At 34.4% G+C, this 72,089-nt stretch overlaps 1 protein-coding gene across 1 annotated transcript; it reads left to right on the forward strand.

Annotated features, from left to right (window-relative positions):
- Window positions 1-26,251: 26,251 nt before the first annotated feature.
- Window positions 26,252-52,345, forward strand: LOC149543046 (phytochrome-like). The gene is made up of 4 exons (XM_089797975.1): window positions 26,252-28,669; window positions 29,030-29,834; window positions 39,537-39,827; window positions 51,624-52,345. The coding sequence occupies exons 1-4, from the start codon at window positions 26,554-26,556 to the stop codon at window positions 51,844-51,846; spliced, it is 3,435 nt and encodes a 1,144-aa protein (XP_089654101.1). The 5' UTR covers window positions 26,252-26,553; the 3' UTR covers window positions 51,847-52,345.
- The last annotated feature ends 19,744 nt before the right edge of the window (window positions 52,346-72,089 follow it).

Here is a 72,089-nt window from a genome sequence, read left to right on the forward strand (position 1 = left end):
AGGGCAAGCACTCATGGAAAATTCAAGTCCTTCAACAGAATGGGTTCTTGGCTCAAGTGCCTCATATCATATGGGTTCTTCAAAAGGAGATTTTTCTTCATTGAAGCAATCTAAGGTACTGTACATCTTTGTAGGAGATGATACAAAAATAGAAGTTGAAGGGAAAGGAAATTTAGAGATGGAAAATGGAGAGTTCAAAGATGTTCTCTATGTTCCCAACCTAAGTTCTAATCTCTTCTCAATTTATCAAATCACTCACCTTGGAGATGGCCATAAAGTTGAGTTCCTTCCTAACTCAGTAAAGGTGTGCAATTTAAAATATGATTCATTGGTTGCAGTGGGGAAAGTTAATCATAACACAAGGTTGTATTCTTTCTCTCACTTTGTGCCCAAGTCTCCTTCACAAGCCTTGTTGACTCAATCCAATTATGACATGAGCAATATGGTCATCTTGCCTTTCACTATCTTTAGCAACTTTGCTCAAACAAAATGGTCAAAGGTCTACCTACAATCAACTTTTCCACAAGTGAATGTTCAATAGGTTTAGTGGGTATGCATCTAGAGGAGAAGTTAACTAAAGGGAAGTCTTCAAGAGCACCAGTTGTTCTTTACTTGGTTCACACGGTACTAGCAGGTCTTTTTGCAATGACATCTATCGGCCAAGGTCACTACATACTTATTTTCATTGATGACTTTTCATGGTATACTTGGGTTTGCTTTCTTCATCACAAGAATGAAGTGTTGGATAAGCTTCTAGCCTTCAAGGCTAATGTTGAAAAAAAATTGAGGAAAGCCATCAAAGTTCTAAGGATGGACAATGAAAGCAGATATGTGAACAAAATACTTAAAGACTTTTGTAAACTTGAGGGTATTGATCTTCAGAATCTAGTAGCTTTCAGTCCACATAAGACAGATGTTGTAGCATTGAGGATACAAACTCTTAAGTCTATGGCAAGTTTCATGATACAAGCCAAGTCTCTAGATCCATCACTTGAAGTCAAAGCAATCAGTAGTGCCAATCATACCTTAATAGGTCTCCTCATAATGCCTTAGATGGTAAGACTCCTTTTGAGGTATGGTGCGGTAGAAAACTAGTTGTGACACACTTCAGAGTCTTTGGTTGTCCAGCATGGGCAAACATATCTTCTAGGGGATGCAAGGTACCATCACCTTGACCTTGTACTTTCATCAGATATGAAGATAGTGTGAAGGCATATAGACTTATGGATCCAGAGACACATGAGATATTTGTGGAGAAAGATGTACACTTTGAGGAAAGTTCATCCAGCTTGTCCTCTAATCCTCTCCACACTTAATACATTGTGGAAACTGAAAGTGACACCAATGATAGTGCTTCAACAGATTCAGATACGTGGGGTTCTATCAACAGTTGTAGCAAGAGGTCATGACATTAGCACATTCCACATGCATATATTGTCACAGTGATAGGTCCAGCATAGTAGGGTACACCTAGTCTTCCAGATCCAGCATTAGAGGATGACTACATAGCAGATATTTCAAGTTTGTTTGTGGAGTCACACATAGAAGATTTGGGAGACATTATTAATCCCTGCCTTATAAATAAGGTAGGGAACTAATGTTCTTGGATTCCACTTCTATTAATATTGGGCATCAATTTTTTTCAAATGCTAAGGTTTTGGCTGCAATTATTTAATAACTATTTTCCTTATTAATTTTCCATTTTTTTGATTGGTTGATGGGAATTTGTTCGGGGTTTAGGCATTTATAAATGAAAAAAAAAATGATGGAAGGTAGTTGTAGGTGCCTATCAATTTAATGCATTTGGTAGGCAGACAACTAGAAGAGTTAAATGCACACAACAAGAATGTAATGCATAGTGGAATTTAGTTTTTATGTCCTTACCTGTGTATATGAAATCTAGCTGAATCATTTCTTCTATTATAAATTGCCTTTTCTTCTGTTGTAAATTGCCTTTTTCTTCTGTTGTCTTGCTTTTTGAGATCTGTGACTCAAAAGCCATTGAGAGTTCCACTGACAAAGGCCTTAGTGTAATGGAGCTTCCTTATAGATTTTTTGGCTGGTGTTGTGAAATGATACAGAGTTATAGCAGTCGAAGCCTGTGATAAGGGTCCCTAAGACCCTATGGAATTAAGGGTTTTTGTTTTTAAATTTCATCAGATTCTAATGTTGTGAAATGATACAGTGTTGGCCAACTTTAGGTATATAGATGATTTGTCTCGAGACCCTAGCTTGAACTTTTCAAGCCCAAAACCACTTGCAATAACTGAAGGCATTCCAATCAACTATAGAATGCCAACACCGATTACAAAACAATCTAATAAAGAATTTTCTCAATAGTGATGTAGAAGGGGATTTTCAGCAACAACGACACCTATGAACATTTTTTTGTTAATTTGTGTGACTAGGTGATGATCCAATCCTACAGAGTAAATCATATAACCAAAACAAAAGACAAGATAGCTACTTGATAAAATGACAAAAACTATGATTAGCCAAAACATCCTACCTTTCACTCGTTAGATACAAAATAGTCACATGATCTTTAGGAAAAATTTCACTGTCCCCAAGTTTTCACCAATAATTTTGAATTTTTTCTTGATTTGTATTAGATGCTAGATCTCGCACAAATGCCACACGTTCAGTCCATGTAGGCAGGCAAAAAACTAGGGCCAAAAACTAGACCCAAGAAACTGCCATGGCAAAAAATTGTAGTCCACCTTCTTTTTCAGATAAAAAAGAAGAAATGAAGATTGTGTGAAGAGTTTCACACATTCTGGTTTTATGTAGGAGCTTCTTTGCTCAAATATCATAGATGTTACAAAAAAAAATAGCACTCCGACATCACTATTTTTTCATGGACTTGATCCCATGTCTGATATTTTTCCATGTACCATATTATGTTCATAACACTAACCCATAGTGGCTTATTTCATTGCTACATTAGTCCCTTTCGACACTTGCAGACTACAATTTAGCAGCCTCTTATGTAAATACCTATATAAATACCACCATGAAAGTAGTTTTTTTGTGTAAGAATATTGTCAACATTTCACCATAATGTTGCAAACCATATATAAGCCTTCTAAATTAATAAAAATTGATCCATGGCAGGGATAGTCAAATGTGGACTGTATCTACAACTTTTGTTGTGCATTTCAAACAAATCGAAGGGATTCGATATGATGAGTTTCCATAGAATAGATTCAGAGAATTAAAAATAAAGATTGGAGTGATACAACTTTCTATTAATCAAGGATGATAAATACACTTAAGATCTCCACTTGATCGCTATCAAATGTTCATATTCTATCCACTTCAAGTGAACTATTAACAAGTCAACTATTTGGATATTTTAGTTCTCATAGTTTCAATGGATTAAGTTACTTTGTGTGGCCCAAGTATCGAACCATAGAGAGATGCTAGAGTAATGGAAAACAACAAAAATAGGTTCATTAATAACATTATGTTTACAGCTTAGCACAAACTCCAAACCATCTACATTCATTTTACTCAACCAAAAGACAGGGATTCCTGCTCCTCTAGAACACTTGTTGATGATATACATCTTCTCTTTGATGGAGAAGATCCTTCTTTAGTTGTTGTAAGGGTTCACTCTGACCCTCATGTCCATTCTCTACATGATCGATCTTCACAGGTTGATGTGATTGTGGATACTTATGTATAGCAGTTGTAGGAGGTCTCTTTATCATTTAAGGAGATAGTACATTCTTTGGGACAAGTTCTACATTCATCCTTGACAAGGATAGTTGAGTAGGTTCATTGGTCATCGAGATTCTTTCTACACATAGGGAAAGCATCCCACTTGTACCTTTGTCATTGTTTCTTCCAAAGGGGAGGAACACTATTCAATATTCTTGGATCAGCTTCTACATCAAAGCGGCTATCACTGATCGGCACTCTTCATTTGGAGTGGGGGGGAGGGGAGAAACTACCTTGTCTCTATTCTTCTTCTCTCTTGTGGGGGGGACCTTTTCTTTTTTTGGAATTTTGTTCTTCTCATAATTCTCCTTTATATGTACTTGATGTATGTCATAATGGGGGGGTCTTGATTACTCCATCCATCCATTCATCTTGTTTTTTCATCTCTCTTTTTGGGTGAGGGTTTTTCCCATGAGGTTTTCCTTCTTTCTCTACTTTATGAGAGATTGCATTTCATTATGTACATGGGTACCTAACATGGCCTAGTAGCTAGGACCCATCATGAATTTCATCTAAGCTTTCGTAAGCTTAAGTGCATTCTCCTAAGTTGCACTTAAGGGGGGGTGTTGGTGTAAATTACTATTTACTATTTACACTTTACTTAAGTTTACTTAGGTTAATGCATTATTTTATTATTTTGCATTATTTTATTATTTCTTAGGTGAGACACTTAGGATTTTGCATACTCTTATGAGTTGTCATGTTGATAACACTAGAGTAAGCAACTCTAATTTAGCACATGGTGTCTACAACACTAGAGTTTGCATAACTAACTGAGTTATCATGTAGACAACATAGTTATTTGCACTCCTAATTTAGCACATGGTGTCTACAACATTATTTTTCATACTACACCTTTGTAGGCTTATCCTCTCATCATTGCACTTACTCCTATGCTTAATGGAGGATAACCCATATCTAGTGCACATGTGTCTGGTTGTATGACTTATCATGTTGTTGATTCCTATGCATTCTAGAAGCATTCCAAGGGCCTTTGTATATAGGCACTCCTAGTGTACTTTAATTGATATTGAATGAATATTATAGCATAATTCTAATCATACTCTCTTTGGTCTACTATTGTGCTTATGTTTGAGTTCCTTGGTCTTGGGTGAATTTTTCCCTAAGGAAAATTCTTACAATCGTATTGATACTAGTAAAATAATGCCTAAATATTTTCATTCAAATGCTTTGTCAATATCACCATCAACCTAGTCATGATACTCAATGTTGTTATGCTTTGAAGAATGTTATTTGGGACTCAGGGCCCAAAAGGCCTTGCGGGTTTAATTAGTTTTATTTTGCTCCCCAGTAAGCTCATATTGTCCCCCCCTGAAAAATCATATATAAGGAGGCTTGGAGACTTCAATTTCATAATTCAATTCCAAGATCACATTGAAATATCAAGCTCTTTCTCTCAAGTCAAGATTTATACCTTTTGCATTCAAGGAGTTCGAGTATTCAACATTTTCCAAGCATTCAAGCAAGGATATTTCTATCTAGCATTGAAGGATCCTTTGTGAGCATTTCATCTTCAAGATCTAGTTTATTGTTGTCCATCAAGGGAGGAGATATATATTGAAGTGTTTATCATCTTCTTCATTAATGCACACTTACATCCATGATACCATGATGGGATTATGGTAGATCCATCGCAAAGTGTGGAGATACCCTACATTCCTAATTCAAAATCTATAATACATTATATACAACATCCATATTGACAAGGGTTTTTTGCAAGGTGAATCCTAACATTTTTCTTGTCTTTCAGTCATTTACATTTACACTTCTCATTTATGGTTAATTCCTTAACCTAGGGCTTGACAAAGAAAATCTCTCATCCAACCAAGCCACAAAAACCCTTATTTTCTATGTTTATTTGTAGAGTATTAGTTGGAGCTTACAAATCTGAAACCTACTCCTTGGGAGAATTCTATAGATTTTTTTTAATAAAATCATTAGACTACATCAACTATGTCATAAAACATCCTTCCAAGTTGACCTCGTCCTTCAGTGCCTTCTTACCAAGAGATTTCAGGGTTTTGTTCCTTTCATCATTTTATTATGAGATCTACGACTGGATATTTAGAAAAGGGTTCATATCTACGATTTTCGAAGTTAAAATACATCTTCCTCTATGAATTTCAACGTGAGTTTCATATTTTATTTCCTTTCATATCTTGACCCAAGATCTATATCTTAATTGGGCTAATTGTATACATATAGCATTTAGATTTACATTATATAAGAAATTGGTTCAACTTCACATACTTATATTCCTATTAAGGGCCAAAGAGTACATTTCATTATATTGCATTCCCCTTTATAATTTGAATTTAGTATTGGTTCCCTTCTTCCTTTGGGTCCTAGCTTATCTGATTTGGATTAGAAGTGGATTCATATTTGGAAATTCCCCTCTTTCCCTTTCATACATATTCTGAATGGCTTAGTGGCCCTAGAAAAGGGGAGACCTACAACCCTATTAAAGTGTCTCCTTTTTCCCCCTAAACAAATACAAAGATGTGTATAGTAGTTAATGATTAATTCAATATTTATCAAATATAAACATGAATATTCAATTTGAATTAAGTTTCAAGATAAAATTTGACTTGTTCATTTTGTGTTACATTTGGTATAGGGATTTTTTCATACAACTTACATTAAAAAAATAAAAAATAAATAAATTATATTCATACAAAATTATAATAGTTTTAAAAATGAGGCATACAATTATTTTTGTTTCAAAGTTGTAGAAGTTTGAGATATAATGTGATAAACATTGGCAATCTGTAATTTTTAAATTTTATATCAAATATAAAAAATTATTTGATGATTGTGATTCTAATTAGTTCTCTTCTAATCTTTGAACAAGACTTGCTAGAACCATTTAATTTCATAAATCAAAAACTAAATTTTATCAATTTCTACTCTAATATGTTAAAAATTTAAATTAAACTTTTCTCACTAACAAGTGCCACATAGTGACATGTACTTGGCGCTATAGTTTTATAGTTGATTGTTTGTATAGTATTAAATTTTCAAATAGATTTTTACTATAGATATTATTATAAAATTTATTTATTTGTATAGAACTATTATAAAATTAAAATTAAACTCTAGATATAGATTTAAACATAAGTTTGAAAAACAAGTAGATAGATGTAAATTTTAATATAGTATATGTGTTGTTAAAAAAAAAGTTAAAAATATAACATTTTTATATGCTTATTAATTGATTAAGTTGTAAGAAACTTATTATTGCATTATTGATATAATAGATATTCTATTTATTTTAAATAAATAGAATTTGAAGTACTTAGTAAAATGAATAAATATTCTATTACTTGAATATGGTAATCTCAATAAAATCTAGAATTAGTAATTCAATTAAAATGCATTAAGATTTGAGCGAAAATAGTGCAATATGGAGTAATATTTTTACATTCTAAAAATGAAATCATTAATAGAAACACTCATGTATATATAAGTTAAAATGTTTACATAAATTACATATATGTATATCTACTTTCTTGCAATAATATTTATATTTATTTTTAGGTAAAATTGTTAAGTTAATTAATTAACAAGTTCAATTTATTTATAAATCTATTGTTTAACTAAAATTATGATTAATATTTATTTTTAACAGTTACAAAAATTTTGCTAAAAAATAAATAAATATGGGAGAGCCTCCGGAAAAAGGGCTCCTATAACACAAAAATATTTGAGCCAATCATGTAATTTGTATATTATATAAAACTCATAAAAAATGAACACAACCTTAGAAATATTTCAGTTTAAAAAAATAGTGATGAATGATTGGTGGAAATTAATTCGAATCTCAGAGAGAGTGAATGCTAGTGCATTGCCTATGACAAGTACAATAACAACATCTCATGCATTTAAATTTCTCCTTTTTAGAATTTAAATAATAATTTAACTTTAAATGTTAATAAAATATTAATTTTAAATTTTAATCATTTTATATTATATTATAAACAAATTTATTTTCTACCTTTTTTATAATAATTAAAATATGACCATTTAATAAATCATATTCTAATATAGCTCATTAAATTCTATTTAATGTTATACTTATATCTAATTGACAAGCATTTGCCACTATGCAACACTTTTTATTATTCAAAACAAATAACAAGTTTTTCCTAAAATTGGGACACGTGTCGCAGTCCACTCACTATGGTGAAACCTGTCATTATGTCACTCTCATGACTATTTTATGAAGTTTGAATATTCATGACCATTGACAAAAGATGAGATCAATGACTTGTACATGTCTCGAATCCATAAGAAGGTAGGCAAAAGGGATATAATTCCCCAAATAAACCCAAGATAGATCTCGGATTGTTGATCTCCTCTCATCAAACAGTTGTGGCCTCCATGGAAATTTTTATTATTATTATAATAAAAAAATTATTAGTAATATTATTATTCAAGTTTCAAGTTTTGTTTACTGTTAATGACATGTAATTAAAAAATGAATAATAAATTGTTAATTGTACAGAGTTCCACATTTAGGTTTTATTTTTAATGTTTTTGAGATTCCAAGGTTTTTAAAAATGTCTTTACAAAACAACTTCTACACCTTTGTGACTACATTATGGACCCTAATTTGAAATGTGAGAATCATAAGAGAGTGTTTGATCCTTGTTGTCCCAGCTAGTGTCAATGCCCTAGCACCTACCACTCATATTGAAAATATGAGAATCAATTCCAAGTATTTTAATTCATCAATTTTATTGTTTGTTATGTAGATGGTAGTATGATGGCTTGAACTTTGAATTTTAATTTTTTAAGTTAAAATGGTACCAACTTATATGTTATGAAGGTTAAATATTAGTAAAAGGCATTGTAATGCCCCACCCGGAGATCCTTGGAAACAAGGATTCAAATCAAGCCAAGATTTTTTTTTTTTACAAGTATGAATGCACAAGACAACATCATACATGGATCACAAAGATCGCAACGAAAGACTTCAACACAATCCTGGTAACCAACGAATCTCTGAACGCCACTACCCAACTGACACACCCAAACAAAAGCCAACAACCACCACAACAGGATGAGGGCACAAGAAATGACCACTCATCAACAAAACACCAAGCTGGGGTAAAATGCAAAATCCCAAAATTTGGCTAAGCCTGAAATCCTGAAGCCCTGAAAATTGGCTAAGTCTGGATTTCTGAAGCCCTGAAATTTCCTAGAATCCATAACTTATCTCTGAGAGGTCTGAAACCTATCTCAAATGATTTGTCACATATATTAAAATATATCTTAAGTATTTAAATATACATCAACTTATACTTAAACGATATATTTTAAACCCCAAGAGACTAAAACAGAAACACAAAAACTCGATTTCAAGAGAAACTGATAGAATTCAAAACGCAACAACATAAGATCAAAGAATGCCCAAAAGGGTATCCAAAACCACTCTCAAAAAGATCGGATCACGAAGAAAAGTGCCCGCTGATGGCACACACAGATTTTTCACAAAAATCATGCGACACTTTTTACTAAGAGAGGGCGATACTTCTCCTTAAGGCGTGCGACACTCTTCCAGTGTCGTACGACATTTCTCAAGAAGGCATGCGACACTTGTCAGCATCGTACGACATTTCTCAAGAAGGCGTGCAAAACTCTTCTAGTGTCGTACGACATTTCTCAAGAAGGCGTGCGATACTTTACAATGTCGTACGACATAGTTTGCATGGGTGTACGATACTTTTTAAAGTGTCGCACCGTGCTAAACAAATGTCACCCATAGAAACACGAAAACACTCCCAGAAGCAAAAAGGACCAAAATGGAGCAAAGAACCTACACACCAAGGGGTACCGGATCCACGTGAATCGAGGAATGAACACTCGAGTGCAAGAACAACATAGAAAGAAGAACATCTATCCATCTCAACTACAACAGCAAAGAACACACTGAAATAAACATCGCAAAGAGTTGAACAATCAAACTAAGTACGCGGTTCCTCCCAACCGTCAATAGCATCATAAGACCATCGTGGATCCTAGCAATCCCCCGCGCGTAACATCCCAAGCCACCAACCAGATTGTCAGTACTGTCGTAATAGGGACATCACTACTAAAAACATGCAACAATAATAGCATAAGAAAATCTAACATGCTAGTGATAACGCATAAGATAATCCTACAGTAGATAACATCACCTATCACATGCTAAACAGCAGTAAGAAACAGATATACTACTAAAGCAAATCACATCATCTAATCATATGTTAAACATCATAATAAGGGAATGCGCCAAATAAAATAACATCATCTAAACATGATATACAAGCATCCTAATGAAAGCATAAATCACAAGAAAGCATACTCCAGAATTCGAAGTACCAAGTGAAGACATCCAACAACGATCGCACTAGGATAAAAGATCGTCTTTGTACATTGATCCCTAGCAGTGGTAAAGGTAGCTACACCTCCCAACCACATGGAACCCGTAGGTCCACACCCGTCGTGTTGATGGAGATAATGATCCAACCACAAACACATAAAATAACATCCAAGGCTAACACTCACGCCAGACAGTATGATGGCTCCAACCAAGAACCTAAGAAAATGCAAGGAGTACAGGTCCTGGTCAGACACTCAATAGGCTACTATGTAGGGACTAACATCATGGAGAGTAGCTTGGCATCAAAAAGCCCAAGCTAGGACTTGCGCAGATTCAACATCCCTCAACGGAAAGGCTCTTGCACCCCAAACTTTTTTATTATCTTAAGTTTTATTATCATTCACACATTTTATTTTATTTTCACTTAATTAAAGCTTCCTTCGCCAACCCTCTGGGCATAATGATCACCAGGCTGTGAGGTAGAAGCCCCCTCCATATGCTACCCTACCCTACCCATGCTCATCCTACGACAAGTGCCCATGGGCATGCATACTCCCATCCCAACCCCAATGATCATAACTTTCAGCAAATCCACAGAAGATCGGGCCTCGCAAGTCACCCAACAAATGTACGCGCACGTACTCGTGTGTGGCACACCACCATCACGAAGATCATAACACAAGGACAAGAACGAGAACACAATGCAAAGAAAACACCCAACTGAAAGCAACACGGGAAGGACGGATTCTACACAAATCCCAAAGCCAATAAAACCATACATCATTAAATCACTCAATCGGCCTCAATCTGAGAGTATGGATTCTACACGAATCCCAATGATGCAACAAGACCAAACATCATGAACTCACTCAATCAGCCTCAATCCGAGAGTATGGATTCTACACGAATCCTGGCATTCACGAACAAAAGAAAAGGTCCAAAAGAAACCATAATAGGTAACAAATCACTCAACCGAACACAAGGTCGAGAGTACGGGTGAGACACGCATCCCAATGCAACAAAAAAGTGCAATAATGGTCTGACTGATATCCAAATGGATCATTCAGGTCCACGACCCACATTGTGCCAAGAAAACCCGAGGAAATAGGGCGGCACACAAAACGAGGTAAAAACCCCAAAAATTGGAAAACTTCAAAATTAAAACCCATTTGGCCTTTGGGTTCAAAAACCCCAAAAATCCAAAAATAAATGGAATCGGACACCGTATGCAAAAACGGCCAGCATAACGGCGTAAAATCCCAAATGCTCATCCCAAAAAATAGGAAAATGTTCATACCCGCCCAACCGGGTAGAACTAACATACAAAAACAGAGGGGAACACTAGTTCTCAGCCTCCAAACAAACGGTTACCAAAAACAGAAGTTGAAATGGAGCAAAAACAACAAAACAAGAAAGCCCTACCTCACAGCCAAAAGGGTAAAACGGGAATCTGAACCATAAAATAAATATCTCGCAGAAGTAGCTGAAAATCACAGCAATCCAAGGTTTTCCCGAGCTGGATCCAACGAGCCCAACCTTGCGACGATCCCACACCTGTAGCTCCCACAACGAACAAACAGTAAATCCTCATGAAGAGGATTTTGAGTTTTACTCTCCAACTTTCCAATTTGAAAGTGAGAAGTGAGGAATTAAATTCTTTTTTGGATATTTATTCACTTTTCGAGCGAATAATTGATTAGGGCAAATAACCAGCCAACCTAGTTAAATCTCGAATCGACCCAAACGAAAATAGGCTATTCCTATAAATAGGAATTCATCTATGGCAAAGCTGCCAGAAATTAAAATAAATCAATTAAAAAGCCTGAAAGCCCAAAAACACATAAATCACCTCAAACAACTTTCGTGACAATGTGAACCTCTAAATGCATAGACACGCTTACTGGTCTAATCACATAATGCAATGAGTTCGGATTTAATAATCACCGAAAGGTTTAAATTAAACATTTAATAAAGGATACGTCGACCAGACAAGGACGACATTGGTAAAATATGAAAGGCTGAATCACTAACTCCATTTGCCACTACTAGGAATATAATCTTGCACACTAAACAACACGATCAAGTGCAATTGCATATAATAACATAGCCGAAGCAATAAATGCATTAAATCACCTAATTTAACCATTTATTTAATTATATTAAAATAATATATTTACATCACTCACGTTCGCATAAAGCATAACAACGCAAGAATGAAGTAAATAACCATAGCATTAAATCCATCACATAACAAAATCAGAGGTATGTCCAAAATACCAGATAACTAGACATCATCATAAAACACACTGTCATCTCAAAATGGCATCATAATGCAATATGATTTACTGAACATCATAGTAGTCTAAAATCTATGATACTAGAATCAAGATGTAACATCTGACCCTCAGGTCCTCTCAAATATAAACATAACATGAGTACAAATATCTCTCTAATCAGAAATATAACAAGGTAAATGTCCGCAACACATAACCAAATAATCCCACATGAACAATCTATTTAATTACTTACACATTTAATAATGATTGATGACTCTGCATTAACAAGGCACTAAAAACACATAAGCAAACACAGTCATAAACATGACTAACCACTGCTACAGGAACCTAGTCCAGTGTAGCATGGTAAAAAGTACACAGTGCAATCTCTGCACACATCTCAAGGTAATCACGGAACAACCTCATGATACCACATCGATCCTAGTAACCATTGGCACAAACCTCAGTGAACCAAAAATTACATCATAATCTCAAAGATCAGTCAAAAGCATAATCAAAGAAACTGATAAAGAAACATAAATCCAAACACCTCAACGGTGTAGACCACTCAGGGTCACAATCATGATCCCATCACAACAAAAGATCAGCAAGGTTGCATCCATCAGGACGACTTACAAAATTCAAATGGGAGAGGCACTACAGGCATGGGGCAAACAAAGTAAAAAAAAACTCAAGTACGAGTGCAAGCCAAAAGAAAGACATAATAGACCCCAAATAACAAGTTAAGACACCATGTTTCACCAATGAATACCATGATATTTTCTATCATGTTAGCTATGGAGATAGGGGAATCATGGAAATCAGCTAAACATTATCTAATAAGTGGAGAGATCCATAAAAGGAGAAAAAATATTATAAATTTAATGGCACTGTTAATGCAGTTACAAATAAACTTGTCATGTGGGTTATTGGATTAACACAATTGGCGTTACCCCAAGTATTCCCTTGCGAAGAAAATGTAATGTTGTGCTCCCAAAATCATGATGAAAAAAGAATAGCAATTGTAAACAAAAATATGCAGTAGGAAATTTTATCCATAACTAAGAGTGAATTTTCCACTCTAATGGACCTAGGGTTTGAAGCGAAGCTCAAACATGCACATTCACCTAGAAAAACTAGCATAGGCTTATGCCAATCTTGAAAGTGGTCTTAAAGATTCCTATATTAAATTTTTAATAAGCTCGAGCTCATCTATAGATAATACTAGTAGTAGTCATAGTGCTAAACTAGATAGAGATCATAAGCCTCCTTATGATTTTGATTTGTTTGTTCCATGGGTTTAAAATACTATTTCATTGCTAGCATTGTTCTTGGGAATGGATAGTAACACGGAAGTGGGTGCCAATGTTATTCAAATGATTTATAATATCCATTATCAAGGTGACAAGGACGCAATAAGATATAATTATGTTGATCACATTGTTAAATCTATGCAAGAATAATTATAATGATTAAAACTAGTTAATATAAGATATTTAGATTCACAATATACTTGTGCTACCTTCTTCTAGAAAAGCATCGCCCAATATTTGAGACTCAAACCAGCCAACTTGATATTGAGGTCTATAAGTTTGATGAGAAAACCCAGAAGTATTTAAAGTCTCCAAGGTCAGTATATGAGTGGACACATAAGATGAAGATGAATGGTAAGCAAAACAACTACAACCATTTTGTAAACTTCTTTGTGGCACATATTTACCATAAAATTATGGGCACTCTAATTCTTAGATGTCCCTTGTCTTATAGAGATTGCATTCAAGTAGGAAGTCAAATACAATTGGTTGATTGGTTCTGTTTGCCCCAATTGATAATGATGCTATTGTATGTAAAAGGGTCATATAAGTTCTAGTGTTGTCATTGATGTCAAGCCATAGTTACTTAGACATTATGCTAATTCAGTAGAGTACCAAACCATCTAATTGATGAAGAGGATGTGAAGAAATCACAATAATGAAAGAGATGCCAAGTATGATATTCAATGGGTACTAAAATGATTTGGACTATGACAATATAATGTTGGCTTTATTATTTTACAATCTTGTAATGTTGTAATTAAGTAATGAAGATAATGTATATGCAAAAGATTTTACACGATGAAAGAATATATATGGTATTAACTGAGTACTACAGTTATCACCAAGCGCTTGACAAAGAAGAGTTAAATTTTAGTGTTAACTGAGTAATTTTAGTGTTAACCAAGTGATGTCTTTCTTGAGTAAAGTTGTAATGTTCACTAAGCCTAAATAGAAAGAACAAGTTAAGAAAAGATTAATCTAAGGCTGACCATTGATAACAATTAAGAATGTTCAAAATGATTAAAAGATAAAGTCAAAGTTAGTTATGATATCTATGGCTGGTGAAATGTAATGAACATATGAAGGAGATTTTAGCATAATGAAGATGAGCTCAAAGTTCCAGATGTAACTATTTTCTGAGTGACTAAATTCATTGAATCTATGATCTACAATCATGACTAAGCGAAAAAACCTAGAAGAATCTAGAATGATGAAGTTACCTATTTAAGGAGATGAATGAGATTGCTTTTGGTTTCTAATTAGTTGCTAATTTTTTGTTGTTTGATGTTGATTAACGTGAAATAAGAAGATAGAAGGTGAATCGAGTAGAACCAAAGTGCAAAGATCAAGCAAGAGGAAGCACTAAGTGATAACGTAAGTGTGTGAATCAGTCAGTAAGAAATTGGAATGAAGAGATAAGGTGGAGTAGAGATCTAAACATGAAAGGTAGTGCTAAACCTAGAAAATCACTTGAATATTACTTTCTTTGTAGTAGATAAAATCTCTTAACTGAGTGGACCTAAAAAGTCTTTGAAATCCTATATGGTAGCATCGATTAGAGATTTTTGTAAGTCCTTTAGAGTATGCCACTCTTTAGAAATATCAAGGAGTGATAAGGTCTATATGATCTTTGGTTAAAATATTGTAACCAAGTCACACTAAACATGTGCATGTAACCTTTAACAAGGTTGGCTCCTAACATAGCTCACTTCAAAAGAGTGAAATATTTAGGTTGCCAGTTCCTAGGTGTTTTTTCCCTTTACAAGGTTTCCACGTTAAATATCCATGTCAAATGTGTGAATGCTTATGGGTTGAAAAGTTTATTTTCATTTTATTTGTTTAATTTTGCAACTTAGTATAAGATAAGTTATTACTTTGATACTTGGTATAAGTAAGAATAGTGAGATAACCGTTTGAAGTAAAGTTATTATAAGTTTGATTTGAGAATTTGAATGTGGTTACCAAGTTATTTATATGAAACTAAATTGTCTCAAAGGCATGTATAACTAGATATAGCCAATTCACCCCCCACTCCTGTCAGTTATCTAATTAGTTCTTCATGGAAGACTATACTGTGTTAAGGTATTATGATTCTACAATTGAACCACAAAAACTTCCAATGCATGTGACAGAGAGGGTTTTGCATTGGAATATGTACAATATATGAAGAGTGCAGATGAACTCATTAGTGGCCAAAAAAAGAAAAGGATATCTCCTTCCTTGCATTTCTCATGTGGAGGTTAACATTTGAGAGAAAATGTTTCAGAGCAACAATGAATTGTTGAATTTATTTATCTTTGATATTGTCAAACACTAGAATTATGATCCACTCAACATAATAAAAATGATACTTATTGGGAATCAGAACTATGCAATCAAATATCAACATTAGGAGATATCAGTGGTAGAAAGTTTTAAAATATGAATTCCTGGGATGAGGTTAAGAAAGACATGAAGAAACATGCAACATAGAATAATATGTTAATGCAAGAATTGTCATCCCAAATTACAACATTGCACAAATTAGAGTCAAACAAATGTGACCCATTGACATACTTTAATTTCTACAAGAAAATCACTTAACCCTCTAATAAATTATCTATGCCAAAAAAAACTTCAAGATGCATGCACAAATGAATATTTGACTCAAACCAAAATGAATGATTTTTGGGAAATGAGGAATAATTTGGGTGAGCCAAAGACGTCAACACTAGGAAATCAAAGAGGATCAACTTTTTAGTGGTTACTAGAATAAAGAACATCCTAGTGAAGCATATGACAATGCCAAAGGCATGAAAGCTTATCAAGATCCCATATCGATTGAGATTCCAAGAATTTTTATTAAAATGAGTGATCCTATGAAATAAATGTGTACTATAGGAGAAATTATGATAGAAAAAATGAGTTATTAAGGTTTGGGTGGCCTGGGTTGAAGAGGTGAAGGGGTTTGTTGTCCAACTAGAGTACCAACTCCACCAAAAAGGGAAAGTAGACCAGTTATTGGAGTCTCTAATGAGATTTTAGATGATTAATCTAGAAAGGGCAAAGTGCATTCTACTTTCGAAGTTCAAGCCCCTACAATATTTTTTAAATCTTCCAATTCAATTGAAGTTATCCCAATGGCATGGATGAACCTAGTGCAAAAAAGGAAAAAGTTATGACAATTACAATAAAAATAATGGCAATGGTTACTACAACAATCTGTTGTTATGTGGAGCCTAATTAGACTCAGAGGTTAATTCTTCCCTACTTCATTTGGCACAATTTCCCCCCTAATTTTGTAACAAACAAAAAGGATGTATAAAATGGCTTAGGGTTAGGGATTTTAACTATTATGATTTAATAGCTTCTTGTAGTGATATTGAGCTGCAAGGGATTGCATATTGTAATCAAGTTGTAATTACTAGATAATAAGAATATTGGACTCATTATTGGTGGACATGGCCTAGGGATTGGGTGAACCACATAAAATCTTTGTGTCTTGTATTCTCTTTTGTGTGCTTTGTTATTTTATGATATTGGTTATATTTGCATGTAAATTTTATTTATGTCTTACTAATCCTAACATAATTGATAGTACTAATATTTTTTATACACTAATAGCTTCAAGACAAAACCCTCAAAATAGTCCTAAAAATCTACTTGTATATGTCAGTGGGAAAGGATTAGGAATGGGCCAGTTTCAAGTTGTTGGAAAACCTAAAAATGCATTTATTAGAACCACTAGGGAAGGTAGAGGCATATTTTCTACGAGTGAAAATTCACCTTTCAAACATTCATTAGTTTCAACAAACCCATATTTTTCTTATAATGATTTGAAACAAAACTTGGTCAAATAATCAAAATGAATAAACAAAATATGAAGACATTTAAAAGGGGTTGAGTTGTAGCTCATAATGAAGATCCTTCATGCAATAACATATTTCCAACATATGACCCAAACACAAAAGAAAGTAACTTCATGGTTATTATGCCCTCGGCCGAGGATAATAGTCCACTAGTAAGTCAAATAAATCCTTCTAATTTACATTGTAGAACTATCAAAATGGATATCTCAAAAGTGAAAAAATATTGACAAAATCAATATATCAATATTCTACATTATTTTTGTTGGATACAATTGACCAATTGTGTGTTGTCTTTGATGTCACACAAATGTCATATCGGTTGTCAAGCAGTGTCTACCGAGCTCACTCGGGCATTGAAGGAAATTATGGCAGAAAGTAGTGTTAACTAATTTCTCATGGTTAATGAAGGAAAGTTGGTCAGAGTTAGTATTAACCACGTTCACTCAGTTGCCATGGTTGTGAAAGGATTTGTGTAAAGTTCTCAATGTTAACCAAGCTTCTGTTGGTTAATACAAGAAATCATTTCAGGACCAGTGTTTACTGAGTTGGTTCAACTATCAAAGTATTTTGTTGATTTGGGATATGAAGTTTAATTATTTCAAGTATTGATTCCAGCCGACTATGGTAATGATTATTGGTTATTGTAATTTGTATTGAGCCGACTTGACAATCTGAATGATATAAATATAAGGTCAAGTTGTGATTTTCAGTAGTATGCAAGTGTATTGATTGATTGAGAAGGAAAGTGTGTGAGCGAACTTGAAGGATGGTCAGATATCCTTGTGGAGTAGGAAAGTAATATTTGATCAAGAAGGATCAAGTTTTTTTGAACAGAACAGAGATCTGGATTCAACAATTTAGTTGCATCTCAAGCAGGTCATTTCATTGTTACTCTCCAACCATTGTAGTAGTGATATAAAATCTCTTAACAGAGTTGGTCTAATATCCAGTAGTAAATCTTGTAATAGGGTGACAGTTCCATTGAATTATTTTAAAGACCTCTTATAAGGCCACTCCTAATAGGGTGATTAAATCGTTTAACAAGGTCATGCCTAACAATGTGTTTTGTAACCTTTTAACTGGGTTGGTTCCTAACAAAGCTCACTTCAGAAGAGTGAAAAACAGTAACTAGTTACATTGGTGTTTTTTCCCATATTGTGTTTCCACGTTAAATCTAGTGTCTCTTGTGTTCATTTATTTTCTCTCATGTTTGCAAATTATTACTATTGATGTTAGATCTGCTAAAGTAAAACATACTCTACATTTACTGAGTTGCAACATTTTCAGTATGTTTATCGAGTGACAACAGTAATTAGTTTTGTTAGACATCTAAAGGATCTGTGGATATATTTTGTGGTAATTGATTGAACACGCCCCCCCTCCCCGTAGTTACTCCATCTATATTTCCAACAATTGGTATCAGAGCTTTTGGTGCTTGCATGAAGGTTTCAAGGACCTAAGCTAAAGATCAAGATGTCTTATAAGAGAGAGATCCCAAGGCTTAACAGAGATAACTTTTCAGCATGGTAGGGATTCATGAGGCTTCATCTGGCTACCATCAGTGATTCAGAATGCAAATACCTTGATGTAGAATACAAAACTCCTACTGGTACACTATCTATTGAAGATCTTGCTGAGAAAAAGAATCATAACATCGTGATGATTGATATTGCATCTGCTCTTAGCTATGAAGAATTTGATGAGGTCAAAGATTGTAAAACTGCTTTTGCAATGTGGAACAAACTCAAGGACATCTATGGAGGTGATGAAAATGTAAGAAGAGCCAAAGCTGAAAGTCTTAGGGAATAATTTGATCAGATGAAAATATTGCCAAATATGTGGAAAGAGTCAAAGCCAGTGTCAATACAATTAGAGCATCTGGAGGAGAAATCAAAGAAGAAACTGTTGTAAGTAAAATTCTTAGAACTTTGCTTCCCATCTATTCAATCAGAGTATCTACTATTCAAGAAGTGAGATGTGAGTCAAGTAACAAGATAGGTTTGGATGCCCTAGTAGGAAGATTGACAGCTTTTGAGCTAGACAACTTTGACAATTATGTTCCAGCTTCCAAAAATGTTGAGTTTTCTTTTGAGGCTAAACTTTCACTCAAAGAAAAGGGAAAAAAGATAAAATAAAATCAATTAGATAGTGAAGAGGAAACCAAGGAAAGCTCAGATAGTGATCTTGAAGTTGTTGAAGCTTTTCTTGCAAAGAAATATTCTAGAAGCAGAGGAAAATACAAAGGTAAAATTCCCTTAATCTGTTTTTCATGTGAAGAAGTTGGTCATATTGTTGTCAGTGCCTAAACAAAGATAAGGATGAAAAGAAGAGTCACAAGTACAAAGACAAAAAGGATTTCAAAGGTCATAAATCATACAAGGACAAAGGTAAGAAAACTTGTTTTATGGCTAAGGATTCTGATAATAGTGAAGATGAAATAGTATACATTGTTGTAAAAGATGAATCTGATGATGAAGGAGATAAGATGGCACTTATCTCTCATGTTAGCGAAAATGATACATGGATCATAGATAGTGGATGTTCACATCATATGACTAGAGATAAAACAAAGTTTGAACATTTTGAACATTATGATGAAGTGTAAGATTTGGAAACAATGAACCTTGTTGAATAAAAGGAAAGGGTCATATTTCATTAACCAATGAACTTGTATATGACAATGCTTATTGGGTTGAAGGACTAAAGCATAATCTACTGAGTGTGGCACAACTTATCAACATTGGATTCAAGGTAGAATTCATGCATGGCAAGGCAAGACTACTAGATGACAAAGGAAAACTGATTGGATCAGGCAAACAAACAAAAGGTAACCTATTTTATCTTGATCTTGGTGATTGCTCATATTTTATTGCTCAAGTTGAAGAAAGTACAGAAGGTTATGTCATGTAAATTTTGATAACATGGTGAAAATAAGAAAATTCAAGAAAGTAAGAGGTATTCCTAGTTTAAAGAAACCAGATGTTGGTTTATGCAAGAACTATCAAATTGGCAAAATGGGAAAAACTAGTTTTAAAAGAAAAAATTATCAATCTGAAGATATCTTGGAAATTGTGCATATTGATTTGTGTGGACCTATTGGAGTAGAAAGCTATAGTGGAGAAAAATTCTTTATTCTTTTTGTTGATGGCTACTATAGAATGATGACTATTATGTATTTAAGAGAGAAGTCACAAGCATTTGAGAAATTCAAATGGTATTTGGAAAGAGTACAGAAAGAAACAGGAAAAAGACTAAGATGCTTAAGATCAGATATAGGTGATGAATTCATCTCCAATGAATTCAATAACTTTTGCACTGAAAGAGGAATCAAAAGATAGGTATTAGCCTTTGGAACTTCCGAGCAGAATGGAATAATTGAAAGGAGAAACAGATCCATCATGGATTGTGCAAGGACTTTGATGATTGAAAAGAACATTGCTATCAAATACTGGAAGGAAGCTATCGGCACTACAATCCATAATTTGAACTGAGTTTAGTTGAAGAAGGATTCAGACAAGACTCCCTATGAACTGTGGTACGACTAAAAACCCAATGTAAGTTACCTAAAAGTATTGGAAGTAAATGTTATATCTTGAAAGATTCTAGAAAAAGAAAGTTTGATGTGAAAAGTGATGAAGGTATATTTCTAGGATACTCCAACAAAAGCAAGGCATATAAATGTTTAAATTTGTCTACTCACAAAATCATAGAAAGTGCACATGTGAGAATTGATGAGTTTGTAGAAAAGGTTGAAGAAGAAAACAAGAAAGAACCAGAAGACTACAGAAGGTTTGTCTACTATGAATTTGACACTTTGCTAGGTATATTTGATAATAAGGAGATTACATCTGTTGAGCCCAGTATAGTTATCGAGTCGCAAATAGTTCAGACCGAATCGTAGGAATCCAAGTTATAGTTTGAAGCTATGGAGCTAATGCCTACCAAGTTTGAAGGACCTAAGCCATAGATAGAACAACCTAAGTCTCAAGTTGAAATTCAAGAGGAAGACAATGCAATTCATTCAAAAGGCAAGGAACCTGTATTAGCCAAGTATGTCAGAAGGCATCATACACTTGATCATATTATTGGAGATAAAACAAAAGGTACTATGACAAGAAGTAAGCTAAAAGGTACATGTTTACTTGCTAAATTTGAACCTAGAAGTGTTAAAGATGAATTGGAAAATGAAAGTTGGATTGAGGCTATGAATGAAGAAATTGAACAAATAAAGAAGAACAAAACCTGGACTCTTGTACTTAGGCCCAAAGACAAAAATGTGATTGGCACAAAATGGGTATTTAGGAATAAGTTGAATGAAGATGGTAAGGTATCAAGAAACAAAGCTAGATTGGTATCTAAAGGCTACTCTCAAGAAGAAGGCATTGATTATGGTGAAACTTTTGCTCCTGTTGCAAGATTGGAAGGTGTCGGGACCTTACTTGCATATGCAACACATAAAGGATTTAAGGTATATTAGATGGATGTTAAATTTGCATTTCTCAATGGTATTCTTGATGAAGAAGTCTACATTGAACAACAATAAGGTTTTGTTGATCTAGATAAAAGGGACATGGTTTGCAAGCTGCACAAAGCTTTGTATGGTCTAAAACAAGCTCCTAGAGCATGATATGAAAGATTAAATAACTACCTTATGCAGATTGGTTTTCAAAATGATAACAATTGCTTGTACATCAAGAAAGGACTAGATAACAAGATTGTATTGGCATAAATATTTGTGGATGATACTTTATTTACAAGGAATGATGATCTATGCAAAGAATTTTCAGAGCAAATAAACAAAGAGCTTGAAATGTCTATGTTTGGTGAGATTAATTTCTTTGTTGGATTGCAGATACAACAGAGCAGGAATGGTATCTACATCACTCAGTCTAAGTATATCAAGGAGATACTCAAGAAGTTTGGTATGGAAGATTCAAAACCAATTGGAACCCCCATGTGTACTGGATTAAAGCTTACCAAAGATGATGACTCAAAAGAGGTAGATCAGACCTTGTATAGATTAATGATTGGAAAATTACAATATGTAGTTCATACAAGACCTGATATTGCTCTTGCAGTTGGTATAGTGGCAAGATTCTCAGCAAAACCCAGAGAAAATCATATGATGGAAATCAAAAGAATCTTGAGGTATTTGAAAGGCACTGAAGACTTATGGTTTATGGTATAAACTTGGACCTAAAAGTGTATAGTTTTAAAAATATGTATATTGATTACTTGAATCAATCATATCAAATAACTATATAAAATCTCATCTTATAAAAATAATATAAAATATCATAAATACCATATCTTGATATCCCACTGGATAATATTAAAAAAATATAAAATACTTCAATTAATCTCTCTCAATAATAAATATATAGATAACATAAGATTATGTATAAATCAATTTAGAAATACTATATCTTGATAATCTCATCTAGTCCAATCATATGAAAATAATTTATAATTTATTTCATAAGTAAAAAAGTATTTCTTTTTAAAGATAATATGTATTTTGATTAATAATTAAATATATTATATCTTAATGAATCTCCATCAATAATATAAAGATAATATAAAATTACAATAGTATTAAAACCAATACAAAATATTCTAAATAACTCACTAAATATTACATATGAGTCTACTTAAAATTTTAATATCCTCATAATTTCATGAAATCATATAAACACAATATATAAAAGTAAATTGACTATTCATGTTTATAATTGATACATATTAAATTAATCAGAAACTACTATATACATATAATATTTAATGCTCTCTCTCTCTCTCTCTCTCTCTCTCTCTCTCTCTCTCTCTCTCTCTCTCTCTTAATGGAGATTGATTAAGATATATATGAAATATATTGCTTTTATTTATTGTGTTTCTATGATTGAATAAGATTATCAAGATATAATATTTTTATGTTGATTCATATATATATTATTCTCTGTCTTTATATATAATTTATTATTATTTATTGTGTTTTTGTGATTGAAAAAGATTATCAAGATATAGTATTTTTATGTTGATATATATATATATATATATATATATATATATATAATATGAATCAACATAAAAATATATATAATATATATCTTGATAATCTAATTATTTTGATAATCTTATTCAATCATATATATAGAGAGAATAATATATGAATCAATGTAAAAATACTATATCTTGATAATCTTATATAATCATAGAAACACAATAAATAATAATAAACAAGCGTTGCACAAGCAACTAGTCCTTGCCTGGAGTAGGGAAAGGGAAGTGTGAAAAGGAGAAAATGAATGACTAAGGTGGATGGAAAATTATATATTTTTATTTAACTTTATAAAAATTTAAAATATAATATTAGACTATATTTGATGTTTATAGTTTTATCAATCCAAAACCAAGTAAAAATTGCCCTAGTGTTCCAAGATGATTAATTGAGTGGGAGGGTTACTAAAAAGACCAATCCAATGACAAGTGAGGGGATAGTTTTTCCTGGACTTCCTAATAGAAGGGATTGGTGTATAAAAGAAACGAATTGGATGGAGAGCACCACACATGATATTCGAGCTTTTCTTTGATGCTTGCCTATAAATGCTCGATATTATCTGGAAGCATTTTTACAAGAAAAAAATCTATCTATACAGGCAGTTCTCATAAAGTATCAAACCAATAACTTTTGTCAGAAAAAATGTGAAAAACACTTGAAGCAGTCAAATGATCTTTAGCCAAACTATTCTAGTGCAATCTTCTGTAATTCCCTCTCATATATTTCAATTCCTTTCAGCTCATTTTTACTATTTTCCTTATTTTTAACAGGTAACTATACTAGCTAGACAAAATTTCTATTCCTATTGATTTAGAAATTATGAACATTTTTATAACTATTTTAGTTTTTAGTTTTTCTATTTTTAAAAATTGAGTACTATTAAGAACCAAAAAATCTAAGCCACAAGAATTTTAAAAAAAAAATCGTTCCTACTATTACATTGTAAGATAAATGTTTAAAACAAAAAATAAAGTTTCAATTTCCAAAGTAGTAATTTCATTGGAATAGATCCGACCTACATTGAAACAAATGCTAAGCATTGAAAATACAATTTAAAGAAAAAAATTAAATTCATCATGTTTCCTTCCATAAGTACCAAGATTAAAGATTCAAGAATTTAGGGGAAAAAAAAGCTCAACAATAAACTATGGATGTAAAATCAATATGTGAGAGGTAGAAAAGACTCTCAAATTTGAAAAGGAAAATGAATGCCACTCGTAAACAAGTGCCACGTAGTGGCATGTGCTTGCTGTAGAATGTATTGTAATAGAATATCTGAATATGTATAGGAAATTGAAGTTTAAAAAGATTAGATATATAATACAGTTATTAATTTTTAATTATGTATTATAGAATATTTTAGTATTGTAATATGTATTATAAAATAATATAATTGAAATTAACTTTGTATGTTGAACATTATTTTTACATATATTATGCATTATGTATAGTAAAATATTAAAAAAAATGTAATATATAACTTGCTAATTATTATTTTTCAACAACAATTAATAAAAAAATTAAAATTAATGGTAATATTTTAAATTTAAAATGATAATTCAAATTTTAAATTAGGGGTGCTTGTATTTCATTTTTACTATTATATTTTTTTAAATATCAATATAAAATATAAAATTTAAAAAAATAAGTATGAAATAAACATTTAAAAAATTTTACATTGTGTTTTCAAGAAGATTTATATACATTAGAACAATAACTTACTTCACAGTTTTGATGTTTATAGGGAAAATAATAGAAGATATATTTTCATCTATTAGTTCCTTAATAGTAGTTTGTGAATGTATCTATATTTACTTGTGAAATTCATGCCGTTAAAAAAGCAATATGATGGGAGCTCCGAGAAAAGGGGTCTTATAAGACAAAATGAATTCAACCAATTAGAATGGAGATAAATATCTTTTCATAATATATTATATTGATTAAAAATATAAAAACTTTATAAAAATTGAAATGAGGTAAAAATGCTTGCATATAATTGGTTGATACATTCAAAACTAATTCACTAATGAAACATAGTGAATGCAATAGTACATTGGCTACGACAAGTACAATAATAATGCCATCAGGAAAGCAATGACAAAGTATTGCAGACCTCTGTCCTCTTTTTGGTGTTTCTTGTATGTGCAATCGAAACATCATGATGTCCAGAAATTATGGTAATTTGTCCCACGCAGAAAAGATCATTAGCATAAATCCTCATAGCCAATGAAAAATTAAGAATTAAATAAGAAAATTGTCACTTTAATTAAAATATTGTCCAAACATAAGATACAGAACATAGAACACTGCGCACAATTTTCAAAAGACAAACTAATAGATATAAGCACACGAAAACTTTAGTCTCTTGCCTTAACGACATGGACTAATAATATATATATATATATATATCTTAATCAATCTCCATCATGGTACAAAGACAATTTAAAATTACAAACTATGAATCAGACAATCTTACTCACTAACGTCAAATATTAAAAAAGTAAAATATCAATAACTCATAATTGAATTATTGAAAAACAACCTTTTCCCTTTGATTTTTTTTCCACCACAAATATAATGTTTAATTAGGGAAGGAAGAAACAAGAAAGTAGAGGCCAGTACGAGCACTACGTGAAGAAAGAGAGAGGAGAGGACGAATGCATTGGTTTTCTCCACTATTGTGTTGGTACATATCACAGCCCAACATAACAGAATTTATAGGAGGCTACCGAGGGAAGAAAAATGAATGAATGCGGTTTGTCAGTGATTAGGACGTTAAATACAGGCGAATGGAGCGGTGGCGAGATAGAGAGCCAATTGAGGGAGCCATCGGGGAAGAGATAAGGATATTCCTCCATTCCATTTACATGTAATGGGTGTCAATACCAATTTCAACCACTGAGAGAGCAAGTGAAAATCTCCGGTTTGTGCTCTGAGAAGAGGAGTCATGGCGTCCAGTAGCAGGGCAGAGGCTTCCAGTGGCAGGGCAGAGGCATCAGCTAGCAATACCAACAGGAGAAGCAATTCCACGAGTAACACTAACAGTAAAGCGACAATGGCAATGAAGCAGTACAACGCGGACACTACATTGCATCTTGTGTTCGAACAGTCGGGAGAATCGGGTAAGTCTTTCGATTACACCACGTCTATAAAGTCTTCAACAGAGCCGGTTCCTGAACGGGACATTACAGCCTATCTGTCTCTGATGCAAAGAGGAGGAATGATTCAGCCTTTTGGATGCATGCTTGCTGTTGAGGAGTGGAGCTTTAGGATCATTGCTTACAGTGAAAACGCGGCGGAAATGCTGGATGCGGCGGGGCATGGTGCGGGTCAGTCTGTTCCGGATGTGGAAATTGAGGCGGCAGTGAGAATTGGGAGCGATGTGCGGAGGCTTTTTACGGCGTGGAGCGCGCGGAGTTTGGAGAGGGCTGCCATGACGAAGGAAATAAGCCTGGCGAATCCAATTGCTGTGGAGTCCAAGAGTGGGAAGCCCTTTTATGCAATTATGCATAGGATTGATGTTGGGATTGTGATTGATTTGGAGCCGGTGAGAAGAGGGGAAGCGGCGGCTTTGGCCGGTTGGGGAGGAGCGGACGGCGTTGGAGGAGGGGCCGTGCCTTCGCAGAAATTGGCTGTCAGGGCAACATCGAGGTTGCAGGCTGTGGCCAATGGGGATATTGGTCTGCTCTGTGATGCTGTTGTTGAGGAGGTCAGGGAGCTCACTGGTTATGACAGGGTTATGGTGTACAAGTTCCATGAAGATGAGCACGGGGAGGTTCTTGCAGAAATCAGGCGTTCTGACCTGGAGCCATACCTTGGACTCCATTATCCTGCCACTGATATTCCCCAGGCGTCCCGGTTTCTTTTCATGCAGAACAAGGTGCGTATGATCTCTGATTGCCGTGCTGATCCTGTCAGAATTATACAGGCGGAGGAATTACCTCAGCGTCTTTGTTTGGTGGGTTCTACTCTGAGGGCACCCCATGGTTGTCATGCTCAGTACATGGCTAATATGGGCTCCATTGCTTCTCTTGCTATGGCTGTAATTGTCAATAATGGAAATGATGAAGTAGGCAGCAGCGGGCGAAATACAGGGAAGCTTTGGGGGTTAGTTGTTTGTCATCACACTTCTCCTCGTGCCGTTCCCTTCCCTCTTCGCTCCGCTTGTGAATTTTTGATGCAGACATTTAGCCTGCAGATTAATATGGAAATGCAATTGGCAACCCAATTGACAGAGAACAACATTCTTAGAACTCAAACGCTTCTCTGCGATATGCTTCTCCGAGACGCACCTATTGGAATTGTAACTCAATCTCCCAGTATAATGGATCTTGTCAAGTGTGATGGCGCTGCCCTTTACTACGGGGGTAAGTTCTGGTTGATCGGAGTAACCCCCACGGAAGCTCAAATTAAGGACATTGCAGATTGGTTGCTTGAATACCACGGGGATTCAACAGGTTTGAGCACAGATAGTTTAGCAGATGCTGGTTATCCGGGTGCAGCATCTCTTGGGGATGCGGTCTGTGGTATGGCTGCTGCCAGAATCACATCAAAAGATTTTTTGTTCTGGTTTAGATCTCACACTGCAAAAGAGATTAAGTGGGGAGGAGCAAAGCATCATCCTGATGATAAAGATGATGGCCGGAGAATGCACCCCCGTTCTTCATTCAAGGCATTCCTAGAAGTTGTCAAAAGAAGAAGTTTGCCCTGGGATAATGTAGAAATGGATGCAATTCACTCTCTACAGCTTATCCTACGTGGTTCATTTAAAGACATTGATGACAGCGAGAATAAAACTGTGGTTCATGCTCAGATGAATGACCTAAAATTGCAGGGGGATGAGCTTAACTCTGCGGCATGTGAGATGGTGCGAGTAATCGAAACAGCTCATGCACCTATTCTAGGTGTAGATTCTGCTGGAATTGTAAATGGATGGAATTCATATGCCGCGGAATTGACAGGACTTCCAGCTGAAGAAGCTATGGGCAAGTCATTAGTTCATGATCTTGTTTTAGAAGAATCTGTTGAGACAGTGGCAAAAATGCTCTACAATGCTCTGAGAGGTACATTTTTTTTTTACATTGGAAGGTTTTTTCTCGTAGTCAAATAATTTAAGTACATTTGAATGGGGAGCTACGAAATTTGTTGGCTGAGTTAATTGCCCAACTTTATGCATGCTTATAGCAGCCCAACTGTTATTAATAAATGCCGATTCCAAGCATTGGTTGACCTGATTTCAGCTGTTGCACCTGCTCTATCAAGCCTTAGATATAATGTATTATTCTTGTTGTCCATCTCTTAATTTGTATATAAACAAAGATGAGGAAGGTTTACTTCCGAAACATCACTGCAGCAATAGTTTATTGCCGTGCTGCTGTTTTTTTCCGCAATAGTTTTATCAATGCCCTGTACATCTTTTGCAGGAGAGGAAGATAAAAATGTTGAGATAAAGTTGAGGACGTTTGGTCCCCAGATGCAGAAAGAGGTTATATTGGTTGTCAATGCCTGTTCAAGCAGGGATTATACATACAACATTGTTGGTGTTACCTTTGCAGGTCAAGATGTTACAGTTCAAAAGGTGTTCATGGATAAGTTCATCCGAATTCAAGGTGACTACAAGACTATTGTGCAAAGCCCCAATCCTTTGATTCCTCCCATATTTGCTTCAGATGAATTTACTTGCTGCTCTGAATGGAATGCGGCAATGGAAAAGCTTACAGGCTGGACTAGAGATGAGGTTATCGGTAAAATGCTTGTGGGAGAGGTTTTTGGTGGTTTCTGTCGGCTAAAAGGTCAAGATGCAATAACCAAATTTACAATTGTGCTACATGGTGCAATTGATGGTCAGGATACAGAGAAGTTCCCCTTTGCATTTTTTGACAGACGAGGGAAATATGTGGAAGCACTTCTAACAGCAAACAAAAGAACAGATGCAGATGGGCGAATTACGGGAGCATTTTGTTTTGTGCAGATAGCAAGCTCTGAACTACAGCAGGCACTGGAGATTCAGAGGCAACAAGAGAAGAAATGTTTTGCAAGATCAAAGGAGTTGGCATATATTCGACAGGAAATGAAAAATCCTTTAGATGGAATTATATTTACTCGGAAACTGTTAGAAGATACTGGTCTTTCTGATGATCAGAAACAGTTCATTGAAACAAGTGCTATTTGTGAAAGACAGATGCAGAGGATTATGAATGATACTGATTTAGACAGTATTGAGAATGGGTAAGACATACTTTTTCCATAGTTAATTTATGCTGCATTTTTATTCTTCAGCACTTTTTTTTTATTGTTATTTTTTCTGATGAATATCATTCACACACAACCTGTAAGGATATTATCTATCTTACTTGAGTAGATAAGGAATCCATAAACTAATTGACTTTTCATTTTGCAGCATCTTGTCCATGTAAAAGTAGCAACTCTACAAAACTGGATTAGATTAAGAAATTGTAAAAGAAAAAAGCAAAATCTACTAATGCTTTGAGGGATCTATTCTGTGTACAATGCATCTGCTTTTTTTGGCACCTTGTTTATATTACAACGAGTCAATTAGACAATTTATTGTTATGCACATGTGCTTCTCTTCCATGCATAAAAATGAAGTAATGATTGCAAATTGCTATGTATTATTATGTTTCTCATTCTACAAAGAAATGAAGTGATATTATATTTTCTTTCTTGAGATTGCTAAGATTGTTCTTAAGTGTAAGTTGTAATGCAGAGTGTACCTTTTATAATATACAGTATCCTTGCATCTGGGCTTGTTCTTACATATTATATTGCAAAAGCAAATATATGTAAGAGTGACTCATGTAGCATGTTACTACCAAATGTTTATATTCGAAACTGTAGGAAGGTTTCCTCAATCATTTTAGCTCTATATATTATGTAGTTGGAGATTAAGCTTTTGTAAGGATCGGATCCGCACCAATAGGGTAACTGGAAGATGAATTATTATAGTGCTAGGAGTGCAGGCCTACTCCATAAAGTAAGGGGCATCACTTATCAGTCAGTCTAGTATTACATGGAAAGGGGTCAGTCTATTAGGGGTTTGTGGAGTCAAGGGCAAACAAATCTCGTATGATTTTATGAGGGCTAATATGCCGTGTTAATTGCTATAATATTTGATCTTTAATTAGATCTCACGACCACACCAATTCACCACACTCTGGGGGAACAAAATGTCAAGTCCTAGCTTGTGAAAGCCTCATCGTCTTAAGGGATAGATCATAGGATAGCATGTTGATACAACTTCATTCTCAACCTTGCTGACTTTATCCCGATTCATTACTCATGCATGGCAAAGCAGAATAATTCACAGATCTTGAAGAACAATTTTCATCTTAATGTGTAATTGAGCTCATGAGAGACATGGTCTGCCATAGGAAATGAATACATATACATGATCATGTGCCACTTTCAATGAGCTAGATGCTGACAAGAGTAACATCATTAACTTCATATGATATCTTTTCATTTTTATACGACACTCCAACTTAATACACTACCCTTAGGCATTTCTTATTGGTTCCCAATGTAACTACACACATACAATGTAATAAACCTATGTTACCTGGAATCTCCTTGGGGCTCGCAGTATGGCATGCACCAATGTTTAATTCACTGAACCTCCCTAAAAATGCCTCAAAATTTTCTTCCAGGCTAGTTTCTAATATTCAAATGATTTATAAATGTTTGATGGCTGATTTGGAGGTGTGCTTTAGTGAGAACCAGTTTTACAAGACTCGGACTCGCCTTGGACTTGAAAAGCTGGTGTTGGGCTTGGGCTTAGACTCGAAGTCGGTGTCCGGACTTGGTAAATTGAAAACCCAAGAAATTCAAATATTTTTAAGGATTTAAAACTTTTCTCATGCATCATTTAGTCAAATAACTTCAAAGATACAATAATTGAGATACTTTGCACACACGCACAAGTTTACATTGATCACATAAGTATCGATGCAAATTTCTAAAAGAAATAATTTAGACTAAAATTATATAGATTGTTTATTATCATCATGTTGAGCATTGTTCATGTTGAAGACTGTTGGTGGTATCTCTGTTGAAGTGGACTATGAGGTTGCTTCCTCGAAGTGGCATATTGTTATCAAGTGTTTACGAAAATTTTCATATTATATTCTTATACCATGCAAGTTATAGCATGACTGCTTCACTTAAAGTGTTTGTTCTTGGTAGATAGAAAGCTCCTTATGAATATTTGGAATGATATCAACTACATAATTGCTCAAATGTCATCATCTTTTAACTTGTCAAATGACATGTTTAATAGATATTTGTTTTTTCAATCTTTTACAAACCTTAAAACTGTTCTTTTTATTGTTCTGGAGATGTCCAATTCTTTAAACGGAAAGCATTTTATTTGTTGCAATGCTCTCAAATTTGATAGTGCTGTTTTTTTTAATGCTTGGTTCCAGGACTCTGTGATTACAGCCTATGATATGACACTGCTTTTTTGGAATTTTTTTTAGTGAAATCCTATTCGTAATCTGTTTTACAGATAAATTGTCATGTTTTATTCCTGCTACTTGCAAGACACTTTTTACTGCTCCATATTGATTGCCTTCTTGGGAGTCATTGTTACAAATTTTTAGAACTCAATATCTGCAATATTATTATAAAAGCCAAAAAAGCATTGAAATAATAAAAAAATGATAACTTTTTACCCTATGGCTTAGCTGGCCATGGAAGAGTCCAACGGACTCTCTGAGTCAGGAGAGTCCATGGACTCTGCGAGTCCTGGCCGAGTCAGAGTCCAGAGGCCAAAAACCTCTGGAGCCCTGACTAGGCTTGGGACTCTGTGAGTCTAGAGTACTGACAAGACTCGCAGAGTCCTGTAACACTTGTTAGAACAGCCATTTATTGCTCTTCTGTCTTTGTATTTCAATGATATATAAAATGGAGAAAGTATAGCTCCTTTGACAACTCTAATCCTTAAAAGATGAAAATCTATAAGGCAAACAAACAATGTATTGTTGGGTGAAAACCATTTCTATTTAGAAACCAAGAATTCATTAAACAAATTAATGATTTAAAAATCTTTTATTCTCAGAGGGAAAAAACAGAAAAAACAATGTAATATGTTTAAGTTGCTAACCACCTGCACTATCAACACTCCTTGGTATTATCCCAGGAAATTTGGATGAGATACTTAATTGCCATTCCGTGTCATGTCCCATTCTTGAAATAGGATAAAAATAAATAAAAATAATAATTAAACTAAACACATAATAGATTAAATCAATAATAATTAAAATTTATTTAAGTTAAACAAATGGTCAAAAGGCATGAACGGAAAGTTGCAACTCAGTCAAATGAGAGGTATAAAAGGGAGAGAAGCAAACTTCATTTGGGGAAAAAAGGGAGGGAGGAAAAAGGAGTGGAACATAAGAGTTAAGAAGTATTAAGGGAAAGGAAAGGGAAGAATATAAGAAAGTGACTTTCAAAAGGTGAAGGGTTGTGACTCTTTAAAAGGGTTGTCACTTTTTGAAAGGATTGTAATAATGAAGGGCTGTGGTTGCAAAGGGTTGTGTCTCTTTGAATAGGTTGAAATAATGAAGGGTTGTGATTCTTTGAAAGATGGAGAATTATAAACGGCCATGACTTTGGCCAAAAGGCAGACATGATAAAGAGGTGAGACCCCTCCCTCACATGGGAAGATATGAATCGGAAGGATCAAATGGAATGGGGGAGAAGAGGAGTAGAGATGTAGAGCAGATTCAGGGCAGAAGTATAAGAAGAAAATAATATATGTAGATCTAGAAGAAAAAGATATGCAGATCTTAAATGGGATATGTGCAGATTTGAAAAGTTGTAAAGACAGATTTGAGAAGTGAGAAATAGGAAGTGAAAGGGGCAGCTATGGCTGTGAAACATATGAATCTTATCATAACTAAAGGCTGTGACCCCTTTCATAAGGGCATTGATAAATGAAATGATGTGGCTTCCTACACTCAAAGGAGAGTTAGAGAATATAAAAACGCACTTGATTCCCATTACAAATTTCCTCCTTAAGTTGATAGTAAATTAATATGATTCTCAAGGAAGATGATGCAAATGGTTTATTGGCTTATTATTATTGAATCAATGGGAACTTAGATTTTATTCCATCTTTGTTTTGTTCCTCACATACAATGGTTAATTGCTAGGATGGTAGGTAGGAAACTGCACATGATGGTTTAAAGGTCTGTTGAAATATTTTTCTATTAAAACTGATCTTTTGTATACTTGAGCTGTCCCTCGAGCAATGGATAGATTTTGTTTTATTTACATTTCATTAAGTCTTTGTAGTCATTAGTTGACAATGATCTCTGTCTTTTTGACAAAATTCTGATTGACATCTAATGATGTAGTAAATTGCACTTGGCCTTGACCATTGAGTGCAGATTGCATGGATGTGTCCTTGTAAAGGTCCAATTGGTGCTTTAAGTTGTTAGGGGTGTCAAACTTAGGGGTAATGATCCCAAACTTATGATTAGGTAGGACAACTATGGACCAATTTTGTAAGGTGGGTAAGTGTTAGAACATAATGTTATTAGGGGTCATACCATCATTACATTTATATATTGTTCTAATATAAGGCTATAAAACCTTATATTTTATATGCTTTATCAAGCATATACCATTTGAAATAATTTTACTTATAATAGATATCAAGTGTATAATATATAAGATTTTATAACTTTAAGCTAGAACAATAGATAAATGTCATATGGGAGTGACCCCTAATAACAATTTTTTTTAACAATAAGACTTCAACATTAGGCTTTGCAAGACCAAGGGCACCAATCATAAGGTACTATGTTAGATACAACTGTTAGGAGTGAAAATAAGCCTTGACACCAAGCATATTAGGATCACAGTATATTCCTATTTTTCTATCACTAAGTGCATGTATTTTGGTTTGATAATGAATGGTTCTATACCTTTGTAAAGCAAATGAATAATTGTGTAAAGTGTTTGAGCTTAAGTGGTGCAGGAGCACCTCAAATATTCAAGCCAAAGTTGAAGATTATGAAGACCACAAAGACCGTCAAAGAAAATCAGAGGGATGGAATACATAAATGGAGTTTTCAAATCAATTGGGAAGTACTGAAGCCTATAATGGCTTTTGATCATACAAATTTTAGAAATGGTTAAAAGTCCTAAATAGATAAAATTTTGCTTTGTATGGAGGACCAATAGAGTTCTTGGGTTAAACTGGAATGTTTAGAGTTTAGTAAAGGCGTAGGAAAGGTTAATAATAATAACAGATCAAAATTAGTGAGTTTAGTGGTCTTTGGTTTAAAAGCATTCAATAAATTGTAAGTTGGAATTTTGAATTTTCAAAATCCAATAGTTAGTTAACAATGGAGGGAATTTGAGTTTTAATGTCTAAAACCTTAAACTAATCCATTTAACCAATAAAATAGGTTATCGAAGTTATAAGGGAGTTATAAAATGTATGAGGAAGTCATGGTATAAAAATCCCTAGAGATGTACGGAGGATAATCAGGAAAAAGAAAGAGCAATAAAAATTCTTTATTCTCTGCAACAATATATGTTTGTACTTTGTTGTTGAAGGCTTTATTTTATTTTATTGAAAGGACCATATAATACATTGAAAGTCTTGTTCCAACAAGTTGCAGATCATTTTTGAATGAGTTTGTCTTTATACTGAATCACTATCACGTTAATTTTGAGTTTGTTGTGTTGCACTTTTCGGTTCTAAATTACTGTACAGTAGGGTTCCACTAAAATGATGTGCATTCCATGAATATAAAGGCCTAATATTCATGGGATGTTGATATCTAACATTGTGTTATATATATTTAACAAGTGATGTGCAGAAACAATAAGAAAGATTTGATCATTGCTTGGAGAAAGGGTAAAAGTTCAGAAATAAAAGTTGCAGAAAATGCCGTCTGATGTTGGGGCAATATCTTTGGATTGAACCGTTGGATTGTAATGTGCTTTGAATGGAATGAAGATAACCTAATTATGCCCAAAATCAACAGAGGGATTGAAGAAATTTGGTCTGGTTTAAAAGTTATTGCGACTGTCCACAGGTCTATCTAGAGGATAGCAAGGTGGTGTATTTTGGCTTATTTATTTTCTGAGATTGAATTAATGAACCAAAAGGATATGAAAGGTTGTAGGTTGATATGATTGGGTGTTCAAAAGGCCTTTTCTTGATAAGTTGATTGGGATGACAAGTGTTTGTGGTTGTTCTAAGTAAAGAATAAGAGTTACAGGAAGATTGCTCAAGAATGGAGTGCTGGGTGCTGTTGTAAACCTAATATCCATTTGAATCATTTGTAGTCCAGTGTCAATAGATATATTTTACCGTTGTTTTCCTTTGGGAAGGGTGTATTCATGAATTGAGTCTCTTGAAGCATGGTTGAAGTGTAGAAACTTTGAAGTTGAATCATTCATTTACTGAAATCTTGTCCATCACCCTTACCTGCTGCATCATTAAGGCTATGATAATGCCTAATGTGCTTGTGCATGTCTAGACATGAAAATGAGTGCAATTGAATCAATAGCGTGTGAAATGAAGTTTAGCTTTGATAGTTTTGGGTGTATAGGTGTGATGAGAGGTTGAACATGAAGTGGACAGGTGGATTAGGTAATGCACTATTAGGTTTTCTAAACCAAAAGATGTAATAGACTGCCTTCCACTTTATGATACCTCAATAAAGAAAGCACTGAAGACTATACCCTTTATCTACACACGTAAGCTAGGAAGTAGATAAATACGGTTGTATATTGTCCAAATAAGCATAAATTTATTAATCACAAAAAGACCCGTATATTTATTGTAGTAGTTTCAAAAGATGTTTTGCAAAAGATTTGTAAGGGACTCTATTGTTATCTTGATGAAAAATAATCAGAACTAACATTCAAAACATCAAATATGGGTTAAGAAGGTCAAGGAGATCTTTAGGAACATACACAATACATGAAGGCATTCAAAAAATGTTGGAACTGCACATTGAACTTGTTCTTCTAGGACTATAGTGATGTACATCCTAGGGATAAAATTGAGAAAATTACAATACAAAATGCCTTTGACCCTTGGTTTGGAATCTCTTTTTGTTTTATATTGCATCTCTTTATCCATTTTTTGATTCTTGAAAATCTGCCAGAATATATTGTTTAATACTAAGCTACCTCAAGGAAAGTATTAAGAACCATCGTCATCAACCATTGTCAAGCTTGCCCGTGCTTGTTGGCTTCACCTCCACATGGCCATGCAATTGGAACCACACCTTTGAAATTGACAATTATAAGTTTTGTACACAAATTGAGTATCAAAGCGGTCCATAAGCATCACAAGACATTTGAAAGCTATCTTCTTCCTAGTCATATGCTTTTCTAGTGATTAATGGTGTTCAAGATTGTAGAGGGTAATTGTAACCTTCACTTTAGTTGCTTGTAAGAAATTATGAAGAGTTGGTTATTGCAACATTGCAATATAAGACAAGGTGGATGTCCGTGAAATCCACAAAGTAGATGAATTGAATCAATTGAGAGGACCATTGTTGCAAATTAATCACCACACAAATGGTGAACTGGAACTTTTCTTCATTAACCATTAAATTTGCATGCAATTCCATAGATGGACAATGGCGTTTACATTACTGTTAAACTTACAATACAATACCATTAAATTTACATTCCTCTAAGATGAGACAAAATTAGCATAGGTAGAAAATCAAGTTCTAGCTCAAGATGAAACACCATTTACTTAGGTAGTGAAATATGTCTCGGCCAAGCTAAGACAACTTTTACTTGGTTAGTGAAACACATCTCGGCCAAGCAGAGACAACTTTCACTTGGGTAGTGAAACATGTCTTGGCCAAGTTGAGACAACTTTTACTTGGGTAGTAAAACACATCTCAGTCAAGCTGAGACAACATTTACTTGGGTAGCAAAATGTCTCAACTCAAGATGAGTTGTATACTTAGTCAAATTTAGCTCTTGTTTAGCATCACTCCCAATTTTCTTCCATCTCCCATACTTAGCCAAATCCTCATTTCAACCCAAACACAAACCCACTCTCTTCAAACTTAAGCCCAATGCCAAAACTTTATAACCCCACTACAACAACAACCCAATTAGAAAACAAAAGAGGGGATCCCCATTTGCAATGGAGTGATGGTGTGAAAGCATCACATTATGTGTGTGTGTGTGTGTGTGTGTGTGTGTGTATTTATGTATGTATGTAACCTTTTGAAGACTGAATTCTACAAGTGCATACGTTGACTAACAGAAATTCAGAATTCTTTATTTCATGCCCTTTGACCTTTCATTAGTGTTGATTACATTTTAACTTCATATCTTATAGTTCTATTAAATTATATATGATAATTAATTGTTAAATCCTATTTCAAATAGGGGACACTACATAAAATCTTGAACCAATAGTTAGTGCCAACTCTCTCTTCAGTAGAAGCAGAATATATGTCAGCTTCAGAGGTGCCAGGGAAATATTATGGTTCAGAAGGATTCTTGAAGATTTGCAGGACAAAAATATGCTTCATTAACACAACTCATGGTTAGTAAAAAAATTAATCTTCCATTACTGAACTGAGCACATCAACACAAAATATCATTTGAATTGACATCATGTGAAAGATCATGATCTACAAACTGAAATATGACCAATTGTAGAACAATCAATTGATATTTTGACCAAAAGATCTGGGAAGGACAAATTAAAACGTTCGAAGGCTAGGTATATTGAAATTTGGGGACAAGAATTTTTTTAATTGTTAAGATATGCTACCAAATGATTTGAATATATTTTTGAATGTTTATAAAATAATTTAGATAATTGAAGCCTACATTAATAGGCGAATATTTCTGCAGACGTTATGCCATCTTTGAACTTTCACCTTCTTTCTGATTTATTGCTACCTTTGTGCAAATATACTCAATTATCCTCTTGCTTATACATTTGAAAGATATATAATAAATATAGTTACCATACTAACCATATTGAATGTGCTTATCTTTATTGCTAGAGGATGATCTTTATACTTATTGTTTTTTTGGATTGGTAATGGGCTGGAGCCGGTATCAACATGGGGGTCGAGTAGACTTGAACCCAAGACCTCCCAATTGAGAGGCTCATAACTTACCGCTGCACTGTGGAGTGTTCCCATCTTTATACTTTTTGTTAGAAGTTATGTTAGCACTTAATTAAAGTAACTAGTGCACCTAGGTTTCATTTCAAGCTGTAACTTGTAATTCTCTTTTCAATTATGTACAATGGCAACTGTTTCACAGGTTTGGCTCCTTATCTACATGTGAGCACATATTTCAAGATTGCTTAGGCATTTTCTTCAAACATTGAGATGAAAACTATTTGATAATGATACCTTCCTATGTTCTTTTAAAATCATGTTACCAAATTGCCCTGTTAATATAAAGTATTGAGGAGAATTACTAGAAACCTTTTTTTGTCTTCTCCCAATCACTGGCTCGAATCCTTTTTTGAGCAAGATGTCTATATGTATCAACTCGTGTCTCATTTTTTGATAAATTGTCTTTTGATAAGTGGGAATGTTTGCACAAATTATGTTAACAGGTACTTTATCCCAGTTTTGGCATTGTAGACAGTTAGATTTTCTGTTTGACCATCACAAAATGGTCATTTTCTGTTTGACCATCACAAAATGGTCATTGGAATCCAGCATACATGCTTAGGTTGTATAGCAGACCTGTTCATGTTTTGTTTCCACTGTCCATGTGTTGTAATTCTCATCTTTTCGACTACTTTAGTGTGTACACTCTCTATTCTGTCTGATTTCTGTTGTAATGTGCTTCTTATCATTTTTATCTATATCATTAGCATTTAGCTTGCTAAATACTAAGAAGATTTGTATTCTCAAATTCTAATTTGTGTATTCGAATTGACAGTTATATGGAGTTAGACACAGCTGAATTTGTCTTGGGAACTGTTATGGATGCTGTTGTCAGTCAAGGTATGATTATACTGAGAGAGAAGGCCTTGCAGTTGATTCGTGAAATTCCTAGTGAGGTAAAAACCATGTGTTTATATGGAGATCAAGTCAGATTGCAGCAAATTTTGGCCGATTTCTTGTTAAATGCAATACGGTATACACCATCCCCAGAGGGATGGGTAGCAATTAAAGTGTTACCAACCTTAAAGCAGCTTGGCAGTGGTATACATGTTCACTTAGAATTCAGGTCAGATTTTCATGCTTAATTCTTGTGGCATTGTGGCAGACTAAATATGGTCCTTGTGTTTAGAGTAATACTTGGCAATGGTAGTATCTCTTCATTTGGTAATATAAAACATTCTAGTATTTCTTTTGGTCAGTTCTCTTATTTAGTGAAAATAGCCACGGTTGTAAAGTCTCAGAGTTGCTGAGAACTCTATTTTTTTGCTGGGCAAGTTTCACAAGTTTAACTCTTGCATTTTTATAGGCACAAAAAATGTGGGTAAAAATGTTGACACAGGTAAAATAATGGTTAAAATACATTTTTCGCATGTTGCTTTTGTTACAAAACCATGTGTTTTCTGTTTTGAGATGTCAATCTTTAGTTTAAAATATATTTTGTAATTGAACTTCAAAAAAGAATATGCTTCTTTAGGAGGTTTTAACTTTTAGTACTTTCTAAATTGCCGAATTGTTGTTGAGTATATCCTGAGTTGAAAATTTTGCGCTTGCTGAGTACTCTCCAAGTCAAAGTCCGAGTCTGTGAGCTATGAAAATCACAATTAAAAGCAAGCACATGGATTTTATTATTTTGGAAGATGGGAGATGATTGTAAATCTTCTTATTTTTGACCTGCATGCTTTCTCTATTGATGTTAGTTTTCTCTAATTAAACATCAATTACACAAACAATACAAAGATAGCATTAATTCCCTTCTTGGGGTTATGGAATTTTCGTTGTTTATAATGTGATAATCCTTTTATTTTTAAAAAGGTGGATACCAAGCATTGCTAAGGCCCAAGATAGGTGTTGTCGGACAATCGGGTAGTTAGACAGTTTTGTGTCACCGAGGGAAGTTATAGACACGACGGTTTGCCTCGTACCCCTCGGCTACTGTATGTACTAGTCTCTGTCACAAGTGAAGGCATGTTATGTCATGTCATATTGAGTTATGTTATGAGTATGAAGCATGGGATGTAATCCGGTACTTGATGATTGATGAATATGAAGCATTCCCAAGTTCTCTATATTTTTGTGTTTAATACTTTACTTCTGCATTCATGTACTAAATTCCTGTTAACCCCTGAGGGGAAAACATTTAGCGGCATTGTTGGGAAGTGTGAGGCGAACCATCACTTTTGTTCACTATGTTTATTGCTATGTTCTATAAGAATGCGTCCCCTGCAAAACTTTACCTATTGCTTATTGGAGGAAACATCCCACCTTCCAACCTCATGTTTTCAAAATTTTAGGAAATGTTTTGGGGATGCAAAAAACCATTAAAGGTATGATAGTCTTCAAGGGATATTTGAAAGTGACAGTCCGCTATACCTCAACACACACATTTGTGTGTGTATTTAGTCATATTTTTATGTACATATTTACGTACATATATATAGGTACACATATACATATTTACATAGACATATACATATACATGTCTATATACATATGCATGTGCATATGCATTTACATAATACATATACACACAGATATTCAAGGGACACAAAAAACCATATAAATTTTACAAATGGTTTTGGAGATGTAACAAATCATAGAAGGGATGACAATCTACAAGTGATGTTCAAGGTGACCAACCCCTATGCCTCAACATGCAAGTCATATGACAATAAAAATAAAAATAAAATTACTAAGGATGAAAATCAAAATTGGAGGTAAGTAAAAATAAGAATGGTTGATCATTAGAAGTTAATTGAGGTGGGCATGAGAAGATTCCAACCATCCCTAATTCCAATGGGAACAAGAGCAGGTTGGATTTTGACTTTCTCATGTTCTCAAATGTAAATGCTAGCCTTCCCTGCCCTCACATCAAAGCAAGAATACCATTTCATGGGCTTGAGAGCATTGAAAATTGGTGGAATTAAGGACAGAATATCAATCTTCTCCTAAACATGATCAGATTCAAAGCAAATGAAGATCAACTGCTCAATGGAATATGGAAATCAGACTCTAAAAGTTAACCATGATCTGAATTGCAATCAAACTTGATCCACCAACCAGGCAAAGTTGGATACAGAAATCAAGCAAAACAATAAAGAATTATGTGGTTGTTGAAAGTGAACTAAAGTGGGAGCATGGGAAGGTCGGATTTGGACCATTCCTCATTCCAGTGGGAACAAGAGAAAGTTGGATTCCAACCCTCTCATGTTCCCAGGCATGGAACATCAAACCAAAGGAAAAACTTGATCCCCTTGCCTTGGACAACTCTCGAACAGCTTGGGCATCATTTTTAGTGATTAAAAACAAGCTCTCCAAGATGAGATTAATTTCGTACTTCTCCTCAAATGAAGTCTGATTTAGATATGCAGTTGTGAAAATCTGAGCAACAAAGATGGTGAATCAATAGTTGAAACTTGAGCAAAAATGAAAATTATTACAATTTGATTGCAAAGGGATGTTCGAAGTAAACATGAGGTTGGGAATTACCAAAGAGGGACAAGACCAAGTTTATTTAGAGGAGAGAAACAAATGTGGAAATGAAAATCTGAGAATAAACTAGTGTGGGAACATGGAGAGGTCGGAACCCAACCCTCTCATCTTCCCCCTTATAAACAAAAACAATGCATCTTCACTATGTTTGCAATTATAAAAAGGATGTCCAATCTTACATAAATTCACCACTTTAATCATGATTAAATTTGTCAAGTACAAATTGTTCTTAATTTAATCATTAAAATTGAAATTCATACCCAGTTGGGCTTGCATTGGGCTTCAAAAAGGAATTTTTTTTTGAACTAAAAACATTTATTGTCCCTCAGGGAGGTTGTCCAAGGCAAGGGTCATGCCCCTTAGGCTTTGAGTGCCTATATAAGGAGGGTCAAACCCTCTCGTTCAGCCATCAAATCCAAGCAATTAATTCACCCTTGAAGAGCAACAAAGAAGACCCTTAAAAGCAGCGATTTTCATCAATTGGAGATAAATCTTAGGAAGTTGTGGAGGCTGTTCTTAGCAACATCAAATCACATCAGGTTGGGAAAAAATCAGAATTCTTAGGATGAAAAAAATAAATTTCTTTGGGGTGAAAATCAAGTAATTCTTTGCAAATTCATGTGTTAAAAACTTAAAATTTTTAATAGCAGCAAGAAAGGCATAGACTTGGATGAAGATGTTAGATATGAAATCCTTTTAATAATCTTAATAACTTAGGGTTCATTTGGTTTGTGGAATTTTAGAAATCAAGTTTTCTACAAATCTAGATTTAGCCAAATCAAGGTTTTGCAAATCTTCATTCCTGTTATTGGGATTTTACTTGTATCGTTTGTTTCACTCGGAAGATGAGTGGAAAGATACATTTTTATGCATAAGCTTGGAGATGAAGGCAGACTCCAAAAAATAGTCCGATCTAATTTTTTTACTCTCCTCAAAAAGCATAACCAGGTTTTGATTTTCAATTCCTAGTTGCAAGTGGGAAGTCTGATAACTTGGTTTTGAGACAAAATTAGAAGACATATATTCTAATTCCATTTTGTCAATTTTGAAACAAACACAAAAAATTTCAAATCCGAATTATGAAAAAGCCAATTCCCATTATCTTCCACAAACCAAACGGACCCTTATAGATTTAATTCGAGGGCATTATTTGACTTGGAATCCAATCTGATTTCATTTAAGAGCATTAATTTGACTTAGAATCCAATCTGATTTTTTTAAAGTACTAAGCTTTCTCTTTCAAATATTAAATTGAAGAAGCTTTCATTTCATGTGATTTCAAAATGAATATGATCTCAAAATATAACTTGCCTTTATTACTTTGTAGGTGATGGATGATAAAACCTATGTTTGGAAACATGAGGAAGGATAGATAAGCCCAATCAAAGCATGATGCTAAAGAAATGATACCTGGATCAAGTTTTTCTTCAAAGTGGAAGAAAATTGGGATACAGACTTGGGACCGGTAAACATGATACAGGTTTGAGATTGTATGATTAGAGCCAATCCTTCTAAGTTGGCAAAGAGAATGACAAAGAATGAGATAGTGTAGGTGGCAGCTTTCCCATCTACAATGCAATGTTTGAACTAATAAAGGAGCGTGCGAAACATTATGACCCAATGTTTGAACTAATAAAGGAGCGTGCGAAACATTATGACCCACTAACAAAGTCAGTTTGATATGGCAAGGATAAAAAGATATTGGGTACCATCACAAAAAGAGCAATTGAGGAGACATTTAACATTCCACACCATAAGGTGGGTGTTTGTATTACTAAAGATGAGGCCTTGAGATATTGTGATAGTAAGTCAAATATTAGCAAAATTACCAAGGTTAATCAAGTCAGGTTTCCACGAAAACCTTAGTGATCTCATTGTTATACTAAGGAGTGTAATAAGAATTCCTCAAGGGGGAGTTTTCAAGCCATGGATGTTTTACTTTATAGAGAAAATTTCAAGTGGGGAAGTAATGCTTGATTTGGTAAGGACCATAAACAATTTAGATCTTCAATTGAGGATGCTATAGGATTTAAAGACATTTTACATGGGATCATACTTGTTCTATATGATAGCAATGATGTTCAGATATCTAGGCTTGAGATAGTTGGGTCAGGTCGAGAGGAATATGGGGTGATACTTGGCACACAAATGCTACCCACAATTGCACCTCCACAACAAGAACTTCAAAATATGATTGATGCATTTGCTATGAAAATTGTGAGGATTATACAAGAGGCTACTTACAAAAGATTGTCCACTGAAGTAGAAAAATTTATCAAGAAGTATGGCTTGTGGTACATCTAGTTTCCAAAGTTCACATATATTAGAGTGGTGGGAGGTAAATGTGGCCCCAAAAGGCTATCGAGGTATCCAACCAACAAGTTAGTATTTATGGAGGTAGCAATACAGTTGCTAGCATACGATAAGATTCAAAAGCATGAGCATAAATAGGTAGTTTCATTTCCATTTTGCTTTGGAACGAAATGTTTTCCATCTCTTGCAGCTACAGAGGTGGCATAATGAGTTTGAATGCTATGCCTTAGGATCCTATAAAGTAAGGGAAATCTTTAATCCAAAATTGAGAAGGTTTTCAAAACAAGTTCAAGCATGTCCCATGTTGGAGGATTATGGGCAGACATAGCTAATAATTTCAATGTAGGAAAGAAGATATTCTCAAGATTGACAGTGGTTATGATCATGGACTATAAGTGCAAATCCAAGTACCTAGCCCATTGAAGGAAGATGATAGACTCATTAGAAGGGATTTTGAGACAATAAAGAAGAAAGAATTGGAGTTTATTGATTAGTTAGATGAGCATGAGATCAATTTGGAAACTTTGATGATTCTTGTCACACTTTTCACTCAAGAGTACTTGGATAGAAAGATGGAAAGCCTCATAAAGAAATGAATTCCACTAACATATGAGAAAATGAAAGAGTTAGAAGTTGAAGAGGAATCATCCAAACAAGATCAAGAGTTAAGTGAAAGACAAAAGGGTGAAGACAAGAAGAGATAAAATGCTGGAAAGGCCTTTCAAATCAAAGATTTAAGGGGGAAGGAATAAGGATTGAGGAGCCACAAGCCAAGAAACAAAAATCAAATGCTCCTCCATCCAAAGAAAGTGCCACTTCTAAGCAAGGAAAGACGATCCAAATGAAGGACAAGGAGGTGAATCATGAAGTCCCTATTTAGTTAGAAGCTAGTATTAGCCAAAGTTCCTTTGGATATTCTCCTCAAAGTCCAAGCAAGATAGAAGGAAATTCTCCTCAGACGATAAGTGAAAATTAAACGAACGATGTTGAGGATTCTACTACAGAGGATTAAAACCTTTTCTCCTAATGAAAGGCCAAATGGAGATGTAGCCGTAATACCAATTGAAGATCAAGAGGTAGGAAATCAAGGAGGTGATGATCAAGAAAATGAAGAGCCAAAAATGGAGTTGGGAGAATGTACAACCCCTTCTTGGCCGAGGGAGATGTTATAGAGAAAGGAAGTGGTTAATATTGAGCCAGTTGAGGACATTGAAATCATGTATAGAGAATTTTGCGAAAGAGGAGGAAAGCTAATGAGCAAGGAGATTAGAAGAAGCTATCAGGGATGATTCTAGATCTCCCAGAGTCTTAAGTTGCCATTTCAAGTGGACATAAAACAAGAGATAGATCCTTTGTCAAGATTATGATATCATTGAGCATGATATGGGGCCTACAATGAAGAAACATGAATTTTAGGATGCTCATGGAGCCGTACAAATTTTTGAGCAAAGAGTGAGCAAGGAGATTGGGAAGAAGAAATATAAAGAACAAAATCAACGATTTAGGAAATGCCTCAAGAAGGTATTCAATCCTATTCAGCAACAAGACCAAACATTTGCACCACCTTACACCCTTGAAAGAGAATCAATTGATAATTTGTAGAATTTAAAATCATATTCAACAGTCAAAAGCATGGACGTAAGAGTTGTACAAGAGATAAATGCTATTCTTTGAGAATTCCTAAGACACTATCATGCGACTACATCAATCAATTCAAGCTATGGGTGTGAAGGATTTCAGCCCATCAGCGAAAAACTATTCCACAATGGCAAGCAATGACAGGAATTCCAAAGCAACTGTTGGAAAAGAACAAAGTAATACAGGCAAATGGAATGGAAGATGTCAAGGAGTGGTAGTTTGTATTAGTTTTCAGGGAAGACACTCTTGAAAAGGTAAAAGATGAAAGATTTCAGCCCATCAGCGAAAAACTATTCCACAATGGCAAGCAATGATAGGAATTCCAAAGCAACTATTGGAAAAGAACAATGTAATATAGGAAAATGGAATGGAAGATGTCAAGGAGTGGTAGTTTGTATTAGTTTTCAGGGAAGACACTCTTGAAAAGGTAAAAGATGATTGGCAAGGCCTTGGTACAATAGTTTAGACGATTCAAGATGAGGTTCAAGAAGTGGTGAAAGTAACATTCCAATTTGATGAAAGAAAAGAGGAAACTATGAATTTGGAAATTTTAAAGAAAAGAATGAGGTCTCTCCACTTGGAAGATTGCAACACTGTTAGAAGGGAGAAGTTGAGAAGAGTTGCAACATTCAAACCCTTCATAGCTTCTTGGCAAGATGATATGCCAGATTGGGGAAGAATCCTTGCCACAACTACCACTGAGTTAGCTTCTTGGCAAGACAATGTGCCAGATTGGGGAAGAATCCTTGCCACAAGTACTACTGAGTTAGATATGGCTGATTGGAAGATACAAAGGGCGCTAAGTCCTCTAATGGATGAGCTTAATAATATTTTGTCTATGTTCATTGAATTTGCAAAAAGAAAAAGATCAAAGGAAACTATCTTCTAAAGGAAGATTTGATGTAATCTTACATGGCATTTTATTTTCTTGTTGGCTGATAATTAGATGTTTGATTGGCCCATAGTTTGGTGCCTTTTGATTAGTGGTTTATACCTTATTTATTTACCATTGGCTCTTTAGAGCATTGTAATTTTCTCATTGGCCCACATGGCAGAAACCCTAATTAGGGTTTGTAATGGATTAGTCTGGGCCATTGATTTTGTTTAATTCTGGTCTTTCATTGTAATTGAACCCCTACATAAGGCTTGCTTCCATCATTCGTACGAGAGAATTATTGCTGATATGCTACCAAATTTGCTCTACTTACATGATGAATAGTTATGATCTATTTGGAATTATTGCATGGTGATATGCATTCCTTACTTAGAATAGATGTGATTTCAAGGTGTTAAGTAGAATTTCCTTCGAGTAATATAGGTGGATAAGAGTACTTGTGAATGCATCCTTGCTTGGTTCGATCATAGACCAAACCGGTAGCTGCTTATTGATTGTGAGTCTTTCCTTGTTGTCAAATGACATTTGAATGCACTTAACCTCAATCTATACCCGATCTTTGATTTGCATTCATAGATGGGATTAAGGAAATGGTGTTGATTTGAAAATCATTTTAACACACCATAGACGCATGCGCTAGGTGAGTGGAGTCGATGACAAGACTGCATCTGGTAGAATTCAAGGATATTCACTCTTTCTTGCATCCTTAGGTGGAAGTAGAAGTAGATTAAATTCATAAATTCAAGTTTAAGTTGCATGCCGAAAGCTGGAAGTTAAAGAGTATATATTCATTGCATATTCTGAAGCCATATCAGTCAAAGTTAAGCTGACTAATCTTAGCGAACAGCAAAAGTCCCCTCGTGATATTAGCAAATCACATTAGTATCACTGAGTAACCAGTTCCACATTAACCGTGGAGTCACCTTGTTATCTTTTATTGCAGTCTTAGCATAAGAAGTGTGTTTGTTCAAGAGAGGATTCGATATTTGGTTTTCCATCTTGAAACATTAAGTGTTCTATCCTATATGTTGTTAGGGAACAAAACTCACAGCAACAATTCCCAGCTGGGTAACTAATAATTGTACCTCCTTTTTAGTATTTTGTTGATATTTGAAATCAGACTGTAATGCTGTGAGGAAATGTTAAATTTTAACTAATCAAACCCTGGGCTGAAAATGGAAGCTATTCATAAACAATTTATGATTTTTTCAATATTCACTGAATCTGAAATTACGTGCAAAGTACCAAAACATATGCTAGTTGTAACCAACTGTGGTAATTTCAGAATTATAGAAGAACAGTACAAGATCCTATATTAGATAATTTTGAACACTAGCAGCAGATAATTCAATCACAGATTTGATGATAGCTAGATTAAACTCTTAAATCAAAATTTCAGATCAGCAGTACATAATATCAAAATATATAGCAGGTGTTAGATCCTAAATAAAGATGAAAACAATGAAGAATCAGCAATAACTAAGACCTAAACCAGATCACACAATACAATTATTTCGAGATTGCAAAAGTCAATAAATAACTGGTGCTGTATCTAGAAAATGCAATTGAAAGTAACTGGATTGTAAGTGCTGAGTAATAACAGCCATGAAAAAACCTGTCAGGATGTGTGACCAGCTTCACGGAAAGCTGCTGGGATTTATGCTTATAGTGATGGCTGGAAAATATGAGTCAACCCTGCTAAAATAGTAATTATTGTAAAAAAATCACATTTAATGAAATATATAAATTATCAAGTGGAACACTGCTATCAGCTGAAATAAAAAGTCATTGATTTGAGCAAAATGTTGGTTTGCTTGTAAATGATAATAGTTTCTACAAGAATCAATAAATACAACTGCAATTCTTTATATTGAAACACTTCAATCTAATTTGAGGGTTTTGTTCCCAAATTCACAATAAATTCAAGAGAGTTTATCCATTGAGATTTACAAGCGAAATTATTGTTCAATTTTGAAAAATTGAATTTCATAACTGATAACCTTAGGGTAATGATGAAGGGTATTTTCCTTTGCATATATAGGTGCTGCAATTGTGGGTCTCTTCATGATTGTTTTTCCCTCCAGAAGAAAATAAAAAAAAGTACTTTTAAATAACTAAATACAATGGTATCAAAAGTCTCTTCTAGATGATCATAAAATATAACACTTAAGTTGTGCATATAAAAAAGTAATTGGGCTCCAAAATATAATCATTTCCCATGTCAATCTCTTAGCCTATGGGACAAGAGATAGTTTACAAGTCCCTAACCAAAAGTGTTAATCGAATATGGCAGCTATTTGGAGACCTTGGGGAGATCATTTATCTCCTTTCAAGAGAGGAATTTTCCCCTTAGATTCTTGGTTTCCTATTTGAGCATTTCTGCCCGTAGGCAATGAGCTTCTTGCAAGTTGGATTTTAGATTTTGATTACAATTTTCATCTCTCTTTTAGTACTTCATTTGTCAAAGCAAGTGATACAGTGGAATTGATTTTATGATCCTTGAATCCTACAAGTTTTGAGAACTTACCGGTTAGTATTCTTGGGATCTTTAAATATATACTGCAGGAAGTAGATTCTAGGTCAAGTTGTAGGCAACTTTGCAATACAACTTGATAGTTTTTAATTGGCACACACTTTCCTTTCTGCGTTAATCACACTTGAATCAACTAAATACTTCTTGGACTTGTCTGTCTGCAAAGCGATTGATGGATTGATTTCACTAACTTCACTAATACTTTATAATCCTACTTAGATCAAGTAGTGGAGAAATACTAAATAACTTCCTAAATGTCAAATTATAGCTTCCTGGTGTTGAACAAAACGGCTGAAAATATGTTTTTCTAATATATGTGTTGTACAATTTTACAGTTCAGTTTCTTAAATAAGTTTCAACTAATGCACACTGGATTTTACGTGTTTTTGCATTGCTATCAGCCAATACTTACTGGACTAGCCTATTTGCAAAACAATTGATGGATTAACTCACCAAGTTAGTTTTCTCTTTACATTTCTACCCAGGTGTAGCTAGAAGAGAATAATGGTACAGTTTCCTAAATGACAATTAGTAACTTCTATATGAAACTACAATATTTGCTTTTACATTTCTACCCAGGTGTAGCTAGAAGAGAATAATGGTACAGTTTCCTAAATGACAATTAGTAAATTCTATATGAAACTACAATATTTGCTTACCACCTCCAGTTTCTTTGTACTTAATATTCCATACTTCAGACAAGGTTTTCTTGTATAGTGATGATATTATGCAATACCATATTTGTATTAACTACTGATTTACAAATTATTACTAGGTTTAGAATATAAATTATAATTTCTAAAATATAGAAAATTAAATGGAAAATAAAGAATCAAAGAAACAAACCGGGAAGAAATTAAACAAATAGCAAAAAACTAGGGTTGTATAAGTTTTGAAGTTTATATATTAGAAAGAACGAGGGAGAACAAAGTGGAGGAGAGAGAGATTAAAGCGAAGTAAAAATGTTTGAGATTTGATGTCCTATGTTTGGAAATGAGAGTGAGGGAAAGAGATCTCTTAATTCTTAAAAGACATGCATGAACCCCTTTTCATTGTTTTGAAACTCAAGTCTTTTATTGCCTTTTGTCCTTTTTCTTTGCAGTGTTCTGAATCCTGACAAGCAGGCTTGCTGATAATGTGAAAGGGGTCTGTTGGGCTCACAAAGCTGTGCACAATTCACGATTCACTGTGTAGCTGCTAAGTCCCAGCAAGGTCTCCATGGATATTATAATGGATTTAGGAAGAACAGACCTTAATGAATGAAAATTGAAGGATGCAGGAAGTAACATGGAAAAGGTCCATAGCAATAGCTGGAATCATCAATATGGGGTGCTTCTGCTGAAATTAATTTTTTTGTTAGAGATTTCCTTTGGGATTTGAGTTTTGGTAACATCCTAATTAGAGAGAAATTTTTATAGAATAACTAGAGTTGCTGTTTGCAGATGCCTGGAAACTTATACCGACTGTTGCCTCAAATCCAGGAATATGACAAAAGTTTTTGGGTCATTTGACTGGCTTTCTATTTTGTCCCATTCATGAATTTTTAAAAGTGAAGACAACGTAGGTGGAGGTGTTCCAGTGTGTCAGTTTACTATTACATACCGATATAACACTTTTTCTAGTAAGTCTCGTTCATCATTGTTAATAATAATACCCCCTCCTAAGAATAAAATGGTTTATGAAGATCGAGTGCTACACTAAGGAATAAGGCAGTTGAAGTAATTTTAAAATTTATGGTTTGACATTGCAATACTATTAATTGCTTAGTTGTAGTTTTGATATGCTTTGGAGTCTTAGAAGTCATCGATAATTTTTTTTAAATAACTTGAGGTAAATATATTCCGAAAAATAATTCCTTTCTGGGAATCTAAGGATGATGTACAGTAACAAATTGCCAGTTTTTTTGGAAACGAGCAATTACAATTCTATCTTTCTATATGGACACAAATTTCTGTGATCTGATCTCCCTTTACTTTTCTTTTTGTTGTCCACAGGATAACACATCCTGGACCAGGGCTACCTGCAGAACTTATCCAGGATATGTTTGATAGAAAAAAATGGACTGCAGAAGAGGGAGTTGGGCTAAGTATGTGCCGGAAGCTTCTCAAATTAATGAATGGTGATGTACAATACATGAGGGAGCCTGGAACATGCCATTTTGTTGTGAAACTTGAACTTCCACTCATCCACAGAGAAGATGCTGTCAGTGTCAAATAGATACTCCTTGCAAGCATAGATCATATGCAAACATAGAAAAAAATAATCCATGGAAGTGGTCACTTGCACAAAATTATGTGCATCACAGAAGAACCTTCTTTGGTATTTGGTCTTTGGTCTTTTAGGGTGGACTCATACAAATAAAATGTCTCAAGATGTTGAATCGGAGATGGATAAAGTTAAACTGTAAGCACAAGACAAATCATCCTCAACTTTAATCTCTGTCCAGATTTGCCAAAATAACAGCAGAGAACACCTGTAAGTAAAGAATTAGTCCTAAACAGAGCTGGTGAATTCCACTTGTGAAATATGTAGTATTTTTTTCTGCCTGGGTTTGATAGTGGAAACAATCAAGAGAATTATATGTATGCAGTATTTTTTCTGTTTGGATTTGATGCAGGAAGCATCTGCCATGCCCCAAGGATCCATTGAAATGTATTTGGTTTTTGTAAAACGGTATGTAACCTTAAAATGTAAAATTTGTTAAGCTTCCTGGATATTATAGGTGGTGACAGAATCCTCGTAAATATCATTGTAAAGGGATATGTTTTCAAGGCTTTGATTTGCGTTTGGTGGTGAATATTAAGGGGCATAGGAAAAGTGTGCAGTACAAAAAAGAAAGCTGAGTCATGTCAACTTCTTTTATGTCAAGAGGCCAATAGCCACATTGGTGTGCAGTACTGAAAGAAAGAAAGTTATGCAAATTTCTTTTATGTCAAAAGGTGTAACCTATAGTGACATTTGGGGATGGGGTGCAGGTGGATATTGAAGTGGTTTTCATTGTTTTTAATATTTTTTGATAAACATATTTGAGATCTATTAAGGGGCATTCCCCAACAACAAGAGCGCGAAAACTCAATAAATAATATGCTCTTGTATATAATATTACGATAATAGATAAACTTCTATTATTAGTTAATGGTTATCTATTTGTAATCTATTGTAAATATTAGAATGTTTCTAATATTTAGTTAGCTATAGTTATCTGTTAGTTCTCTTTAGAGTTCTTTTAGCTAGAATAGAATATTTCTTTTGTGTACAATAATTTTCTAAAGAAACATTGCTTTATTCTTTTGTATATATAGGCCTCGTGGTCTCTGTTAATAAGAAACAAGTATTTTACCAATTACTTCGTAATATAGTATCAAAGCCAATTTTTTGAATTTTAAAAAAAAAAATAATAATTTTTTGTTCGAAATTATCAGAGCAATATTTTTTGAAATTATTATATGTGATATCTACTTCTTATGACCATTTTTCTACAGCTGTCATCTGTTTTTCTACACATTTTCATATTTTTTGTGATTTTTTTTTTTTTTGCAGCAGTTTTTGTTCAAAATTCTAATTTCCTATATCGGATCAAATTATTTATTATAGATTCTTGGTGGGTTTTTTGGGAGTTAAATTGATTGTCAAATTTTTTTGATTGCCTCAATTTTCGTGCCTCAAATTTTGAGCCAATGGATTTAGAAATCAACAACATTTTTTTTTTTGGATTTTTCGAGCTCTCTTTTGGGTCAACATTCAAAGTTTCTGGGCCTTTAATTTTTTTGCCTCGAAGAACATGTCTTCACATATACTAAAGAACGTGTCTTCACATATACTTATGCTTTTTCATTGGAAAACATGCTATGGGATCTTTGACAAATATTTTGTTTCAGAGCTACTCAAAATTCAATGGTCAGAATTATGACACTCAGAAGCAATAGATAATAGCAATTTATGAATATCGAAATATCAATCAGATTGTTTTGGGTGTTACACAATGATTGACTGCCCTTGGTACTGATTAGGATACATGGAATTTGAATAATCAAGAGGCAATAATGCTTCTCAAATTATCCGTAGTTGATGATCAACTCTCTTAGATTCTATCTGATAAGATAGTTGCTGAGATATGTACACATCTCAAAAGTCTTCATGAGACTTCTAACAAAAGTAGAGTTTTCTTCTTGAAAAACACTACTTTTTATTATCATGGATGAACGAACATCGCTCTAGGCTCACCTGAATAGGATTTAGGAAATCCGTGATTAGTTGCTTGCCATTGGTTGCAAGATGGAGGAAGAGGACGTTGTGGTTATCACTCTCTAAAGTTTACAAAAGTCCCACGAGCATTTTATCGAGACTCTCAACATCATGTTTTCCTTTGTTGATCTAAAGTTCACAAATCTCTGCACACTTATGCTTCAACAAAATCAATGGAAACAATAGTTCGGTAATAGTTCTAGCTCCACCTCCATAGAGCAAGCCTTTATTGCTAAATCCTTTTATAAGGATAAAATCAAATTTCAACAGTGTTCTAAAAAAAAGTCATTGGCTTCGGCTTCAAAAGACTCAGAATAAGAACATTCAATGCAACTATTGCCACAAGTTTGGTCACATGAAAGTTGAATGTCGGAAATGCTTAGCTGCCCAATCTAAGCAATTAAGATCGCATCCCAAAGCGAATAGTGCATAACAAACTGAGCATACAAAATCTGCCTTTTATGCCTTCATGGCTAAAAGACCTATAGATCATGTGAAGTCGTTTGCATGGTACATTGATTCAGGTGTCTCTTGTTATTTCACCCACCATAGAGATTGGTTCACTAACTACTAGCCTTACTCAAATTTTGTTATTTTTGGTGGGGGAGAAGAGTACATTGTTGTCAGTAAAGACAACATTCAGATTCAATTTGCTAGGAAGAATCTCATTTTCCTTGATGTGTACTACGTTCTAGGGATAGAACTAAATCTACTCTTAGTTAGTCAGTTACTACGACATTCTCCACAGTTGGATATCATTTCTAGTTCACATTATTGTACCATCACTGATTGGGCGACTCAGTTAGTTGTTGCAGTAGGTCTTGAGGATCATGGTCTTTTCTGATTTACTGATTTTGGTGATTCTTGAGACTTGGCTATGACTGCTCGATGGTCTTTTGTTAGCACACTTTGGCATCAATAGTATGGACACTTAAATGTGCATTATCTCTCCCAGCTTGCTCGTGAAGAGCTTGTCCTCGGTTTGCCAGAGGTTCAAGCTCAACAGTTTAGAATTTTTGATGCACACTAGGCTAGGAAGCAACATCACACACCTTTTACCAGTGGCGATTCATGGAGAGCTTCTCAGACGCTTCAACTTGTTCATGTCGATATTTGCGGCCCTATGACCACTCCTATTCTCGGGTCTAGGTATTTTATGTTGTTTGTTGATGATTTCAGTAAAAAAATGTGGGTGTATTTTCTTAAAAGGTAAGCAAATGCATTTCCTATATTTTCAGAAGTTTAAACCTTTAAATGAAAAAAAGTTTGGGAAATCTATTATTATTCTTAAGTTAGACAATGGGGGATAATTTTGTTGTAATGAATTCTCTAGCTTCTTGGATACTCATGGCATCAAATGTTAGTTAACCACACCCCACACACCATAGCAGAACAATGTAGTTGAATGTCAAAACAAAATTAATCACCAAGACGGCTCGATCCATGCTTAGACACAAACATGTTCCGAAAAAGTTCTAGACAAAAGCAATTAACATTGCAGTTTATCCCACAATGGTGATCAAAGTTAAGACTTTGGAAGAGGCTTGGTCAAGTTGCGAGCCTAGAATTAATTGCTTGAAGGTTTTTGGCTACCTTGCTTTTGTTTGGATCCCTGATGCGTCACGCACCAAGTTTGATGCCAAGAGTCAGAAACTCATGCTTGTTGGATACGATAATCTTCAGAAAGCCTACAACTTGAAAGACATTGAGCCATCTCTTCTCCTGTATAGTCATGATGTAGTCTTTGATGAACAACGAGGCCCATTCATGCTTGTTTCTCCTGTTCTTGATCCAACAGACTGACCTATGAAGGCTCATGATTTGAGAGTTAGGCTTCTATTAGGTCCACCTGATGGGAGGGCTCATGTAACTCGTACAACCCTAGTTATACCAATGATCCCTGTTGGCTTTTGATTTAACAAAATTTTAACAACCTCTTGAATGATCATAATAACTAGGAGTTAGCTAGAAACTATAATGGGTATTGCGAGGAAACAATAAGAGGATCAACTAACAAGACTATAATGTCTTCTCCATTTTGAACTCTGCAAAATTTAGGTGGGTATACCTAGGAATTCACTTTTTATCTCTTTTAAAATTTAGAATATCAACATGAATTCAAAAATAACAGATGATTGCCTTATTTTCTTCTAACTTATGGACTGTATAAGAGATCATAAATGACTATTTTATCAAACCCTAAACTCCATGAATCAAGTACAGGCTCACACTATTGAGATGTACAACAGTAAAACATAAAAGGATTGATTTATAAATGATTTATATTGTAGATACATCCAAACTAGATCAACTTCGATGTATGGCTAGTCCTTTATCCGTTGGGTTATTAACTTCACATGAATTTGACATCTATTATTAGATCTGTCTTAACACTTTGTGGTAAGAATATCAATATTCATTTTCATATCTCATTTTGATCAAAATCTTCAATGACAACCAAAGAATTCTTTCAATTTACATTGAGCATTTACATAACCCATTAGATTATTAGCAAAAGTAAACTGAAATATAATTCAAAACAAATTACAACTAAAATTTAATAAACTTCGCTATTAAACCTTAGATAATTAAATGGTAACAAGGAAGAGACAAGATCTGAAAAATAAATAGCTAGCTATCTGCATCCTTGTATTAATTTCTTTGAAAAAATACAATTAGATGACACTTCCAAGAAGAAAACAACTTAAATAGATCAATAATTGTTAACTTTCTTTTTCATTCCATCTTTGGTAAAAGGCATATACTTGGAAAATATATTTGGATTGACTCAAGAATGAACAAGACTTAGTTCAACAAAATGAATCTCGAACCCTCGCTCCACATCTTGGAAATTCTTTTATAGAACAAAGATTGCCACAAGCTTCAAATGGGAGGACACATGTTAAAAAAAAAAAAGATACAATTTTATCACATAAGACAAAACAATTACAAAAATAATGTTGGAGGTAGCCAAAATTAAAACAACTATCAATATGGATGTTCAGGATTAATTTCATAATTTGTAATGAGAGTATACCCACAACAGGTGAACCACAAAGATAAAGTATCTCTATCAAGTAGTTGTCCTCCCTATTCATGTTCTTTTACTTTTCTTTTCTTGTTTAGTTATTATCTCTAGATGGAATCACCTCTATGTTAGCTATGACCTCCCAGATAGTAATATTTGATTATTCATCTAGCTAGGTGGCTTTGCTAACAACGTTTAGCTCCTTTAGACACTTATTCCATTTTGCATCAGTTAAAGCTCTAACCTCTGCAATTGTTTAATTCATCTCTGCCTCCAAGTTGTATAGAAGATCAACAATATCAAAAATTGTTGCTATGTCAGTTTCTCCATTGTTGTAGGCAACAATTCTTTTATGCTTAAAAATGTTCTCAAAAGAATCTAACCATTCTTTCCATTCTCTGAGCTTATTATCATCATCCACAAGTTTCTGTATAAAGCTAGGTGCACCATTGGCAATGGTCTTCATTTTATTACTTATTAACTGCAACTTATCAGAAAAGAAAGCATTTAATTCTTTTACTCTATTTACCGTTTTTTTGGTGGAGATGATGATTTCTTTAATTAATTATTTCTTTTAAGCCAAAATTAGGAGCAACTTATCAAAAACTGGAATGTAGGGGCCCCACTTAGTAAACAAGAGAGAAAGAATGGAAAATGCCTCTCTATACTGGTACTTTACTCCCTGTAATGCAATGTAGCTATTGTGGAGATTCTGGGAAGCTTGTTTGAGAACATTTATTTTATCAGAGAGATACTCTCCATTATTCTAATTTCTATTTCTTTTCCTTCTTCCAGCTCTTCTACTTCCATCTGCTAATCCCCACCCCCATTTAATGCATCAACATCTGTTTGGGTCTCTTGATCTTTGACCTCTGTAATAGGCCTGGTTGCATTCTTCAATTTTCTTACTTCATTTTTGAGGGTAACCATCTTTTGCTCCAGTATATAAGTCTTTTTCAGTTATTCTTCGTACATTTTCTTTGTTTCAATGGATATGTTGTATGTTTGAAATAATTGTTCTTTAAGCATATCCATTTTGCTCTTCCCCATGGGTGAAACAATATTCATCATATTGTGAATCTGGCTACTTGATGTAGTAGTGACATTCCAAAATATCACATTTCCTTAGGGAGACTCTTTAATTTCCATCAATGTTGGTTTATTAGAGTCAAGGGCCATGCTCCATACTACCATTGTTTTGGAGTCAACATTAATTCCAGACCCCTACAACTCTCTAGCAATATTGGTCTCCCCAAATGAGACAGATTTTCTTTGCCTTCTTATCTAATCTAGCATGAAGGATGAGCTAAGCTCCCATCCAGGGAAGAGCAACATTCCACTTCTCTTCACTAACTTTCTGGCCTCATCCACAGTGAGAGTCTCATTATTTTGATCATACTCTTGCAACTTCTGCACCAGTTCAACAAGTTTATCTTGGGATTCTCCTAGCTGCAATTGCAAAGTGAGTTCATTCTGTTTCATCTTAAATAGAAAGGATTTGAACTCCTTAGTATTTATGAAGTCATCATCCTTCATAAACTCTTGAGCTTGGATTATTCTTTCATCAAGCATCATTGCCTCAAGCTCAAGCTTATTTGGGATTCACTCATTATGAGTTGCTTGCCTTATCAGGAAGTTATGTCTTATATCATCAAAGTGCTTAGTTTCCCTTGGTATAATTTGCAATGCTTTCTCTCTTGCCCTGTCTAGGATCTCAATCACCTTTTGTTTCTTTTTGCCACCTTGGGCCCACACTAAACTCTCTGGCTGATCTTCCTCATCATCATGCGTTGGAGATTTAGATCCTGCTCTATCTCTTATTTTAGGAAGTACTTGAGACATGCTATCAAAATTGTTGATGTGCTTATTATATTTGTCTAGGTACCTCTCCTCATGTTAGGAGCCTTTAAAGGAGGAATCAGTTATTTTCATCTCCTTTTCTACTCTCATAATTTCTCTCTATTTCAATGTTCTATCTCTACAGTCCTCTGTTTCTAGACAATTCATGATCACATCCTCTTCCCAACAGGACTATTTGGCAAAGTGAACTCTCATTTTCTTTAATGCATGCATGACAAGGTCATTAGGATCTCAGGTCCTAGAAAGGGCTGAGGGTAATAAGAATTCACTCATGAATTAATCTATTTCTTCAGTTGCATCTTTCCCTATGAAAAAAGCCCCTACTTTGACATTTGTACAAACAAATGAAACTTTTTGTATTGTAGGCCCTAGGTATTCTTGGTTCATCATTATTAGTTGCCAAAAGAATTCAAAAATCCCCATTCTCTCTGGAATGTATTTAGGCAAAACATGGGGAGGTTGGGGACATCCATAAACCCTTGTAATAGAAAAATTATCAAAAAGGAAAATACTTCCCAATCATGGCCTAACCTCCTATCCTCATTAGGGCATTCAGATGATCTAATTAGTATTCTAACAGCCCTAGGAACTCTCTCTGTTATATCAACTAACATATTTGAAATCAAAATAAAAAAAAAATCAATATAGAAAGCTATAGAATTGGAATAAGGGTAAAACCTTTTCCATAACTGGGGCTACAACTATACCAACAAGTTTTCTCCATTCTCCTCTATCCCTTCAATGGAATCAAGACTAATGTGCTCTATATTCTTATAAAGAATGATATGCATCAATAATGAACAATGGTGGAATTTGAAATTCCCCATCTCTCCCCTCTTAACAACAATAATCTCATTGTGCATAACATTTATAATATGGGTCACAAAATCATACCCTACATTATGATGCATGTCTAATGTCTAGGGCCATCAGGTATACATTTCCAAGAGGATTCATCATACCATCCAATCCAATCATCTTATTAATTCCAAAAATAATATATTGGAAGTATCTACTGAAAAATTCAAAGGGCATGAGGTCTCCTACTTGCTTTGGGAGCTCACCCTTTTCTTTTTTGGATTTAAGAAAATGTCTTCTCATGACCCTACCAATGAAAAATCTTTTTTGGTTCTTGAAGGTCTCATCCATTTTCTCTTGCTCAATGACCTTTGTCATTGGCCCTCCAAGGTTGAACACTTCTATGAATGTCTCCTTATCCAAGGTGCACAATAGACTCATATCCTTTCTACAAAATCTGCGAGTTGTATGATTGTAGGATATTATCAGGGCCTTCACCAAGTTTACGTCAACTATCACCTCTAGCATGATACCTTTTTCATTGGTCCTCCAAGTTGAACACTTGTATGAACATCTCCCTATCCAAGGTGCCATTAGACTCATATCCTTCCTATGAAATCTATGAGTTGTAGGATTGTAGGATTTTATCAGGGCCTTCACCAAGTCTATGTCAACTATCACCTTTGGCATGATTAACTTTTCTATATTTCTGTTCCAAGGATTGTAGATTGGTGGATTGTCTAACTTGTTATTATAAAAATACAAGAAAAACACATTGCCATTAGTTTCTAGCACAGTTGCATCTCTGTAGAAACTATATGTATCTTTGAATAGCTGAGAATTTATTGTCTAGGCATTTGATGATCCTAGTAGGAAGTAAGCCCACTCCTCTACATATAAAGTGGCTAGCTTTGTTATAGATTTCTCAACACCTTGAGCATATTCTTCTATGTTGACTTGTGCTATCAACTTTCCCTCTTCTTGTGTCATTTTTCTATGCTTTTTATTTTTTCAAACGCTTCTTCTGCAACTTAAATCTTTGGAATAAAACTTCACACTCAATTCTATTTCTGGCTCTGAAACTTTGTGAATGCTATAATTGGAAACCAAATGCATCATCTTTTAATAGCAGTTGAGCATAGGAATAGCATTAATGGTGTCTTTAAGTCAAAATGCATGAAAATTTTAAAAAACTGAAAAAGCATCACAATCTTGCTTTATGTCGCTCATGCTTGCTAGCATTCAAATCCCTTCTTATCTTTTTTAGATAGTACCCATGTTTTTGGTAATTATGTGATTACAATAGTCATTTTACTATTTAAGGCCTATGTTATGACCATGCCAACACTAGACAACTACAAGCTATTCACGACGGTTATTTTCTAACCCTTATCTTTGCTTGCGACTGTGTGAAACCCTTGGTTGCAACATCACTGTTTGATTTCATGCTCAATCCCTTAGCCTTGTAAAAGAGTGAATACTTCAAAATTACCTTGCCATTGATTCACAACTTACCTTTTGCTTTATGCTTTTAACAATGTGACTGAGTGAACACTACCATCATCTCTTGGTCGTTGCTTTGCAACTTGCATCTTATACTATCTTCTTAACTGTGTGACTGTGTGATCACATAAACCTTTGCATCTTTTGATCACATCACATGGTCACACTGACTTGATATAACTATCTTTCATGACTTGCAAAATTGTGAACACTCTTAGTAGTCACACCATTGTTGCTTGATTTTGGCATTAACATTTTAAGGTTATAACCATGCAAAACCATTAAATCTGAGAAGCCACTGCTTCGCACTTTATACTGCACCTTAAAGTCTTAACTACATGACCATACACCTTGACTACTTCACCAAATTGTAGCTATTTGACTAACTACATCTTTGAACCATGTGATTGCACAATCAAAGATGATTGTCAAGTCACGACTTCACTTCAGTCTTCATCTTCTAACCGTGTGACTGCATGATCAAAGCTTACTCCAAAGCCTCTTAACTTTTTTTGCCCGTTCGCAACTTATATCCTTCATTATCATTTTAACAATGTGACTAAGTGACTAAGCATCTCATATACTTTGATTATTATTTTTTATCTATGCAACTATACAATCAAAGTTGATTGCCAGGTCACAACTTGTATTTCATATTACTCTTTAGGCCTCTTGACTAAGCGATCAAGCGTTTTCATATGCCACACTGATTGTTTTGCATTGTCACGACTCTTCTATCAAACAACAACCTTAGCCACATGATTAAAGAGATCGATAGGTCACTCCATCACTTTAACTATTTTGGCTTTAAGCTATAAAGCTGTGAACAACCTTCTTAACCTTAATTGCACCTTTGCACCATAAAATTTATGTTAAACATAAACAATTCTTTTAGATGCTTCCATGTATCCAATCTTTGTGTTCTTAACAAGGTTGTGATTGAGCATGAATCCCTTTTTCACATGGTCGCTATTTGAAATTCTAACTTCATGTTTGACTATGCAAAGCTGCTTATAAACTGAGTTGCACTTTCGTGGTCTTGATTAATCATTTTCAATTAACTGTGACGAGCAAGAAAACATTTAGCATTTAATTGTGTCACACCATCACATAATAAAAGAGTTAAGGTCTTAACAAACTAGTGATTGAACGATCACCTTTGGTTGTAGGGTCACACCTTAAAATTTCAAATATCTTTTAAGAGCACGAAACATTATTTAAAAGGAGGGTTTCAAATGTGGAAACTTGTACATGGATAAAGACCTAGGATTTTTTCATAAAAACTTTAGGAATAGGAAATATGTAACCCTATTCTCTTCTTTTAAATTGGATTTTCACAAAAAATTCTTAGGATTCGAAAAAGGTGAAAATACATGCCAATAGTGGCTCTGTCTGGGGATAATGGATAGCTAGCATCCATATAAGAATTCAAAATCTTTGGGTTAAGCAAACCATAGACTTGGCACATTTGACAATTTTTTTAGAGAGCTACGCACATATAGTAGGAAAACACAAAACATATATACAAAAAACAACATATATACAAGGATTTACAAATGTACAAGAGCCTAAACTGCCATTCATGGAAAATCAAGTATCTTTAATAGAAGTAGTTCTTCAAGAATTGTCTATGAACTGACAATTCTAGAATATTTCTTGATAGTTCTTTGATAAGATATGAATATTCTCCCCACTTTTCATGAATCAAATATGGGCCTAGCCAAATAGGATCAAAATTTTCATGTTTACCCTTGTCTTCCATTCTAGCATTCCACATTAGGACCAAATCTTTTGTTTCAATTTTTCTTGCTACTGCCCTTTTTTTATACAAGTGTTTTGCCTGCAATTGCAACCTAGCATTTTTGGCATAGGCTTCCTTCTTGATCTTGTTCAATCCAACCATCTCATCCATCCTTTCTTGCATGCCATCTATGATATCCTCATCATACATTTGGATGTAATTGTATAGACCTATCAAGTTGTTCAAAGGTATTCTTGCTTGAATTTCGTAAACCAAATCAAAAGGTGAAACATCTTTTGTTTTCTTAAATGTTCTTTGTTAACCCAAATTGTTAGATGTAGCTTGGAATCTCATGCCTTCTTGTTATCATCCAAGGTTCTCTTGATGATCTTCAACAAACTCTTGTTTGTAGATTTAGCCTGTCTAGTCCCTTGTGGATGATAGGGAGATGATGTTGACCTGCTGATGCCATATTTGTCACAAAACTTTATAAACTCATTTGATCTAAAGCACATGGCATTATCTATTACAATTCTCTTAGGACAATAAAATATAGTTATTATATTATTCAACAGGAAGTTGTTCACAACCTTGCTACTAACTTTTATGGTAGGAATGACTTCTACCCATTTTGTGAAGTAGTCAGTTGTTACTAGAATCCATGAAAAACCAATACTGGACTTATTTGCTACTTCCTCTATGAAGTCCATTCCCCACTGTTGGAAAGGTGCTTGTGCTTCTACTAACTTTAAAGAGGTATTTACAAAGAACTTTAACTTACTAACAAACCGTTGGCATGGATCACATTTCCTAACCAAAACATGAGCATCCTTAAATAAGCTTGGCTACCAAAAACCAACTCTCATCACCTTATGGGCAATAGTCTTGGCCATATAATGACCTCCACACACTCTTGAATGCATTTGAATGAGTATTTTTATTGATTCATCATGATCAATACATTTCAGAGGTATTCCTTCAAAGTTTCTCCACCAAAGCTTTCCATCAATGATAATATATTTGATAGTCTGCAGCTTCACAGACCTTTCATTATTAGTAAAATGAGATGGAGCTTCCAGATGTTGCAAATAATAAGTAACATTTTTATACCACTCGAAGTCATCCATATCACAAGTATATGGCTTATGATCTTCATCTACAACATTTATTTGATTGGCATCCAAGTTGGACTGAACCATCAACTTAGCCAACCCCTGGCCTCTTATCATTTTTTTAATTTGAATCTCCATGTTAAATTCTTGGGTTCTGTTAATCCTTCTACACCTCCTACTAGACACTTCTTGCTGGGAAAAGATATCCTTTATAACAACACTAGGCACAAATGCTACGATAGTAGCACCTACCAAATAACACCTGTTGGCTCCTGATTTGGCAAGATTTCAACTACCTTTCATAGGATCAAAAGACCTAGAAATTAGCTAAAAACCATGATGGGTGTTCTAAGAAGCAAGATAAAAAGGACCAACTAACAAGACAATAAAGTCTTCTCCAATTTGAATTCTGCAAGATTCAGGCGGGTTTACCTTAGGCATTTAGTCTTATTTACTTCATAATCAATATTCACAACATGATCTCCAGGAACAACAGATTACTTAGCCTTTTTTCTTATAATTCAATACTAATAAAGAGATGATAATCACCTATTTTATCAAACCCTAGACACCATGAATCAAACACATGATGACATTAATTTCTTAAACACCATATCATTAAAAAATTGATTTATAAAAGTTTTTTGCATTATGCAAAGCATTCCAATTAGATCGATTCACAAGGATGGCTAGTGTCTTATCCACTGGTCTATAACTTATAGAGATTACACACCTACTTCTGGATCTTATCTTGACACTTTGTGTAAATATTTATCAAGGTTCATTTCCATATCTCATACTTATCATATCTTTACTTAAAACTATAGTGTTCTTTCAACTTACATTAAGCATTTACATAATCCATTAGATTATCACAAAAGAAAATTGAAATATAATTCAATATGAATTACAATTGAAAATTAATAAACTTTGCTATTAAATCTTAGAGAACAAAATAGAGACAAGAAAAGAGACAAGGTCTAGGATGAAAACTAGCTTTCAATATTTTGTATTGATTTCTTTGAAATTGTATACAATTTAGTGTTTATCTCTATCACAAATTAACACACATAGACCAAAAATTGTTAGCTTTTGTATTCACTTCTAGAACTAGTTTACAATATCCACGGACCAACTCAAAATTCACATAGACTCATGCAACACATAAATTTGGACACTCACTCCACATCTTGGAAATCATTTTATAGACAAGGATTGCAACAAGCTTCAGATGGGAGGACACTTGTCAAAATTTGATTAAAAAAATGCATAGATATTTTTTTATATTTTCACTTTACAAACATTCTTTGTACTTGAACAAAATTGGGGAAGTAGTTCCAAAATTGGTAGGTGGCAACTTTCTTTAGGTGTCTTCAAAATGAGCATGCCTGCATCTTAACAACCTATCACTGTCATTGCCTTTTTCTCTATTTTGTCTTTTCTTCCATCTAGTTGTAGTTCCTAACTGCTTCCTAGTGGTAGAGCTTTGATCTCTCCAACTTCTTCCCATATGTATTTTCCCTTTTTTGTTGGCCATTCAGTGCCTCTAACTCCATCCAAGTCATTAACTACTTTGTTCTATATAACATATGTTATAGCCCTTGATTCAGTTGCAATAAGTTTATTTCTACTTTAAATAGGGAATCAATTAAACCATTGAAAGGGATGCCACTTTCATCTTCAAAAATAGATGCTACTACTCCTTGAGTTATTATTGAATCAAAGAAATATGACCATTCTTGCTAGTCCTTCAATTTGTTATTAGCATCCAAAATTGGCAGGACACATGGTTCAATCCCTCCTGACAAAACCCTCATCTTATTTTGTATGATTTGTAATTTGCTAGTGAAGAAGCCAAACAGTTCTTTTACAATTTCCAGGCCTTCCTTCACTATGAAGATTTTGTCAAGAAAATCAAGCTTCTTTCCCATCAACATGACTAGTCTTTCCAAATATTGAATGTATGGCCCCCATTGACTAAAAATAGGTGATAGTCATGAGAGCGCTTCATTACAAACATGTTCAACACTTTGTAGAAACATAAAAAGGCTATGTGCATGCTGAGAGATTTTCTTTAATGTATCTACTCTATGACCTATCATACCTTTTATGACCTTAGTCCTCACCTCACCACCTTGTCATGGAGCTTGGGCATCAATGCTCATTCTTCTTGGCTCTACATCATCATGTTCCAGCTCTATGGTTTGAGTTGACATCTCTTGCATGATCCTGTATGGTTGTTCACTACTGTTCTATTCTTTCCTCTTCTTTGTAGTGCTAAGTTGCTCCTTTAAGGATGTAACTTCTTCTTCTAGCTCTTGAGCTTTTGCCTCCAACTCTTCTACTCCTTTGCTATAAAAATAGCTCTTCCTGAGCTCTTCTTCATATACCTTCTTGATATCTATATAATCATGGAAGGTTCTAGCCAATTTTGTCTCTATCTCCTCTACTTTAGCCTCATTCATGAAAGAGATGTGTTTCACAGCCTTGGAGATTTTTGACCCATAAGTGCTCTGCATAGTCTAGACTATCATGTTCCCTTGATCACTATTTTGTTCATCCATCAACTTAGGATTGATTGTTTTAGGAGCCATGATCCACATTGTTAAGGATTTGGAATCAATGTTAAAACTTGATCCCCTTTGAATACCGTTAGCACCAAATTCCTCATAGGAAATTGAATTTTCTAGTCTTCTTATTTGTCAAGCATAAAAGCTTGCTCTAGATCCCACCTAGGTACTAGAAACATTCCACTTCTTTGAACCAAGTCTCTTGCCTCTGTAGGAGTCATTTCCTCACCCTCTGGGTCATAGGCATGTAGTTTCTCAACCAATTCTTGTATTTTTTCTTCTAAATCTCCTAGCTCAAGTTTTAGAACTAGTTTACTCCACTTCACTTTGTATAGGAAGCTCTTGAATTCTTTAGATTTGAGGAATTCATCATCCTCCATGAAATATTGTCATTCCACTTCTTTTAACCAAGTCTCTTGCCTCTACAGGAGTCATCTCCTCACCCTCTGGGTCATAGGCATGTAGTTTCTCAACCAATTCTTGTATTTTTTCTTCTGAATCTCCTAGCTCAAGTTTTAGAACCAGTTTACTCTACTTCACTTTGTATAGGAAGCTCTTGAATTCTTCAGATTTGAGGAATTCATCATCCTCCATGAACTGTTATCATTCCACTTGTTTGAACCAAGTCTCTTGCCTTTGTAAGAGTCATTTCCTCGCCCTCTAGGTCATAGGCATGTAGTTTCACAACCAATTCTTGTATTTTTTCTTCTAAATCTCCTAGCTCAAGTTTTAGAACCAATTTACTCTACTTCACTTTGTACAGGAAGCTCTTGAATTCTTCAGATTTGAGGAATTCATCATCCTATCATCCAACCTAGCTATTGCTAATTCGGAGTCATTTAGAGTATTCTCTGTTGCTATTATCCTATCTTGCAAGTAGTTTTGCCTCAAATCAGAGAAGTACCGATTCTTCCTAGGCAACATCTGAAGTGTCCTTTGCTTTACTTTTTCAGGCATCTGGATCATCTTCTATCTCTTGTTTCCCTTGGCAACCCATGACATCTCTGCAGACTCTTCTTCCTTAACCTTTAGGAAAATCTCTAGCTTAGGGGAGTCAAGATTCACCCTTCCCTCTTCACCCATTGGTTCTATAGGCATCTGTACCATGAACTCATTGAAATCCTCCACCATTTTCCTCAACCTACATGGATATGGGACATCTAGGTAAGAAACCCTTAAAAACTAGGTTTATGTTCTTCAATTAACCTTCTACCCTCAATACATCATCCAACTTATTCAAAATTTTAGTAGCTTCCCCCTCAACTATAAGGTTTGTAATTAGATCCTCATGGGGAAACTCCTTTGTAGTGGATACTACATTAACACTAATCTCCTTTAGAGTGTTCCTCATAAAGCCCTTTGGGTCATACATGTTGTATGGGGCAGTGGATAAATTGTAGTGGTGAAGGAAAGAATGAATCTATTCTAAGGATTCTTTTCCAATTGAAAAATCCCCTATTCTGAAAAGTCTACACATAAAAGTGCCCTTATGCACTTTTGGCTCTAGGTATTCCCTATTTACCATAAACAATTGCCACATGAATTAAATGATGGAAAGTCTAGGAGGGATATACTTTGGCAGTTTATGTGGTGGCTAGGGGCATCCATAGACTCTCTTGAGGGAAAATGTTTGAATCAAAAATATGTCACCCCAATTATGGTCTAGCCTCTTAGGTTTAGGCAATAGGGTTGTTCTCAACAAAATCTTTAAAATCTCAGGAGCCCTAAAGAAACTAGGGGTCTAACATTTTCATTATTACAAAGCTAAAATTATTAAAGAATGAAATATAATCAAAATAATGATAAAACCTATCCCATACCTGTGTCCATACTTGTACTAGCATCTCTCATTTGCATCAGATGTTTGGTCAAAGAAGTTTGGGCTAATGTATCCTACATTCTTATGCAATATAAGATGCATCAACAATGAATAATGACATAATTTGAAATTCCACAATTCTCCTTTCTATGCAATCCAATATTTTCTTTCATCTTCTCTAGGATGTATGCTACATAAACATATTCCCCAACATGATATGCATCTTTTACATCTCGGGCTACAATGTAGATTGACCCATATACCATATCAGATCCATCACTTCCCACCACCTTGTGGTCACTGCATACAGTCTTCTAGAAATAATTTTTGAACTTGTCTAAAGGCATCATTTGATCCACTTTCTTTGGATAATCCCCCACTTTCTTGAGGTCCATAGGGATGTGTTGCATCACAGTATTTCAAGTGTAGGCATTTGTATTCCTTTCAAACTTCCTTGAAGTTCATCTATGTCTAGTGGTTCGCTCATTTGACCATCCAATCCAAAAGCTTAAATTAATGAAGCATGATCCAATGTATATAGAATGCTCCCATCATGCCTGTGGAATTATTTGGTTGCTAGGTTGTAAGATTTTATTAGGGCCTTCACCAAATCAACATCTACAAATACTTCAGGGAATAGGAGCTTCACCAAAATCTTCTTCCATGGATTGCAGATAGGGATCTTTTCAAATCTATTAATATAGAAATATCTAAAGATCTCATATGAGTGGTCACCAGGGAAAATTTCATCTCTGTAGAATGAGTATGGGTCTTTGAAGTTGTAATTATTTGTAGAAATGACATCTGATGAGTTTGGGAATATCTTCATCTATTCATCTGTGAATTTGTTCAACTTTCTCTGTCGAGTCTTCCCTCCTTTAGAAGTAGATGTTTTAGTAATCTCCATATCCTTTTCTTGAATTTATTCTACCTCTTTGTCTGACATCTTGATTGTAAATTAAAATTCTAGAAGCTCTACAATTAGTATTGAAAACTCTAAAATATTCACACTGAAACCCTGCAACTTCTCAAATTCTTCGTGTTTCTACAAAAAAAATCTATTATCAGCCTAGAGAATGTCTTTTATGCTATGAGTATTCATCAACTATTTCTCTGCATTAATTTCCTGCATGCACAAGCCTTAAAATCAATTTTTTCTATCACCTCAATGGAGCGTCAACATAATTATCCAACTTAGCACTTTCTTACATACTTTCTTCAATTTTTATTGGTCAAGAAGTTCCTATCATTTTCCAACTCATAGAAAGAACAAAACACTTTTCATATGATATTTTAGAGCTTTCGATCTTATGATTCATTTTTGATTTCAAACCCTTAATAACCCCATAAGAAAAGAAATTGACCTTTACAATCTTATGATTGATCATTCATCATATGAGTGGAGGGCCCTTTTAAGCTTCCTATGATCTTACACCTAAAAACTTATTGTAAGATCAGAAAGATAAGCTATTATGTCTTCTTCAAAACCACAAATTATGCCAGGAAGTTTACAAACCCTTTCTTAGTAGTGACAACATACAGATAAACTTTTACAATCTTACAATCATAGCTTCCCATAGCATTGTAGCTTACCTTTCCTTGCTTTACGATCTCTCAATCATAGCTATCTAAACCTTCATCATAGCTGAAAAAGCTTTCTTTTAACCACTGCCTTTACCTCCCAATTATACACTGACTATTATCTTTTCTTTTATTGTAACCTCAAAAGCTCTAATAGTTACTTTTTTTCAACCCTTATGACAATACACTTTACCTTGCTTCGTAGCCTCGAAAACCTCCATGGCTTTCTCTTGCAATCTTATGATCTCCTATCTTTGTATCTTCATGAAACTTTATTAACATGTGTTGAATTCCCTTTCTCTTATATGCTTGGCCCCACTTTACAAGATTGTAACACTTTTCAATCTTATAACTTTATGCCTTATGATCTTACACTTTTCTTATTTTTCATATGGTCGAGGGTCTATTTAAAAGCTTTTATGCTTATACATTGCTTCATTCTTCATAAGATCATAGCTTGTTATCCATCATAAAAAACTTATGATGATACACTGCCATCATGAGTGTAAGATCAAAGCTCACATAAAACACTTCCACAATTCTACGATTGCATTAGATATCGTATCATTGGGAGACTCAAAAATTCACCTTTAGGATCATGTGTTGGCCCTTGTTTTGTAACATCTAGAGATAAGAAACTTAGACCTATGGCTCCATGCTAAAACCTTGATCATAAGATTGTAAGAAAAGATGGAAAGCTTCAAAATCAAATGCAATATCCCGCTTAAACATAAAACCTAGGGTAAAGGCCAAATCTGATTATGGAGTAAGGAAAAACTTTCAATGATTGGGTAAAGGATATAATTCTTAGGACATTGCAAGATTCCATGTTAGGGAACAATTTCGAAAAGGGCTAGGTTATAAACCTACTAGGTTAGGGTTTTAATTGAAATTTTGACAAAAACATATGAAAAATCCTAACTACACTATAGTCTTCAAGATAGTTTCACAATATATTTTCAAAATTTTGTCATAGTGAAAATGAGGGCCATCAGTGGCTCTATCTAAGGATGATGGATAACTTGTATCCATGCAAGAATTTAGAATTTATGGGTTAAGTAGACCACACACATGAAAACATTGGAAAGCAATGCTCAAACCAAGAAGCACAACAAATACTTATAGAGAGGCAAACACATATATACAACAATTTACAAAAAGTACAGACCTAAACAACCATTAATGGAAGGAAAAGTACTCTCAATAGATGTACTTCTTCAAGAATTGTCCATGAACTAGCAATTCAAGAATGTCTCCTAATAATTCTTTCAAAATATAAGAATCCTAACCCCATGTAGAATCAATCAAATACAGATCAAGCTAGATGGGATCAAAATAATCTTCAGTTCTTGCATTCCACATTAGGATCAAATCTTCTAGCTAAAATTTTCTTTCCACTGCTTTCCTATTATATAATTGCTTTGTCTACAACTGTAACTTTATTTTTCTAGCAAAGGCTTCTTTCCTAGTTTTAGTTAGTCCTACCAATTCATCCATTCTCTTCTGCATATCATCTATGATATCATCATTATACATCTAGATGCAATTGTGTAAGAATTTGGCTTAGGCCAGAATTCACCCAAGAACTAAAGAACTCAACACAAACACATAATAGACCAAAATAGACAGAGTATGATCAGAATGACGATATTCATTCAATAATTGCATTCCAGAGTACACTAGGAGTGCTTGAATATAAAGGCTTTAGGAGAGCTTCTAGAATGCATAGAAGTCAGCATCATGATATGTCATACAACTAGGCACATGTCCACCAGATATGGATTATCCTCCATTAAGCACAAGATTAAGTGCGATGGTGTGAGGATAAGCCTACAATGGTGTAGCACGTAAATCAATGGAGTAGACAACATGTGCTAAATGAGGAGTGCAGATAACTATGTTGTCAACATGACAACTCAGCGAATGATGCATAATCCTGTGTTGTAGACACCATGTGCATAATTAGAGTTGTGTAACTCAATGAGAGTTCACAAACTCCTAAGTGTCTCACGTAAAATAATAATAAAATAATGCAAAATAATTAAATAATGCATTAACCTAAGTAAAACTTAAGTAAGTGTAATAAGTAAATACTTAATTACACCAACAATCCCCCTTAAGTGCAACTTAGGGGAATGCCCTTAAGCTTACGAAATCTAGGATGATATGAAATATGGGTCCCGACTACTAGGCCATGTTAGGT

The sequence above is a fragment of the Cupressus sempervirens genome, chromosome 8, assembly GCF_028749045.1.
Source record: "Cupressus sempervirens isolate cs-2001-9-10 chromosome 8, ASM2874904v1, whole genome shotgun sequence".
NCBI lineage: Eukaryota > Viridiplantae > Streptophyta > Pinopsida > Cupressales > Cupressaceae > Cupressus > Cupressus sempervirens.

Bases quoted from the DNA above. Each gene is read 5' to 3' on its own strand.
- LOC149543046 (XM_089797975.1), top strand. From the start codon at position 26,554: ATGGCGTCCAGTAGCAGGGCAGAGGCTTCCAGTGGCAGGGCAGAGGCA. The intron at 28,670-29,029 runs GTACATTTTTTT...CATCTTTTGCAG, and splicing joins GCTCTACAATGCTCTGAGAG to GAGAGGAAGATAAAAATGTT. The intron at 39,828-51,623 runs GTCAGATTTTCA...TGTTGTCCACAG, and splicing joins CATGTTCACTTAGAATTCAG to GATAACACATCCTGGACCAG.